The following is a 70,790-nucleotide window of genomic DNA, read 5'->3' on the forward strand; positions in this document are numbered from 1 at the left end:
CAAGAGGAGTGAGCGGGTTTGGCTCTCGGAGTGTTTTCGCAAGTCAGGACACAGCTAAGGTGCGGCGAATTGCCGAGATCTTTCCCTCCGGCTGGTCAAAGTGCCGACTAAGGACGGGCTTGGGGGCAGGAGGCATCCTCGGAAGTCCTCGCAGTTCTCGGAAGGTTGTGCCTTGGTTCAGTGTTTACTCCTCGTACTGCAAATGTCACCAGAATGCAACTTTAGTGCTTTGCGGTTAATATTTTTTGCCCGAGGTCTATCACTAGCATTAATTGTCCCAATAAATTGAGATATAGTGTGCATAATGCAATGTAACAATATGGTTATATTCCACGTGTATGACTTAATTAAGCTATTTGCAGCCTGATGCTGCAAGTCAACGGGTGTGCAAGTGGATTAACAATGTACTGTTCTCGTATCCTCAGGATGGTGCATAATTACTTTACTGGCGGTACATATCAATTTTTGATGATTGCAGAACACATGCTCACTTTACCAACAAGCGCTTTAATAACTCTCCATTGTGTTTTAAAAAAGCGTTGTTTGGAAATATTTGGAAGCCTCTGCAAACAATGTTCGAGGTTCGTAGCGCGAGGTTTAGACCTGATCTATATTTGATGAAGTGCAAAGGCGATGAGGCAGCGCCCGTCCCCGCCTGCCCGCTGCCCGTTCCCAGGGCCGGCGGAGCGGAGCGGAGCGGAGCGGACCTGGCCGGGCCGGGCCGGGCGTCGAGGCACGCCGGCGGGCCTCCGTGCGATCCCCGGGGAGGGAGGCGTGCGGAAACGGGGGTGGGGTGGGGGGGGTGGCTGTGTTACACCGTGCCCCAACACATGCTCCTGACATTTGCGAGCGGAGTAATGCAATTAGGAAACTCGATTACAGGGCGGCGGCGAGGCTGGGGGAGCCCCGGGTCTTTGTTCCCGGGAAGATGGCGGCAGGGTCTGGCCGGCGGGATGCAGTGCGCCCCTCTCCAGGCAAAGGTGGAGGGGGACGAGCGCCGACCTTTCTGGGGGCAACTTAATTTCTGCAGCCTAATCGTGTTGGGGAGGCAGGTCCCATCCATCAGGGCGAGTTCCCCGCACGGCGCCGAGGGGGGACAGGCCGCCTGCCCGCCCGGGCACTGCCGCGCCCGGCCCAGCGCCCCAGAGCACCAAGCACGCTCGGCCAAAAAAAAAAAAAAAAAAAAAAAAGGAAAAAGGACAAGACCAAATCCCCGATGTAATAAAGCTGCCGCTTGTCCTTGGCACGCTGAGGCGTGGCTCGGGACCGCGACCAGGAGGGCCTGGAGAGCCCGGGGCCGCCGGGGTGGGTGGGTGCGCGGTCTGGCTGGGCTCGGGCCCCGGCGGAGACATACGCGCCTGGGCGCGCTGGCCCGGGCGGGCAGGCGGTCACGCCGCGGCGCGGGGGGCGGCTGCGGAGCGGGCTGCGGCTGCGGAGCGGGCTGCCAGCCCCGGCCGGCCGGCGAGCAGCCTGCGGGCGCCGGGCCAGCCAGCTCCGCGCGGCCTGCGCGGCCCCGGCGCCCCGCTCCGCGCCCAGCCCGCGCCCAGGCGTGGTGGCGCTGCAGCGCCGGAGCCTTCCTGGAAGAAGTCGATTTGTTCTTGTACCTGAAGCAGGTGATGTTTATGCAGAGACATCTGAATGACAGCAGGAGTGAAGGACAAATCTAATAAAGCCTAATAAACCGTGAGAGTCTAAATGTCATTAAACTTACAAAGATGAGACTCCAAATCACCAAAAAGGTAAATGTCTTCATTAGTCTGATCTCTGAAGACTGTCGAACATTTCATTAATTTATAATTTATGATTGTTTGACAAATATTGAAAAGTATGTAAATATGAGGGGGATAATGTCTTTTCTGCGGGAGATAAGGAAATGACCCAAACTGTACGTGCCTGCTAGATTACACACGAGGTTCCATCTATCTGTTATCAAACTGTGCTTTCCCTTTATACAACATATTGTGCAACTGACAAGTGAAATAGTGCAGATAAACCAATGGTTTAAAACGTAATAAAGACAACAGCCATTTGCATTTTTTACATTTTATTACAAAGGTAATTTACTATGACACATTTCTGAATGTAATTTATGAAAACATTTTAAAGCAATTATGTAATGTATACAGCACTCGGAGACACAGAAAGTCAGATAAATAATAATCTTATGGATCTTCAGAGACTTTCTATAACGCTGAAAATATAGACTTTCGCAGGAACAGCAGTAAAACATAAAATCATAGAAATAAAATGCAGAATGATGTAATAAAGAGGAAATGGATATACTTGGAACTGGAATTGCAACATTAGATATTCAGGGAAACAATCTCATCTATTACAAAGAACTAGATCATCTCAGAATTTTTTTTTTCCTTCCTCTGTGTTGTGAAATGGGCTTGTTAAAGAAAAGAGGATTTCTGAGGAAAACGTCTTGCACCCCAGTCCTCTTTGCTGGACCAAGAAGTGGACCCTCCAGTGGGGCTCCCGGGGAGGCAAGGAGCAGCGCCAGCCTCCCTTCGCTCTCCTGTGACAAAGGGGAATTACGAGTTTATTATCACTCTTCATCTCGGGGAGAGAGGGGGCCGGAGGCTCTGCTTTGCGCGTACGCGTGCGGAAGTGGCTGCGCGGGGCCCAGGCCCGGGGGCGCGGGCAGGCCCGGGCAGCTGCCGGCCCGCCTGCCGGCCCCCTCTGCCCCCCGCCCGGCGGGATGCGTGCGGGTTCCCAGAGCCCCCCCTCTTCCCAGCACAGCGCACACTTGCTCACGCCCCACTGAAGCCCACGGCGAGGTTGCCACTCGAGGTTTTGGGGGGCGACCGGCACGGGGCGGCTCCTCGGCGTGGGGTCCTGCGCCCCCTCCGCCCACCCCCTCCGCTCGCCCTCTCCGCGGCTCTCCGCGGCTGGGCGCAGGAGCGCTTCGATGCTTACCGTGGAGAGCAGGGAGACGCCCAGAAACCGAGAGGGGCCAGCATCGCCTGACAAATGTCTCCAGGTGCCTCCAACAAGGTATTTGCACCCAAAGGGTCAGCAAACCCATCGCGTGCAATTGCCTGGCGCTTTTTTTTTTTTTTTTTTTTCCGCCCCTAAAGCCACCCAGTAGACAATAAGCCACGGAGCAGAGTTTTGTAAAAGCCCCGCATTCCCCAGAACGGGCTCTGAGTCTTTGTCTTTACATAAAACAGTGCCCTTTGGCCAAATGTGCCTGTAACGAGCTTGTAAAACAAACCAGAAATCTCAGCTCTTCCTCGAGTCTACAAGCAAGTCGCTTTATTCCCAAATCTTGCAAATATGTTAGGAGTGTTAGAAGTGGGACTAAAAAGCCCCCTAGCAGAGCTGGTTACCTGCTGTGAGCCTCACTGCCACAGACCCTTTCACCAGACATATTAAATCTCTTACCCTAAGAAAACAGGCACTTGTCACAATTGAAACCCGACGTATCGGGGCAGCGGGATGTAACAGTTTAGAGAACTTTATATTTTCCCCTGAGGCCCTTCCGAGCGGAGGTCCCTAACACGCCTCGCCCGAGAGGCCTGAAGGGTCTGCCCTGGCCTCAACGCCTGAGGGCCACGTCCAGCGACATGCCCCTGGCCGGCCCCCCCTGCCCACAGCCAGCACCTTGCCTCTGGCCTGTCGCTCAGTTACTTACGGGCTGAAAGAGATTTCTACGAGATGGCAGGTGGTTCCCCCCCAGAAACCCGTTTTCCTATGCCCCCACCCCCGCCCCGCCGGTTGTGCCGGCAGTCTGCCCCGACGGCAGGTCCAGGTGCCAGCCCCAAGCCCGGGGCCGGCAGGGCGGGTGCGGCGGCAGAGCTGCCCGCCGCTGGGAATCGCCACCCAGGGCCCCAGCAGCCGCGGACGGGTGTCGCCAGCTATGCCTCCCCCCGCCCTCCGACAACACGCTGTCATTCTTTCCCAGCTCTGAAGTATGTGTTTTATTACAGATTATTTAATGTGATGAGCAACATTCCCACCGCCCTGAGCACAGTCTAAGTGGAAAAAGGTTTACTTGGCATTGCGAAGCAATTTCAATAATAATAATTAAAAATAAAAAGAAGCCAACGACGCGCACACAAGCAAAAAAGCTCTCCAAATATCGCCAGAGGCTCTGAGCCGGCTTCCACCGACCTGGGTTGCAAGGTTTTCCACCCAAACAAGCCCTCGTCTCTTTTTTCTAATGGAGACAAGGAACAAGAGGTGTCCTGTCCTACCATCCCACATCTGCTGCCAGGGCAGGTCCTCCCCGTCCAGCCCTTACACGGCTGTTTGTGAGCATCTTGGCTAACAACTGGCGATTGTTGAAAACTGGCAAAATGTTCCCTGTGATTTAAGTTCAATGTATGTCAGGCGATGGAAATACACTGGCAACTCATTTTTAGGGCGTAAATGATTTCTTACGACACTCGCGGGCTTGTAACTTGCCACGAAAGGAGGAAAAAAGGCAGAAGCGCCCGGAGGCTGGGCTGGGAGAAGCCCACCGATCCCTTAGTCATAACAGTGTACAATAGAAGGGCTTTATTGTCTCTCGTTAAGCAGTTCATAAGTGACCCCGTTTATTTCTGAATAGCCATGTTTTGATGACTTATAGTATATGCAAAAACAAACTTTCCCGCGGTGTTTTTTTTTTCTCCGTCATGCTTTTCTTTTCAAACAGCCAGATGATTTTAAAAAGAAAAACACCCAGAAATGATAAATCGCGTCGCATAGCTAATGGCTGGAGGGCGCGTTTACCAATTCATAATCATTTATTCTTGGTGATGTATGACCCTTACTCTTAAATCTCAAAAGCTTCTATTTGAAGGTGTAAATAGCTTTTTCCCCCCTTGCAGTAAACCTTACTGCATTAGCAGTGATTGATCTCCTGTACAATTCGTCCCAGAGTGCTATTTTAGAGGGGGAACACTGGCTTTTGGAGATTAACTGGGGAGTCTGTTACATATTAATGAACCTAGGAGATATACTAACGTTTTGGTAATTTAGTTATTTGTGTCTATAGCTTTCGCCGTTATTTTCTCTTAGACCCCCGCGGTTGTTATACATCGAATTAAAAAGTGGTCCTTCAGCATCATTTTTTCAGTGGCGACTAAACGCCATTTAATGTGAAAAACAAATGTTGACTTGTCTCTTGAAGGAAGTGTGTTTCTTGGCAAGACATCAAAGTGTTTTAAACTGTATTCGAAGGGTTTGTTAGTTTTCTTACCCGGAGCCTACTGTAACGTAAGAAAATAGCCTCTCGGTGGAGGCAGCCCGTCAGAGGGGGAGCGGGCTCTGCGCAGCGCTGCGCGTAGGTGCGCGCTCGAGAGGCGGTTTTAGCTGCAGCAGGAAGGCACGGGCACCTCTTCGCTGGGATTACAGCCTTGATTAACGCGCTAATGAATAGGGATGTTAAAGACTCGTCCGGAAACCCGTCTGTGAGAAGGAGGAGTGAGAAACTCCTAGGCTGGGTTTAGCCTGCAGAGAGACCAACTTAACTAAAATGCCATTAACCTACTGCTCCTTAGCAGACACTTGGGCAAAACACCTCGGAAATGTCTGAGACAGGGCCGAGGCGGAGGCAGGAGGTGGGATCCCCGCTGGGCTCCGGCCTCGGCCCCTGCTCGGCGCGGGGCTGCGGGGCGGGCAGGGCAACGGGGGGCGGGCAGGGCAGCCCGGAGCGGGCAGGGCAGGGCAGGCCGGGGCATGAAGGGCAGCCCGGAGCGGGCAGGGCAGCCCGGGCAGGGCAGGGCAGCCCGCAGCCGCCGGGCCGGGCACCACGCACTCGGCACCGGGGCAGCCGCTGCCCGGCTCCTCGGCGGAAAAACGGGGTCGGGGGGCTGGGCGGGGAGGGGAAGGGAAAGGAGCCCGGCACGTCTTTGCAGCGGTTCCGCTCCCTATTAACTTTGACATCTTACGCGGATTTATAAATTAGAGTTCATTATCATCGAAGGTCGTTAAAGTAGGCAGCTCAGCTCAGAATTAATGCGTGCGAACCCCTCGCTACAGCTGGCTTCGCCCTGAGCTGTCTGGTGGGCTCAGAGAGCAGGCGGAGGCTACAGCCACTCCAGTGGGCAAGGAGAGACACCAGTCCCTCCTGCCCTCCTCCACGCCATTTATCGCCGGTACCTAAAAGGTTGAAGCGCAGCTGGCCACCAGCCTGGAGAGAGCAGCGAGCGGATCCCAAGACAAATGGAGCTGCCCTTATTTTTGAAGGGAACAGACATGTTTCTCCCCCCGCGTCCCGTCCCAAAGTTAAACGTTTGTTTAGGACAAACTCGAGAAGCAACAGTCTTTGGGAGAACCTTGTTTTCCCCTTCTCCTTGTGAATAACAAAGTGATCATAGGCTACTCGGCCAGTTGGCGAGGAGAGAACTTTTGTTTTCTGGGGCGATTTATGTTCTTTATAAATATGTGGTTTGGAAAATAAAAAGAGACTTGAAAACGTTGTTACAATGAAAAAGGACAAATTAGAAGACATTTTCTGTGATCAAAGGAGGAAGAGAAAGCGAGTAGGGGTATTCAAAAAGCTTGACTTATTCACACAACTCCTTTGGAGCCCAGGGGCAACAAGCGTGTCTTACATTGAAAAGGCGGCTCTATTCAGAGTGCAGGTGCGAAGTGGTGTGGCACATTCTGCCACATTATGTAAAGGTTGTTGGAGATTAGTGTTCAGACTTAATAACTAAAGCGCTTGATTTACATTGGAAAAAAGCCCCCTCATCCGTGAAAGCAAAATAATTTAACGCGTGATCATTTCGAGTGCTGCTGATATCCTAATACTTGCATTGTTCTCGGGCAAGTACTAGAGGAGCGCGGATTGATGCTTTTGGGAACCTATCATTTACAGCCACTGAACTCTGCTCAAAACTGGAGGTCTGGAGGGGAGATAAAAGAGGGGCACAAGAGAAAAGTTTCACATTAGGGAAAAAGAGGAGGGGGGGGCGGGGGGGGGAGAAGAGAAAACAATGTAAATGTGACAGTTCCCCTCCTCCCAGCAGACGACTCCGCGCCTCCTGCCCGGTGCGAGGGCGAAGCAGCGCCCAGGTCTGCGGAGCCGAAAATTGGGCTCAGGTCTCAGGCACTGCTTTCCTCCGCCTTCCCCCGTCGGAGCAGAATTACTTACCTTACTAATTATTCATATTTATGTAAATGTCATTAGTTAATGTAACTTTCTATAAAAAGATAATCAGGCGAGAACGGAGCATAGGTATTACCTTAAGTGCATTGGCTCTGGTTGTTTCATTCATATGTTAATACACGTGATGCAGTAGTGCCAGGCGTGGGGAGGGGGGAGAGGAGGGGAGGGGAAGAAGGCAAGGGAAAGAAATTAAATAATAATAACAAAGCCCCACAAAGGCTTTAAGTTTGCATCGCGGGATCAGGGAGCACGATGCCTTCTGATGCACTGAACAAAGGGGGACCCCGGCGTCGTCCCAGCCGCGGCGGCTGCCCGGGCATTCCGGTAACTTTGGGTGGCTTATTTGTTTGTTTGTGTCACCTCCTCTCCTGAAGGAGAATTTTATGCTTCAGAACGTTTCGATCTGCCCAGATCCTCGTGCCGCGCTGAGACCCTTCATTCCCGAACGACCCGAATAAAAGTATCTTTGTACGGGACACGCACCAATTAAAATTGCAATACTTTTTTGCATCCCTCTTTAGTGTAAGCATTTTAGGGCTATTTCCATAAATTCTCCGCGAGAATAAAGGCTATAATGGGAACAAGGTGAGAAAGCTGTTAAGCATTGTTTCAGCAAGAAAAGGTCGTAAGTCAGGCAATTGGTGTCTGACCTGTCAGGATAAGGTATAAAGGCTTTATTCATGCAGTCGCTCACGATTTTCTCAGCTCTCACAAAAGTGTTTTTATGATTCTGTTTTCTTACCTCGTTCCTTAATTAAAAAGCTGAATGATTAGAATAGCACCTGCATAATGTCTGGACGGCGCCTGCATACTAATTCGCGAGTCTTTACATCTAGTAATTATAACATAAAATCAGATTGAATAAAACAGAAGGATTTTGCCCCTAAAGCCCTGCTAATCCCCTTTTAAAAGAGTCTGCTGAAATAATTCAGAACAGTTTCCGGAAGTTGGATTACCGACTCTTTTTTGACTATTTACAATGAAATGATATTTCACACTTAAAGGAGTCTCTGTATTTCTACAACAGGTTTTTAAAGGTGGCCTGTTTTCTAGACAATAACAATCCAGTGACTCCTTCTTTCTTTTCCTACCCATTTTCTCCCCCGCCCCCTTCCTCCCAGCAAGATCTTCATCTTTATCGAGTATATGCGAGGATTAATCTGTCCTCAGGTAGGGAGAACAAAACCTCCCCCCTTGAAAGCTCCTTTTGACTCCCCACTGCGAGACTCCCACCCTGGGCGCCCCCGGCCCGGGGGGTCGAGGGCAGAGGGCTGCATGAGGGCAGCCCGGGTTTGCCCAAGTTCAGATGCACCCTGTTTCCCAGCCGCTCGCAGGAGCAGGCGGTGGAGCAAGGAGCTCCCATTGCTTCACTATTGCCCCTCCAGGGCAGAGGAGAATTTAAGACAGCAGTGACTAGTCAAAAGTTGGAGAATAAATTTTTGTGTATGCGTCTTCCCAAAACAGCTGGGGGGGGGGGGTGTGGGGTGTGTGTGTAAGGGAAGGGGAGGGTGGCTGGATCCGCGCTTTTGTCTGCCTTTCAGGGCGGGCTGGAGCAGGTATCCTCTGGGGCAGCAGCGAGGCAGGGCGAGGGCAGGAGGGAGCCTCTGCCCGCGGGCAGCGCGATCCCGGGGGGGTCTCCTGCCCGGTCGGGCGGCGCAGCCCCGCCTGGCTCACCCCGGCCCCGCTCCCCAGGTGCTCAGCCCGGTCCCCCGGGGTGTCTTCCCGAGTTCGCGCACGCCAGCACCGTGACCCGGAGACAGGTTTTGCAGCAGTAATGAGCCGATCCTCTGGGTAACATTGACTTGGGGGGAAAGAAAAAAAATTAAAATCGGCTGATTTGTTAGGGCGTCCTGTTTATTTCAGGAAAAAAGGTTTTCTCGTAGCCCGGCGTGCTCTAGCCCGGCTATGGGGTTGGCTGCCGCGGTTGAAGAAGAAGAAAACGAAGATGATGCGCGGATTTCCAAGCGCGGAGGCTGGTGCCCGAAGCCGCGGGGTCTCGTCGCCTAATCCAGGCGAGCCAGCGAGGTCCTCGCTCGGAGCCGGGCAGCTCTAAATGCAGGAGAAGTTGAAAACAAATTCAGCCTCACGGGAAAGCTGCAGAGGTTTCTCTGAGCTGTTGCCATCATTAGGAACACCTTAATCTGTTGTGCCTTTTTTTTTTTTTTTTTTTTTTTTTTTTTACTGTTAAATAGTTGTTTCTCCGGTTACTTTTGCCATTCCCCCTCCTTTTCGTCCCCCAGTATAATCCTGCAAAAACTCTAAATCATCTACGAGAAAATGGAGTCAATGTGTCATTCAGCATTAAAAATCTGGGGGTTTTAGCTAAAAGCTTTAATTGCTATTCTGGCCCCATTATAACCATGGGAACGACGTGCTCTGTTGGGATCTCAGAAACGTTACATATCCCTTAAGCAGGAGCTCCCCTTGTTTGTTTACTCTATCTTACTTTCATTTATATCCCAGGAATATTCTTTCACCAGGCGACACACGAAAAGACAAAGGGTGTAAATAAACCAACATATGGCCCAGAGGTTTTAGAGAAGCTGGAGCCGCTTAGCAAGTCATGTGGGTGATACTGGGAATCCGACTTCTCTCCTTCCCCCACTGCCGCATAACCTCCTCTTCCCCGCGCCCTCCTTCAGCCTTCTCACGATAAGTCACGCTCATATCGCGACCGGCTTTGGGGAACCAGCTGGTTTTATCTTCAGACTGGAAAAACCTAGGCAGTGAGGGACGGGGAGGGATGGGCTCACGTCTGCGTGTCTGTGCCTCTACGTGCAGCTGGAAGAACCCCGTTGACATAACAAATGTGCATGGGGATGTGTGTACACACGCACACCAGCCCCCAGTGGGGGGGTCCGGCCCCGGGACGCGGCGGCGGCGCGGAGCGGTGCGGGCCGGACCAGCCCCTTGGAGCGGGCAGGCTGGCGGGGCGCGGGGAGGGCTGACCCATCCGACCCACATGAGACACTTGACAACAACCCCCCCCCACACACACCTTGTAATCCATTTCAGCATTTCTGTCCCCAAAAGCCTAAATGGTGCCTGGGCCCCCACTCGGGCGGGGGAGGTGCGGTGTGTTTAACCGCACGCCGCACCTCCTTCCCCTCCGCTTCTCCCGGTAAGGCGGCGGAAACGGGTCTCGGTTACTGATTCATATTTCTAATCTTCCTTTCCTGAACATACAATGTTCTTTTGTTAAATGAATGGTCTTTAATTAATGCACTTGCACAATGCAGGAGCTTGCATGGGGATCGATGATAGGAAGCAACAGGGGATGGTTCCCTCCAAAATGGTTTGTCAGCATTGAGAAAGAAAAGGCAATGTCTATAAAAGGACCACTAATAATGCCCACACGTCTCTCACCATGTTGTCTGAGGGGACATTCCTTCCCTTGTTGACAGTCAAGTGTAATAAGTACATGTCTTCGCTCAATCATTATAGACCATAGAATTGTATTCTTTAATTAGCATGTACTGTTAGCCCTCCTTTCCTTTATGGGCCATTTTTTTGTATTTTACAGACCAGCAAAAATGTTTTCCTTCGGTTCTTTTTCTTGAATTCTTTTATTTCTTTAATTATTTTATTTCTTTCTCTCGCTTTTTCTGCAGTCAAATGTATTCTTTATTGACAATATTCCTACCAACCAAAGCCAACTTTTTGTCATCTCTCTGTGTTAGGCAACTTCTTTCAAGTTTTCCTTTTTTAAAAGGAGTCAAGGCGGCGCGCATGCGCACGACGCCCGCCGGTGTTAGGACCGCTATGTGCCCAAGGCTGCTGCATCTCTCTGAATTGCAAAGCTGAGGTTTTAGAAGTCATGCAAAGAAAACCCTGGGCATGTTCGGGAGCTGCGAAACCCTGAAACGTATTAAAATCGGATAGGGGAATATGCAAGGCGAAGAAGGCTTGCCTTCAGATTGCTTTAGCTGACTAATGGATTTCCTTTCGAAATAAAATGCTCTAAATCCTCATAGGAACCTTATAAAAAGTGTCACTGTGACAGGGACTCTTTTTTTTTTTTTTTTTTTTTTTTTTTTGGGGGGGGGGGGGAATTCTTCAAACAAATACTTTCATCCCTCACCCGCTCTTCCAAAACAATAACCCCTCGGGGGCGGAGGGGAGCAGCAGCCTTTCGGGGGCGGCTCCGCCTGGAAACTCTCGCCAATATCCAGAGTGTTAGGGACCCCAGAACCGCCTTAGTGACCCCTGAACCGCAAACTGCGTGTGCAGGAGTCAGGGTGCGACTGCAGAGGTAACTGGGGAGGACAGCAAATGGACAGGGCTCCACCTGGGTGACACCGGGCTCTGTTTTCACACTCTGCACCTCGCTCAAGATTGAAAGTACAATTTCTTTGAAGTCTCCGCTCTGAAAAATGTTATCTCAGAAATGAAGCCAAAGAAGTGTTTTGTTTTGTCCTTTTAATGCAAATGCCAACCTAAAACGATTAACATTAAAGAGGTTAAAGACCAACAAAAACCACGCATTAGTACTTGATTGTACACCACATTAAAAGTACACGGGTTTGGGGAAATTTTTTTCAACTAATATAAAAGTAAACAGAAGACAGGGTTGATTACACAGTGTTTTAGGAATGGCTTGGTATCATCAGTACAAACACATATTTTAAAAGTGCACATTTTAAAAAATAACCATAGAATCGAAACGTTTATAAATATTTATTGTAAAAAAATCCAAATATTAAAAAATAAATAGTATGTTCAAACTCACAACAGAACATTCCTTCATTACCAAACATGTGTTGAAGGAAAATATGGAATATAAGATGTCTGGAAAGTGGTACAACATATCAACATTGCAAATGTTTTTTGCGAGCTACATTTTCAGAGGGTTCTCCTCTGTACAGTTCACAAGGAATGTGGTATATTTTCCCATAAATATGACAAGACTCAGAATTAATAATAACAATAACAATAATAATAATAATACCCACTCCACTGCAGTTTGACTCGGTCTTTACTCAGGAAAAGTCCCATTAAATTAATGGGGTTGCTTAGAATGGCAGGATTGGGCTCAGATCATTCTGTAGCAACTAAAACAGAAGCACACTGATGAGTTACAACTTCAAGGAATTCGCGTTACGAACAGAGCATTGCATGATCCCCAATGAGAAACTACTAAATAAATCTTGATCAGGCAATCATTTCAGTATACACCATGATGTTTATAAAATGAAGATACAAAAGGGATGCAGTTTGACTATCTTTACACTTACGGACAATAAAACATGAGAGCATATGGAAGCCATCGCTTTGAATGCGTTAACAACTTCGATACATTGCAGTATATACATGCTTAATAGGTATTCGGACTGTTAAAATGATCAAAGCCTTTACTCTTATGTCTATGCTCTTGCTTTCACTCTACTGGAAAGAAAATGTTTGTTGGTCACATACTGGTGTTAATGAAAGACAACATTTCTGCCCTCTCCCAAGAACCGCATTCTGTGCAGCATATGTGTAGGAATAATTTATTAGACGGAAAAGTTCAGAGGATAAAATGCAAAAAAATGGACATCATTTCAACTTTCGAACAGTAAGGTCATACAGACATCTATGGAGGTCTGTACACAGACAGTTTCACACAGACACAGCCACATATATCCAGATGTATGTCTATACACAGGATTCGGTAGTTTGGTATTTTCTGCACCCTCTGGGCCCCTAAAGTTATCTTTAAAAGTTTGATTTTATCTCTTTAGAAACGGTTTAAATCTAACGGGCAGGGTGAGTTTGACAGAGAGGAGAACAAATCGCTGACAAAGAACCTTTTACGTTTCATCAGCGTTGTTAGGACGACGAGCAGGAATTTCTCAGATAATAACTCCCACTTCAAAGATTTCTCAGCTCAATAGAAATTGGACCATCCTTTTTATTCAACCACAAGGGCTGGCACTAAAGACGACTCAACTGTTTGAATTTTTTTTCATCGTGTTTATTTTTCCCCTATTCACAAGGGTACTTGGATAAAATAAACAACAAGACAATTACTGGAACATGGACTTCTAACTTTCCCGGGCCCATGGCCCAGCGCCCATGGCCCCGGCCGTGTGGGTGTCAAGTTCCCCCGCACCGCGGAGCCTCCGCTCGCCACTGCGCAGCGCCGGCCGGCCAGGGTGGGGTGGGAAGGGAAGGGGGGCACGGGCAGCTCCCCCCGGCCCTCGCCCCCTTTCCCGGGTCCTGGGGGACCTCCATCAGCACACCTAGTCCCTGGGGCTGAGGCGGCCCAAGGACGGCTCTTTCGGTCCCCAGCCTACCTTCCCCTGCGAGGGGTGGCGGACAGGAGAGGGAAACACTTCTCGGGCTTTGTGGCCGGGTTTTGCAACGAGAATCTGGGCAGAAACGCTGGGGAGAGACAACGAGAGCTCGCCCCGAGCCTGGCTGGCAGCCCCTTACTCTGGAGAGAAGGAGAGCGGGGCTACAGCACCGGAGCAGAGCCCGGCTCGGGGGAGGGCAAAGCCCAGCAACCCCCAATTCCGCCGAAGTGCATTAGGTGGAGGAAGTATATCTCTAGCAGGGAGCAGATTGAGTGTATTAAGCTAGCATGAAACCAAAGGTCAGTGCAAATGTATCTTAATAGACTGTCTCAAATGGAGTGTGCCTCCTTTGAAGGCCGCTTGCTATTGCTCTCCTCATTACCATAGCGATCCTAACGTGGCATGCTGATGCACCATAAAACTCACACTTTCAACCCCAAAATCAGGCCCTTTGAACAACCCGAGCTTGATTAGACCTTTCTCCTTTTCTTTTCCCCCTTAAAAACCATTTCCTTGCCTTTAGAAACTCGCTCTCAAATCCCAAACGCATTCTCTGATCCCGGCAGAAAGCAGAAACAAAAGTGAGCTGAGGCGACGGTTCAAGCGGGCCTTTTCTTCCTGACAGTCTTATCCATTTTTATTATGGTCTGGAACAAGTGCCCTGTTCGCGTGGGTTTTGTTTACCGGAAATTAAATGAAAATGATTTAGTTCGCGTCAAACAAAAATATATACTTGTATACACAAGAAAAAGGGCCTGTTAGACGTAAATATTATGTCCTTAATGAAAAGACTGGACGGGCTCCAGACTTCGCCTTTCACTATTTAACTATGACTTGCCTATTGCCATAGAAATCCTAACTTACCATGAAGATTCACCGTTGTGAAGAAATACTTCTTTGTGCGAGCTTGCTTTGATGTCTAAGGCATAAGATTCAGGCTTTCAGCTGCGTCTGTCTAGATTACCTTGAGAGCAACGGGGTAGACATCTGTAACAAGCAAATGAAAAATTAAAGGTGATTAGCCTGCACATCCAAATACTTCTGTAAATAGAGAAATAAAGAAATAAACAGAACTCAGGACACGATGAAAATATCCTCCCTGTCCGCAGCTGGTTTCTGTACCTCTCGATTGCCATGACACAAGTTTCGGGGGCTGCAGAGGGGCACAATTCTCCCCTAGTTTGGGCTCCTCTCTCGCACATTTCTCTCGCCTAGGTAATTCCCTATGTGTATTCCCGGTAGCGACACGCTCTCACTATTCGACGTGTTTAAATACAAAAGTTGTCGAGTTTGGGTGAGAGAAGAAGGGAAGCCCCGGCTTGGTGCCCTGGGAGGGAAATAAAACCATATCAGTAGGGGAGGTGCTGGACGTGGGGGTGTTTTTTTATCCACTGACCAGCTATTTATTTTCCTGTAGCTTTTATATTTATAGACATATACATATACGTCTGTGTGCGCATGTGTGTACAGTTGTACACACACACTAACCCCGGACACCTGGGTGCAGAGGTGATGTATCAGACACTAGAAGATGCGGTTACAGCAGCCTTCTATCTGCACTCAGCAAGCCATGCAAACCTCTTCCAGGAGCCCATGCTATTTATTTGCCTATACTATCTGGTATTCTTAAACATCATTAAAGTAATTAAAACGGCACCATTCGGCAGTTTCAAGCTACCCCAGCGGAGGGGTTTGTTTATTTATTTTGGATTGTGGTTTTTTTTTTCCCCTTCCTTCTTTCTCTGAACCAGAGGAGTGAACCCTGTGGGTCTGCGTCGGGTCTAGTTTGAAGCTCTGGAGCGGGATGAAGATGCTAAAGCCGCGTTCCCGGGCCGGTACAAGCATTTATCATCGGGACTGTTCGCAGGACAGCCGTCGCGGAGCAGCGGCCCTGGGCCCCCGCGCTGCCGGGGGGGCTGCCCGGCCCCGGCCCTGGCCGTGACGTCACCGGGCGGGCTCTGCCCTCCACACCCACCCCCCGCCCCCCCGGGACCCCCAGCGCCCACGGTTCAACAGGAGCAACACTCTGGGTGGGGACGGGCATGTTTGGGTATTAGAAGTCATTACCAGTGGGAGCTAAAATGGACAGTCAATCATCGCACCCCCCCTGGGCCTTTCTTTATTAGCGACTACTGGAGGGGGGGTGAAATATATATATATATATATATATATATATATATATGTATTTGTATACAGCAAGAGGGAAAAATAAGGAGATTCTTTAGAGAAACGTCCATCGAACTCGTTAATTAATCAAAGAATTTAATGGATCCATTTTGTACAATTCGGTAACAAATAATAGTTTATATATATATATTTCTTAAAAAAACACACTCTCACAGAAAATCGTGGGCGAACAGAACACTGCAGCACACGGTACTGTTGACAAGAGAAATTCTGTACAGTCAAAATCCATAGGCAACCACTTTGGTCCTTGGGGGAAGGGAAGGGAAGGGAAGGGAAGGGAAGGGAAGGGAAGGGAAGGGAAGGGAAGGGAAGGGAAGGGAAATCACTGAGCTTGTAAACAGACTGGAGCACGGCCGTCGCGGGGGGGTGCGTGGCGCGGAGGGAGGCAGCGGCAGCACCCCGGCCGAGGCGGGCGCAGCCCTCCCGGGTGCAAGGTGCCGGGAGCGCAGGCTGGGGCCCGCCGCCGGCCCACCCGCCCACTTCGCAGCGCGTCGTCTCTCCCGCTGCCCAGCGGCTCTCTCCGCCTCTCCCGCTCGGCCTCCCCGAGCCCCAGAGCAGCGCTCCCCGTCCCCGGGCGGGCGAGGGCCGCCGCCGCCGCTCCGCCGCCCGCCCGCCCTAGCAGCGGGGCCGGGGCTCGCCGGGGGGGCGCGGCGGCGGAGGGGGGGCGGCAGGGGGCGCGGGGGCGCCGCGGAGCCCCGCGCCCTGACACACGTACCATTCGCTCAGGTTGGCGGCGGGCTGCGCGGGCGCGGAGGGCTCGGCGTGAGAACAGGAGGCGGGGGGCTCCCGGCCGGAGTCCGAGGAGGGGGACACCAGGGAGGGCGTGGAGGACTCGTAGCCGGAGCTGGGAGGAGGGGATTTGCAGTGCACTTTCATGTGTTTTCTCAGGGAGCTGGGGTGGGTGTAGGACTTGTCGCAGCCTCTCACTTTGCAGTTGTAGGGCTTGTCGCTGGTGTGGACGTGCGAGTGCTTCTTCCTGTCGCTGCTGTTGGCGAAGCGTCTGTCACAGCCCTCGAATTCACATTTGAACGGCTTCTCCCCTGCAGGAGGCAATGGGCGAGCACAGCCATTAGCGACGCGGCCGCGGGGCAGGGAGTGCCGCACCCCGGCATCCCCCCAAGCCCGCAGCCTCCCAGGGCCCCTCTCTCCGGCCCTGGCACGGCTCCTCTCGCCGGGGCAGCTCCCCTCCGGCCTCCGCCTGCCCCCGCGGCGCCGGCCCTGCCCTTCCCCGCCGCGCTGCGCTCCCCTGGCGCCGCCGCCCCGGGCCCACCCGCCTTCGCGGCCGACTCCGCACCGGGAGCGCCTTGCCCGGATAGCTTCTCCTTCCCCTTCCCCTGCCCCTGCCCCTGCCCCTGCCCCTGTCCTGGTGTCGGCGCGGGGTTTTGTGCAAAAGACAAAGCCCCGAGATAGGGAAAACTTAGAGGCCAAGTGCTCGTTCCGAGCAAACAACGTGTGTTGTCCCCGCAGACTCCGATGTCCTGCAGAAAGAGCGGTCAGTGATTTATCCCTGTGAAGGTTTTTACGTTAAACACATTTCTCACACTCCCCCAGGTGCACGTGGAAATATTATGCATAACCTGGCTAGATCCCATCTCATCCACTCCATTCTTGCACTGATTACAAGCCCATCGTGGAAGACCCACATCCCCCCTCCTTTCCCCACTCCCCGGCTTGCTGATACCGTGTGTTAAGGCACAAAATCTTTCAAAAGAACATTGATTGTGGGGGGCAAAACGGTAGAAATTCAGCGGGAGGATGACTAGGCCGGTGCATGGCACTGTCGGGAGGGTGGGATTCCCTTTTCATTTGAACCTACTCAGTCATGGAAGGAATTGCAATCGGGATTAATTTGTCTGGTAATATGATAAGTGACGTTAAGCATAATAGAAATATAATCGTGTTGCTGGAGTCATGTGAAAGTTTAACCTCGGATCGTGTGGACCGGGCATGGTACACGATATATAGGAAGCTTTCAGGGAAACGCCACAGACAGCTTCGGGGTGCAATGATGACTACACTATTGTCACCGATAATATCAAACTGCAAAACCTTGCTTGCCAAGGAGTACCCGGGTCCAGCACCCACGGAGAATGAAAATAACCTCCTCATCCGTCAAAAGCCAAACAGTATCAGGGTGCAGAGGACACCACAAAAATATACGTCCGAACCCTAAACAAAGCCACTGTGTTCACCATCATGGCGTATGTAGTCGAAAGGACTTCCAATATTTGTAAAAGCTTCCAGGTTTTTTTTTTAATAATTTGTTGGTTTGTTTTCTTTTTTTCCCCCTCTCAGTTCGTCACGATTAAATTTCGGAGGGACGCAGCCCACCTCGTGCTCTGCTGCGGGCAGAGGCACATAAAGGAAGGCATTCCAAATATTTCACATGAATGCACTTTATGCAAGGTGGGTGGGAAAAAGCTCGTGGCTCCGCGTTTAAAGTATGTCCTTTCCGCACTGTAATAGTCAACGAAGGACTCTCTCATCCTGCACCGCTAAGATTTGCACAGAGGATGGGTAAATACCTGGCGTTAGAGGCAAGGGGGATATAGGTTAAAAATAAGGTCTCTTGGAAAACGACGCGGGCCCTGTAACCAAATACTGTCGACATACAGCGGTCCATATGCATAGACACATGCACGCATATAATCTAATTACAGTTTCACGTAAGGAAACAATTTGACCTTCAGCATCCAAGTTGAGACAACAAATCAAGGATATTAGTGTAGTACAAGCAAGCAGTAAGTTAGGAGACCCCAGGGAAAGCCATCCTCATAAGCACTCTGCTTGTGCAAAGTGAGTTACATTCAGGTAAAAGCGGGCTGCGGCGCATTCCGCCTTCCCGAGAGTTGAAAAATGTTCAACTTCGCTTAACCCCCTGAAAGAGCCACGGAAAGGTCCCTCCGTACGGTCAGGTTTCAAGTGGGAAGAGGGCAGCAGTTTCTCAGCCGCCCGGTTTGCATTCTCGGAACGCCTCGATAAAGAGGAGCCACCCGAGCCATTTGCAAGTATTCCTTTCGCGAGAGCAGGTTTTCTTACGTGGAAATCCCTACCCGGCAGGGAGAGGACATTTTACAGGTCCCGGCTGCCGCAGCCTGGGCACGGAGGTGCAGCCACGCAGAAAGTTCCCCGGGCGATGGAGAGGCGCAGGATCTCAACCGCCATTTTACCCCACACTTGTAGCTGGGCAAAAGTGTTCAGTGAAATTCGGCTTGGACACTGTGGCATTACCCCCCACCCCGTCTCCGGGAGTGGATGAAGGTATTTACCAACTTCTCCGGGGGGGTGATGGGGGGGGGGGGGGGGGGTAGGGAGCCGGAGGTGGCGGCCTCCGGGCTGCGGGCGAGGCGCGGGGGTGGCGGGGGCCTCCCGGGAGGGAGAGGGGCTCCGTCCCACGCCTCGCACCATTGTTCCCGGCCCGCTGGGAAGGCGGCGAAGTGATCCCTGCCCGGCCTGCTCGTCCCGCTGCCGCCGCCTTAACGGCCTTATCCTCCAACCCGGAAAATCCGCACATCGCCAGAAATCCCTCTGCCCGCTCCCCAGCTTCGGAGAAATCAGAAGTCATTAATATTTGAGGAGGCAATAATTTTCCTGTTGAATCTAGAACTGTCTTCATGAATAATTCGTAGTGAGTTCTATTAGGGTTTCAGAAACATTGCGTTTTTGACAACTTCTGGGTGTTTAATAGAAACGGTGGAACCATAAAGACCCTGCAGGAGTTTTCACAATACAGCAATTAATCACCGGGAAAGTTAAAGCGAAAAGTACAGTCGCTCGGAATGATGTTTAATAAACGCAAACCTCCGATCTCGGGTTTGCCCTGAACCTGCCTCTCCGATGTAGGTCAGTTTTCCCAAGAATTTAACCATTTTCTGCTTCAGAGACTTCAAACAGTGAGGCCGTTAAAGAGCAGTAAAAGTTTGTTTACTTAAGAAAAACACTGTCATTAAGGGATGAGCTCTCCCGGTTAATGGCTGTACCTGTGCTGATCTGACAAGGAGCTGGCTCGGATACAAGTTATGTGACCCGGGGATACTCCTTTCTCCTCGGAAAAGGGGGCCGAGAAGGCAGCAGAGGAACACAACTTTGCTATCTTGTGTGTGTGTGTGTGTGTGTGTGTCCCCGCACACAGACGAGCTATTCATAGAGCGATGGAAAAATAATTAGGTGACGAGTGACGGTCGCTGTAAAATCTCTGTGCTATGTTTAGACGATAGCGATACGAAATTAGTATACGTTCTGCATATTATATCTCGTCGAGTTATATCATAAAAATGCAACTCCTGGAAGGTCAAGCCCTGCACCGAGCATGGGGGAAGGGGAGTTTTATGAACTGGAAGGCGAAAAAAATCGTTTGGCTGTAAGCGGATCTTACAATAGGATTATGTAGTTTCCCTCGCAGTGCATAAGGCTGTACAGAAGCGGGTGGGAGGTGGAAAACCCTACACTGGAACAGATTAAATTTTCCAAAAAGGGCTTATTTCTTATCTTCTCCTTCAGAGGGAAAAAAAAAAAAAAAAAAAAAAAAAAAAAAAAAAAGCCAGCGCTACAGACTACAAACACCGGCTGCTAAACTAATTAATACAACTTCACAAGCTGCTCCTGGAAGTGTGAAAACTTTCTACGTGCAATTTCATTAATTATAAATGCTTTCCTGGCCGGAAGAGTTCAAACGTACTTTTGCAAGATCGTCCATCGAGTTACTTTATTTTCTGTTAACTAGAACTAACAGATGTTTCTGACACGTCCCAATTCCGCTTAGCAGATCTGCAAATGACATTTCAAAATGTACAGGCCGAAACAATACCAGGTTTTCTTCTCCTTTTTTTTTTTTTTCCCCTCTCCCGAGAATCAGAACTTGCAGCTCCCCATATTTGCAAATGCAGAGAGTCGTTGGAAGGCAATGCTCATTAAAAATGTCAGTGTTATTCAGATCAAACATTTGAAACTCCCTCTGCCCAAAACAAAACTGTTGAGCGAAAAGGTCGCAGCTGTGTTATTCTCACAATGTTAGAGCAGCAGCATCTCAGCGACATCAGTCAAAACTGACTAGACAAGTTGTAACTTCTATTGTTCACTTTTAATTCGTGAGCTTGCACAATGATTTCATTTTCCCCCCCAACAACTTTAAATTGCCAAAAAAAAAAAAAAAAAATCCTCGCCTTTGTGAATAAGCAGAAATAGTAGCTATATCACTCGATATTTACACAGATCTACCCGCATAAACATTACAGCAGCCTCTCCGCACAACCAGAAAAAAAATATGGACGAGAATTCTGAGATTTGTTCTCGCTTTCTCTTCCCCCCCCCCCTTTTCTCTCCCCTCCTCCAAACGGTAAAGAAGCAAACAAATCTGAGAATTTATTTTCCAGCAGTACTTGGCGTGCATTCAATAACAACGCAAAGGATACATTAAAAACAAAATTAAGCGAAACAGTATGCTGAATAACACAGAGAGAGAGAGAGTAAAGAGAGCTTTACATACTGACCTGTATGAGTTCTTTTGTGTATTTTGAGATTCTCTGATCTGGCAAACACTTTGCCACAGCCTGGGAAAGGGCAGGGGAAAGGTTTTTCACCTGTGTGGACTCTGATGTGATTTACAAGTTTATATTTGGCCTTGAAAGGTTTCCCTTCTCTCGGACACTCTTCCCAGAAACATATGTGATTGGACTGCTCGGGTCCTCCAACGTGCTCCACCGTGACATGAGTCACCAGCTCGTGCATCGTGCTGAAAGTTTTCGAGCATAATTTTTTGGGAGTCTGGTCCAACTCAATCCACTTACAGATGAGTTCCTGTTTGATGGGCTGCCTCATGTAACGAAAGAAGGCACCCGGGCCGTGGTGTGGAGCCAGATTCACGTTCAGATTCATGCCACCGTAGCTATGAAGCGAAGAAGCAGCAAAAGGATCTGTCCTGGAGGCTGGTACTTGAGTGAAATGTTCAGACCTGGCGTACATTTCTCCAGGTAACCCCAGTCTTATCTGTCCGTTTAGATGGCCACCTGGAGCTGCATGGGGAGGCTGCTCATGGAGTCCAGTGAACAGAGAGGGATTCCCAGCTTCTGAGTGGTGGTGGTGGTGACCATGGTGTCCGGGGTAGCTACCTGTTGTTGAGACAAACAGTCCGTGGTGAGAACTTGCAGCGGGGTGCTGCTCGGTCAGCCCTGGCATGAGTGGGGCCGGCAGGTCTCTGCGTATGAAGAAGTCCCTACCTGCTGCCAGAGCCTGGGCTGGGTGAGAGACGGGGTAAGGGGCTGCTGGTGACTGCGCCGGGCCAAACGCTCCCGTTTGACTAGAGACCACCTCGGCTTGGCCTGCCATATGATGATGATGATGATGATGATGGTGGTGGTGGTGGTGGTGGAGCTGGTGGTGGGGATGAGGGGCAGGGCTGAGCTTAAGGGCCGCGGGGTGATGCTGAGGAGGAGGATGAGGAGGAGGATGGTGGCGGTGCCCCATGTGTTCTGGCCGGAGCGGGTGCGGCCCGAGGCGGGACTCGGCGGCGTGCTCCCCCGGCTGCGTGGGCGCCGTGGCGTGGGGGTGCCCGGCGAAGCCCGGGAAGCCTGTCATGCTCTGAGGGGGGTGGTGGTGGTGGTGGCGAGGAGCCCCCGCCAAGTCTACTAATCTCAGCGCCGTGTTCCGCCTGGAGAGAGCAGCAGGGTCCATCACTGGGAGCCCCAGAGCATCCACGCTCATTAGCTTCTAATGCTAAAAAGTCACCTGACAGCGGGAGGAGAGAGACACAGAGAGGGGGGTAGGAGAAAAAAAAAAAAAAAAACCAACCAACTTTTTTTTTTTTTCTTTCTCCCCCCAAAAAGTTTCCCGGTCCCGCTGCCCGGGCGGCGGGGCGCGCGGGCGGCGCTGCCAGCGGGTGGGCTCGGCGGGGCCGGCGGGGTCCCGCTTTTGGCGGCGGCGGGCCGGGGAGGTCCCGCGGCGCGGCCCGTCCTCCCGCGGGGCCGGGGAGCCCCACGCGGCGCGGCCGCGGGACGGGACGGGACGGGGCGCGGGCGGCCGCGCGCCGCCCCCGGGCCGCGGCGCCAGCCCCGCCGGCCAAACAATCGCCGCGCCTTCCCATTGGCTGCCGGCGGGGTGACGTCACCGATGACAGGTCCCGCTGCTGACTGAAAGGGTTATCGCTCGGTGCGGCGGAGTGTGCGGCGGGATGCGCATGCGCTGCCGCCGGGCGTCCCCCTTCCCCCGGCACCCCCCCGCCCCGCCCCGCGGCGCCCCTCGGCCCGGCCCCGGGGCACGGCGCAGCCCGCGGCCGTAGCCCGGCCCGGCGGCGGGAGGCCCTGCCCGGGGCCTTCCCCCGGGGCCGCGCCGTCCGGCCGTCGCCGAGCTTCCGCCGCCGGGGCTGCTGCCGTGCGGGAACAAAGCCAAGGCGGGCGGCGGGGGAAGCGTCCCGGCCGCCCGACCCGGCCTTTGTCCATTCCCGCTGCCCTGCCCCGGGGCGGGGGGCAGCCCGCGGGGTTCCCCACCCCCGCCGGGAGAGCCCCGGCAGCCCGGCCGGTCCCCGCCGCCCGGCCAGAGCAGCGGGAGGCAAGGCGGCCCTGCGCCCCCAGTGGAAGCGGGCCCGGGCCAGCCTGCGGGTCCCTGACACTTGTTGGCAGCGCGGGGAGCGGGTCCTTCCCCGGCACGAACGGCGGCGGGAGCCGCACCGCAGCTCGCCCACTGGGCGTACTCGTTTGGCCTGTGCTCGGGCTGCTGTACCGTCGCCTGAGCCCTGACAAAGGATTCCTGGAATACTCATCGTCCCCTTCCCCTCCCCTGACAAGTTTTAGTAGTTATCTGGTTATTGGCTGCCGGAGCGATGCGAGTTATCGTGATGTTCAGACTGAATCTGAGTGTTTAACCCAGAAGAGGGAGTCTCTCTCCCTTTCCCTCTCTCACACACACTTACAGGGTAGTTCCATGTAAAATCCCCATCCTTAGCGTGAAGTAAAAAAGCATCGAAAAACATTCATAACCGACTCGATTCTGATGCTCCTCACCTGAAGGAAATGGCATGGGTCTGCAGCATTTGCGTGGCTAGTGATGAAAGTGTAGGTCAAGGTTTCAGCTTTATACACTGAGGCCTTACAGGTTTAGAAAAGCTTAGGTCTTCAACACAGAAGAAAGCATCTACTTAAGTTTTTAAGAAGGGGATTGTGAACTTTAAAAAAGTAAAGGAAACAAGGGAAAAGATTCTTCTGCCTCAGGAAAGAAAAACACAGCTGTAAATTTCTGCCCACCGTATTGCCACAGAACTCGGATCCTGACATAAAACTGACTCCACCAAAAAACGCGCAGTCTTACGAAATAAAGCAACAATGAATTCCCTAACCATCCTGTCAAACTCTCAGCATTTTTATACACTGAATTACTGTTAACTCGCCAGTGGATACGTAACCGCATGCACGCCAGGTAAAGCTCCCTGTGCAAATTTTTCGTCTTCATAAAAATGTAACAGCATCGACGATCGATAGGCTTTATGTTAAGTAGTAAAACAAGAAACTGCCTGGCAGTGTTCAGCTACTCTCACAAGAGAAGCTACCAACCAATGATCAGAAACCGTAAGATTAAAGTGTAGGACATACATAACCACATAGGGGACATTTTTGTCACAGCTTCACATACTCTGGACTGTCTGCAGTTACGTATTTTGGCTCTGCTTGGCTTTCACCATATTTCCCCTGTAACACAAGGCTGATATTTAGGTACCTCGCTATAGATACATCCTTGTGCACATCTTTCTGAGTGGAGATGATGAAAAGTGACAAATGATGCAATTAGCTCTCCACCCTTACATAACATGTTTACGCAGGCATTTTAAACCACACACCATCCTCACAATATCTCAACTTTCAAGTCTACTTGCTCTACGAAATGGATTTGACAGTCCTATTCATGACCATCTCAATAGGAGTGCACAGAAGAGACAAACGTTAGGAATGATGAATCTGTTACTTACAAATGTACTGAGAGTGTGAATTCCAAATAAAGCTGCTTTCCTCATACCTCCTTAAAACACTGCATCTCTACATACTTGTTATCCATCAATTCTGACACTTCTCAGTCAAGGGAGAAAACATCTGGAACAGTTTATCAATTAAAAAAAATGTCATAACCGGTTTGCCCTAAGCTCATTTAAAATATTGTGATGGTTTCTCGTCAGACACTCATGGCTCTCAGCTGGCCTCTCACTCAAGGCGTTCTCTCACTCCCTGTTCCAGGAGAACCTGGCCCTCGGTGTCCCTCACTCTTAGGTGAAGTTGGTGTGAGCCCCGGTTGCGTGCGTGGGGGGGAGCGGGGCGGGGGGCGGGCGGGGGCCGCCACATGACTGCGGGGAGGCGGAGAAACGGGGAAGAGGAGGGGAGCGGGGCCAGACCCGGCCTTGCTCCGCGCATCTCCCAGAATGTTTTGAAAACTTGAATGCCTGTTTGTGCAGCCCTTTGGCAGCTTGAGCTCGTACGGCTGCCACTTCAGGGGTGACCGAGGTGTCCTGCTTCTTGGCAGCGGCCTGAGCCCTGTTTGACCAGATAAGTCGGGCTCTCGGCTAACTCTCAAATGTGTCAACATCAGCTTGTGCAGGGCCATTTTTTTTTTTTTTAAATTATTATTATTTCCTTTTCAACCCACCTGGCTATGGTAAGGGCATCCCCTTCTAGACTACCCTGGGGACTCATGAGCTGGATGAAGTCAGAGCCTTTCTAGGGGGAAAGCAAGATTGCTCAAGCAGCAGAACAGAAACATCCTGAGCTGAAGCTGAAACTCAGACATCAGGGCAGGTTCACAGGACAATATTTTTATAAGATCTAAAGGATAGATCTTGTTTTAAGGGAAGATAAGTTTAGAGGGACCACGGTGCTCTCTTGAGTGCTAGACCAGCACGAACAGACGGGCAGCTTGAGCCCGAGTACAAATTTTCTAGTGGCTGCTGTGTTTCTGCCATCCCGTCCACAGCCCCCGGCCCCAAAGCCCGCCCGTGCAGGAGGGCTGCTCTAGACAGGTGGCATGTTGTAAAGACGAGTCACAAGCACTTTTCCCCTTCGCTCCCCTCGTCTGGCCCAGCTCTACCGGGGAAGAAGTTAGTTGGCCGAGGCAGCGCCGGGAGAAGGCAGGAGCCCCGCACGTCGGGGCTGTGCCCTGGGAGGGGAGCTGAGCTGCCTCCCTGCCCCCCGCACCGCCGTGCGGGACCCAGAGCTCCGCCTTCCCACACCTCGGGGGTACGGGGCCGAGCAGGGCAGCCCCAACCCTCCGGCCCCTGCCTGCACCCCGGCCCCGCGCCCAGCGGCTGCCGGGGCCTACGGGATGGAAACTGCGTCCCACACCCCTTTGGGGTAACTCTCGGGGGTGGGGACAGCCCCAGCTGCCGAATGGCTTTACAGATCCACCAGCCTTTGCCCTGGTTTGGGTAGGGATCTACCTATAGAGCAAGACGCTTACCCGTATTTCTACCTTGGTCAGAGAAGGGGCTTGCTGTGAAGGTGAGGTGCAAAGCCCCAGAAAATCAGGGGCTGCTCGTGTTGTGCTCTTTGACTATGGACCGGATCCTGCTCACCCGTAGAGTCCTGCTCAGTGCAAGCAACAGCTTCTGCCCCGGGAAGCATCGGGGAGAGCAAAATCTGACCTTCACCCAGCTCTGTGCTCTTCCACGTCCATCCCTGCGGAAACTTCCCGACGAGCCAGCTAGAAACTTTCCAGCCGGTGACCGAGGACTGGACGGGACGGGATGCCCTGAGCTCTCCAAACAGCACGTTCCGGGCTTCAACTCCCGGACTAGAGGAGGGGGACGATTTCATCTGAAAATCCTAACACTTACTGTGAGAAAGGAAAAAAAAACGAGGAAGAGAAACGGAGAGGACTGAGAAGTCACCCTGTGCGATTCCTTAGCCCCCAAACTCGCTCGCAGGGAGAGATGAGGGCGGCAGCGAGTGACACAGGGGCAGGCGCAGGACCTGAGCCCGAGTCCCTGCCTGCCCCGGCAGAAGGCACTGCTGTTTAGGAAGAGGTGTTTCAAGAAAGCCTTTCAGTAGTGCCAGCATCTCCCCAGAGGGAAGAGGAGAGGGTACCCGGTGGCTCGGGAGCACATTCTGCCTTTGTTTCCACTCCCCCGCCCCATTCCCATTTACGGGGTCTTCTTTACTTCAGGGTTCTTGGGTAATGGGAACTAAGCTACCAGACGAGCAACGGCTTGTGCCTAGGTTTGCTTCTCACTTTTTGTGACCTAGAGCTACCCTAGGACAAGCAAATCATATGCTTATTTTAAATAGAATATTTCATTCAGTACCTCAAGATTAAGGTATTCCTGTCAGATAAGCTGTCAGTCACTAACTACTTAGACACCACATTGTGGAAGCCTGGTATCCCTGGTAAAGATGATACATATCATGTAAACCCCATCAACAAGATCAAAGTCTTCTTCTTTAATAGGATCCAATACATGTCAAACCTCATTCCAATCAAATCGTCCGTAAATGAATTCAAGATGAATATGTCATAGAATAATGTGACAGTGCAATCACATGGGGTCAGGGGTTGTTGTTTCAATGAGAGAGTCGTCAAATATTAATTCTAGAACCTCCAAATGAATAGGCATTGAGCAGGATTAGGCAGCTGCTGGTGGGGAGTTGTGTCGCTGATTTGTGTTTATGCAAGTACGTTAAACACTAAGCTGAAAAAAAAAAAATTGTCTCCTTTGAACTGAAAAAAAGGGCATATTTTAACTTACTTGACTTTTCCAGGATGTTTCTGTAAAGTCGTTTTCTCTTCCTCATTACAAGGGTAGTCTTGTGCCTCATTTCCTGACTTTGTTCCTGTTTGGGGAGAGAGTTGGAAAGTTAAGAGCAAAACCATTTGTGTGTGATATAAAATGAGTAAGGCGCTTTACGACTCGGGCATCATGGATTCAAAAAGAAAAGAAAAACCCCAAACAAAACACAAGAGTAAAGCACCTAGGGTGGGGGGAAGAGAAGCCTTCTCCGAGGGGAAACTGGAGGCTGTCTCCCCAGCAAAGCAGCACATGTTTTATGGAGTCATGAAGTTTCCATGGCTGATTTAGGGGAAAAAAAAATATGAAAGGACATCTTTTCAGTTCTCCTTTGATCTGACATTCACCTTCTGGCAGGCTATTGTAAGGCAGGTTTTTACCAACTCCACTATATTGTTTACAGATCCTTCCCTCCCGAAATTAAATTTCGGACTCTCTGCGAGCCTCCAGCGCAAGTTGTTGTCTCAGCAAGGATTAGTATAGTACCACCCTGGCACTTCTTCCTGCCTATAATTTTCAGCTTGCTCTTTGCACTCTGCGAGGCAGAGCACTGCCACTACTGCAGGCAGAACTTTGCACAGCTTTCTTTGAGCGGCAGCAATAAGCCCGAGAGCAGATCTGGGGTTTGATGCGGTGTCCGAGTCTGAATTTTTGCACATATCTTTGAAATTCTCAGGCTCTGGGTTTGAGGTTTTTTGATTGTTTATTTGTTTCTCCCTCAATACAGAAAAGAACACCAGAATCTGGAATCTGTTACTTCAAAGGAGATTATTATTATTATTGCTTTTGCTACTATTATTATAGGGACCGTAGGGCTGGTAAATAAAAATCTATACTAACACAAATAATTGATGATATTAATTATGAAACTTCATCAGCGTATCACAGTCATACTTTATCACAAATAAAGTGATATCCTCAATATTTTCACCGCTGTGATGAAAATTACTGCTGAAATAAAAAGAACTAGAGGAACCCCTTAGGAATTGTATCTTCCAGCCAACTTCCATTCATCCTCACACTTTTATCAAGTCAGAGCAGCAAACACTGCCCTGCTAGCGAAAGGTTTGCAGGAGTTGTGCTTTATTGGTTAGAATGGGAGGCTGGAGGAGTGCTCAGTTCCCAAGCATTCGCCAAAACTTGTTGAAACTGGACAAAAAAAAAAAAAAAAAAAAAAAATCGCTGCTTTTAATATTTCAAATGATTACCAGATGACAAAACACGAAGGCAAAAACAGTTGTGGATTTCAGAGTAAATATTGGCTAAAACTCCGGCTCGACCTCACACGCCTTTCTCATCTAGGCAGTGTCACCGGCGGAGCGGGGGGGTGCGGGTGCCCCACTGCCCGAGCTGGCGGGATCTCCGCCGGGCCGACCCCTGGCGCTCCGCTGCGGGGTACCAGCCCCCCCTCGGCTCCCAGCTGGGGCTGGGGGTGCGAGGGGGTGCAGCCGGCGCAGGCGGGACCCGGCCCCCCTTCCCCACACGCTCTCTTCGACACCCGGCCGGCGGTGCGCCGGCGGAGCGGGTCCGGGAGCAGCCGCCGCCCCCGCGGGAGCCCGGCGGCCCCGGGCGGGTTTGGCGGCGTTGCCCCGGGATGTGTGAGCCGGGCTGAGCGTGCGGCGCCGGGGACGACGTGTGCCCTGCTGCCGCCGGCTTGTCACGCAACCTGTGCTCTCCGCTGCGGCGCGGGGTGAAGCGAGAGTTCGCCGGGGAGCTCTCGGGGCAGAAATCAAAGTTCCTCGGCTGCGGGTGCAGCGACCCCCGAGCCCAGCCCAGCCAGGCGAACGGGCTCCCCGCCCGGCAAACGGACTTCCCGGGGCCGAGGGACCGTGCGTGACAAAGGAGCAGCAGGGCGGGGGGCGGGGGGGCTCGGCGAGGAGCCCCCGCCCGTCCCCGCCCGGTCCGGCGCTGCGCCGGTGCCCGGGGCTGGCACATGGAGCCGGGCTCGGGTCAGAGGTCACCCTCGGGGACGTCACCCTCGACGGGGATTTAGGATCATGTCCCCTTCCTCAACCGGCGCCGGGCGCGGGGGGGCCGGGACCGAGGTCTCAGACCCTCCGCGGGCTCTGCGCGAAGTTGGCCGAGACACCCAGCTCCTTTGGCAGCTCCCCCGGCCCTGCCCGCAGGGGGGTGTGGGTGGAGGGGGCCGGCCGGGCTACCGGGCTCCGTCCCCCCTGCACCCGCCTATAAAGAAGGGCGTGCAGTGCCGGAGCGCCGGCTCCCCCGGCGCGCCCCCGTGGCACCGGGCGCGGCGGTGGGCGAGGCGCTGGGCGGGGAGCGCGTCCCCCGGGAAACCTCCCCACGGGGCTCGCCATTGTCATCGCTCCTCGTCCTCTGCCCTCCGCCCCGGCCCTCCGGCCCCGCCTGGGCGGCCGCAGGACCCAGCCGGACCCGCCGCCTGCCCGTCCCCACCGAGCCCGACCGCTGTCGGGGCTGGGACCCCCTCCGCCTCGCTCCGCGAACCCCCGCCCCCCCTCGCTGCGCGGACCGCCGGGCCGTCCCCCCCCGTCCCCCCCCGTCCCCCGGACTCAGGGGGGGGCGGGCGAGGGGCCCGGCGTCCGGCGGAGGGTGCTGGAGCCCTCCCCGACGGCACCCGGGCGCTTCTCCCTCCGCCCGCCCCCGGACGTCGAGGTGCCGCCGGGGGCCGGCCCCCACGTGGGCGAGGGGCAGCCGAGGCACTGCGCCCCCTCACCGCGGGGCTCCAGCCCTTCTCCCCGGGGCGGCCAAGCCTCCTCCCGCCAGGCCCCCCCGCGGGCAGGGAGACCTCCTCCAGCTCTTGGGGCAGGCGGTGGGGGCTCGCCAGCTGCCCGGGCTGCTCAGACACCCCCTGCTCCCAGGCACTTACCCCTGCGACCTGTTGAGGTTTCCCCTCATTTCTGAACTGACAAAAATAAAAGTGGGGTTGGGGGGGAAGGGAAAAGAAATAAAGAATGAAAGAAGAAAACAATACCCCCCCCCAGGAACCCACCACCTCTTTGGCGCTTCCATCGAGGCGGTCATCCTTCATTTCTTCTTTTCTTGCTTTCTGGAAGCAGTTAGGGAATGTATGATGAAGCAGAAATGAGCCGTCAGGATGATATTTTAATGGCTTATATGTCACGTTGGTGCATGTGGCTTTGAACTGGAGCAGCTTTCGTTTCCTGCAGAGAGCGCGCCGCAAATCCCACTTGATAACTTCTACAACCCACAACATTTTTTTTTTTTTTTTTAACATTCACTCTTACACTGTATATTTAGATACGCTTCCTAAAAATATCCTCTCGTCTGCCTTCTCGTATATTTTGCACCGATCTGGAGTGATCACTGGGTTCCCCCTGCACTGGGAGGCAGGCTAGCCCCGGACTACCTAACTTTCTGGATCTCCTAATGCCATCGCCCTGGAGACTTCACAATAACGCTGACAAGTCTGTCCTTTGCTTAATTTTAGCACCAGGTACAGAAAGTAATGTAACACTCGCCTAAAGACCACGTCCACACACAGGCGCTTTCCTAGAGCGGGTATACCTGTTGCTATAAACTATTGCAATTCCTTTGAATGGATTTGGCAGAATAAATGCAAACGTGTAGATTCAGCCCAGCATTATTCTGAAAAAAAACCCCTGTGAAGCCTCCCAAGATTCACGGGAAATTACATAATACATCTGCTTTGAAAGCGATCTCCATGCACCGAGCACAAGCAAACTGCATCTGCAGATAAACTGCAGCGAAACATTCCTTCAAGGCGTATCAAAGTTTATTTGTTGTTTGTTTGTTTGTTTTCTAGGCGCAATGGCCATTTTTACACCTCTCGAAATGAGGCAGTTCTCACCCAAGAAAGGTTCGCGCAGCAGCGCTGCTGGTCTCATTCCCCAGTACCTGCCCTGCGGATTGCTTACCAGCGCCTTTAATTAGAGAGGATGAGTTTAAAGTTTCTTTGTTTGGCACTAGGAATTGGAGGGGCTCGGATTGAGCTGCGAAGGAGGCAAGTGAAGGGCTGAACAAAGGCGAAATGGAAGGAGTCCGACTCTTAGCGAGCTTTTGGTGTTTTCGTTACTAGAAAATAATTAGAGCTAATGAATATGCAGGCGACTGAGTAAATATATAATTTGCCGGGTTTATATATGTACACACACAAGGGCACATGCGTAAGTGTATATATACGTACGCACACAAAGACGTCTATATTTTAAAGTTTCACGAGAATTTTTTTTTTTTTTTAGTGCCGAAGCATCGTTTAAAATATTGTACAAATGTTGCTTAGCTTAATTGATTAAACCACAAAGGTTTTCTGCTTTTAAATGCCATACTTATACCTTTCAACAATCATTTTAATATATAGTCAATGGCTCTTTGTAGAGAGAACAAAACAGAACTATCCGCAGTTTTTCAATAGACTTTGAGCTGGGGAAAGACAGGTTAATCGAGGGTTGCATCTAGAAAACAACCAAGTGTTGTATGTTTGCACTGAATCCAAATGTCTGCATTTTTCTAACTAAATCAAAGGGAGTGTTATTTCTTTTTCTGCTCACTCATCTGAAGGTAAGTAAATTTTCTCTGGCGATCAAAAGCCTGGTCAGCAACAAAGACACCGCCTGCTTTTTCCACCGTCCTGGTGTGGCAAGTTGAGGAATTTCAATAACTGTGACAAGGGTGACTGATTTGTGAACTAGAAAAGGTTTGAATGTCAGAAAATTTACATTGCTCCTATCGAGGATTTAAAATAAATTTTTACCAAAAAAAAAAAAAAAAAAGAGAGAGAGAGAGAAGAAATATCCGGGAGTTTCATGCAGCAGGAGGAGAAACAATGTAGGTTTGGGAAATTTACAGTTTTACCTGAATGAAAGAGACTCCGTAAAAAGAGAGTGAGAGAAAGGGAGAGCGAGAGAGAAAGGAGAAAGAAAATAACAAAAAAGAGGCGAAACAACAACAACAAAAGTAGAAAGTTAAGAGTTCTCACCCACCTGCGTTTTGATGGGTGCAGAAAACAAGATTTATTTCAGAAACCTGATGGAGGGACAGAGTCAGCTACTCAGAGAAATCACGCCTGGTGTTTAAAAATAAAATCAAATGCACCCAGCACCTACTCTCGGAGAGCTTCAGTTTTAAACAAGCGGAAAACAACTTCAAAAGAAGCGAGTCCCTACAGGGCTTCTCTTTTCAAAGACTAAAAAGTTGCTCGGTGATCTTAAAAATTCTGGATCACCAAGAAATCATCATTACCATCATTATCAGAGTGCTGGAGAGAGAGGGACAGAGAGGGAGAGCGGGGGAGAAAATAACCCTAATAATAATCAAAGATATATTTTTTTTTTTTCCTTAGCACACATACACACAAAAAGATGCTCTGGAAATATTTTCGTGGAAAAAAAAAAAAAAAAAAAAAAAAGGCTTTATATATTAAAAAAAAAAAAAAAAGTTGCTACTCCTGCAGCCCTGTTTGTCAGAAGGGATGTCAGGGCGCTCACAATACCTGCGATTGATGAGGCGGAGGGGCCAATCAGCGGCGGGAGGCGGCCGTGCGCGCCCCTCGTTGGCGGGGCCGGGGGGAGTTACGCGGGGAAGGGGGAGCCGGCGGCGGCCAATGAGCGCCCACGTCCGCCCGCACGTCGCTCCGCCCCCGGCTCCCATTCATCAAGGGGGGGGACGGTGTCGTCTTTTCAATTCATTTATCTGCAGGAATGATTGCCGCTATCAGTCTCGCGTTCACCGCCCGGCTGAGGAGGTGAAAGTTTCTCCCCAGGAAGATAAACCGCAAAAGACAATATTGTGCATGATTTGCGCCTTTTTTTGCAAAGCGAAAAAAAAAAAAAAAGGTCCCCAAAAAAAAAATCGGGGAGAGTGTGGGGAAGCTCGAAGAAGAGAGAGAAACAATCTCTCGGCCACTTTGCAACATTCCTATAGCCAAAAAAATCACTGAAGGAAGTTTCTTTTTTGTTTTGGTTTTTTTTTTTTTTTTTTTTTTTTTTTGCTGCCTGTGTTGATCTCTCTCCGTTATTGTTATTTGCAGCCAGTTTATTTTTGAGCCCACCCAACCCCCCCTCCCCACTTAAACCTCCCTGAAAAGTCAAAGCAGAAAGACAGTGAATATTTTTGGGGCACATTTTTATTATTATTATTTGCAACTGCGAAGATCTCTTCCCCCCCTTCCGCACCAGCCTCTTTTTTTTTTTTTTTTTTCCCCTTCTCCCCCCCTTTTTTTTTCTTCCCCCTGCGCTGATGCCGAAGGGGGTGTTTTTGATGTGGTTGCTTTGGTGGTGATCGTCGCTGACTTTCCAAAGAGGGTGTTTTCGCCGCTGCTGCTGCTGCTGCTGCTTCTCTCCGCGTTGTGTGTGTGCGCGCGTGCTTTTTTTTTGGTTGCTGCATCGACGCTGGGAAGATGCTTCTGGATGCTGGACCGCAGTATCCCGCCATAGGAGTCACTACCTTCGGATCCTCTCGCCACCACTCCACGGCCGATGTCACGGACAGAGAAGTGGGTCTGGGGATCAACCCCTTCGCCGACGGCATGGGCGCCTTCAAAATCAACCCCAGCACCCACGAGCTGGCCTCGGCCGGCCAGACCGCCTTCACCTCGCAGGCGCCCGGCTACGCGGCGGCGGCCCTGGGGCACCACCACCACCCGACCCATGTCAGCTCCTACTCCAGCGCCGCCTTCAACTCCACCCGGGACTTTCTGTTCCGCAACCGCGGCTTCGGCGAGGCGGCGGCCGCCAGCGCCCAGCACAGTCTCTTCGCCTCCGCCGCCGGCAGCTTCGCCGGACCCCACGGACACACCGATGCCGCGGGACATATACTTTTCCCGGGGCTGCACGAACAAGCCACCAGCCACGCTTCGCCGAACGTGGTGAACGGGCAGATGCGCCTGGGCTTCTCCGGAGACATGTACGGCAGACCCGACCAGTACGGCCAGGTCACCAGTCCCCGCTCCGAGCACTACGCCTCGACCCAGCTGCACGGCTACGGCCACATGAACATGAACATGGCAGCCCACCACGGGGCAGGGGCCTTCTTTCGTTACATGCGGCAGCCCATCAAACAGGAACTCATCTGTAAGTGGATTGAGCCCGAGCAATTGTCAAACCCCAAAAAGTCCTGCAACAAAACTTTCAGCACGATGCACGAGCTGGTGACTCATGTCACGGTGGAGCACGTTGGAGGACCCGAGCAGTCCAATCACATATGTTTCTGGGAAGAGTGTCCGAGAGAAGGGAAACCTTTCAAGGCCAAATATAAACTTGTAAATCACATCAGAGTCCACACAGGTGAAAAACCTTTCCCCTGCCCTTTCCCAGGCTGTGGCAAAGTGTTTGCCAGATCAGAGAATCTCAAAATACACAAAAGAACTCACACAGGTACGGTACCTTCGCGGTAGCTTTTCTCTCTGCGAGTGGAAGCGCTCAGCGCCGGGGCCGGAGCGGGGGGCGGGAGGGGGGGGGGGGGGGGGCCGGGGCGCTGCTTGGCTGAGGGTCGGGGTGGGAGGGGGAGGGTTATGGTCCAGGGCCACTGATTTTTCCGGGAGAGGCAGGATCGGAGCTCCGCTGCGAGACGAGCTCGGTCACAGCCACGCCAGCGGCAGCAACAAAAAGAAAATTATCCCTGCCGAGGGAGAGGGGGAAGAAAGGCAGGGTTTGCTGCTGGGATTGTTAGGGCGGGGGGTGGGGGTGGGGGGTGAGGGGAGAAAATCGCAGCAACCTGTCCTGTTTAAATTTATAGGTTTTAATTAATTGTCGTTCGGCAGTTTTGACTGTGGCACGATGAGAAATTGTGCTAAATATTGCAGGCAGCTCATCCGTCTCCCCTCTGCAATTCAGGGCTTGGTAAATATTTAATTCCGAGGAGCGATTTTAAATAAACCGAGCCCGGCGCGTTAGTGTGTTATTGTTGTGCAGAGGGCAGGCGCCGGGATCCCTGAGAACTTTTCCCCATCGCGGGAGGTGGAAAAGCAGCAGCCCCTGGCCGGGAGAGCGCTCTCCCCCTGCTCCCACCCCTGAGCGCCGAAAGCCAGTGCCGCTTTCTCGAGCGCTTTTGCAGAGGGTTTGTGGGGCTGCCCTCGCGTTGTATTTCCCGGCCGGATAATTTTCAATATTGCAAGAAAATACGGGGGAAGGGGCTGGGGTGGGTGGGAGCGAAAAATATCACCAGAGTGATCTATAAAAACGGAAACTAGACACTGAGGATAGTGTGTAAATACCACCACGCCTGCTCTCCCGCTTGGAGCGTTGAGAGGAGGGAGAAGTGCCCGGGGCTGGGGCTGCAAACGAAACTCGCCCCTCCAATGGGGGAGAAAAAAAAAAGTTATTTAGCTTCCCCCTCCCCCCTCCCCCCCCGAAATCGGCGCTGAGCAGGGGTCGGAGGCGCGGAGAGGACAGGGAAGAGAAGCAAGGTTTTGGGATTTGAGCCTCGTTGAAGTTAGAAAGTTGTGTTTGCAATGGAGCCCTGGGCTTCCGTCCCGCGGTGCGATGGGGACAATGAGCTATCCAGCCGGCCCTGCTTAATCAGACCCGTTTTCCCCCCCCTTCCCTCTGCAATAGGTGAAAAACCATTTAAGTGTGAATTCGAGGGCTGTGACAGGCGCTTTGCAAACAGCAGCGACCGCAAAAAGCACATGCATGTGCACACTTCCGACAAGCCCTATCTCTGCAAAATGTGTGACAAGTCCTACACGCACCCCAGCTCCCTCAGAAAGCACATGAAGGTAAACGGAGGGCGCCTGGTGTGCGGGGCTGGGACGCCGCCTCGGGCCTGGCCGGGGGAAGGGGCTGCGGGGCCGGCGGGCAGGAGCGCCGGGGCCGTGGGGCGGCGGAGCCAGCGGGCGGAGCGAGGCCCGGGGCCGGCCTGCCGCGGGGCTCCGTCCGAGCTGCTGCGGCCCGGGCCCGGGCCCGGAGTCCGCCCCGCGCCCGGCCGCGCTCGGCCCCGGCCCCGCGGGCAGGGCCTTTTGTCGGTGCGTTTTACGCGGGGAGGGGAGGGGGAGGCAGTGCGAGGAGCGGCCGGTGGGCGCTGCCCGGCCTTCCCCGCCGGGCCGGGGCCGGGGCCGGGGCCGGGGCCGGGGGGCCGGAGCCGGGGGGGCGGCCCCGGGGCTGGAGCCGGCGGGGAGCCCCGCGGAGATGCCCGAGCCCGGGGCTCGGCGCTGGGTCCCGTTGTCTGGCGCGTCCCCCGCCGAAGGCGCCCGCCGCCAGGGCCTCCGTCCCCCGCCGCTCTCTATTTCTGCCCGGGTTTTCTCTTGCAGGTCCATGAATCGTCGTCGCAGGGGTCCCAGCCTTCTCCCGCCGCCAGCTCAGGCTACGAGTCCTCCACCCCTCCAACCATCGTGTCTCCATCCACAGAAAACCAGACCGCCAGCTCCTTATCCCCTTCCTCCTCCGCAGTCCACCACACGTCCAGCCACAGCACGCTTACATCAAATTTTAACGAATGGTACGTCTAAAACGCTAAAACAAAACAACAAAAAACACAAAATGAAACAAAACAAAAAAGCCCCAAGCGAGCAAACAAATACCCTATTTAAAGACTCCAAAAATAATGAACACTTTGAAATCAGAATTTAAATGAGCAAACAAAAATAAAATGCTGCCAGTAGACCCAGGACTGACTAAAATGAAGACTTCATTTTAATTTTTTTTCCTTTCTTTTATTTTTTTCTCATTTATTTCTCTCATTTTAAATTTTTTCTTTCTTTCCTTTTTTCTCTCTTTTTTTTGTTTGTTTGTTTTATTTTTTTTTTTTAATTGTTCTGCTCTGTTCCAAGGCTTGGTAGGCGAAGGGGTTAGTAGAATGCGTAAGAAGACAAGGTTACCAGGGCAAATGCCAACTGTGTAGGGCTTTACTGGAAACCACTGATTAGAGATCTCCAACTGCATGTCTGCTCGGGCAGCGGCCTTCCCCCCCCATCCCCTCTTGTAAATACAGAATTATTAGCTTCAAAAACAAAACAACAAAAAAATGTACTGTTTGATTTTGTAAATAGTTATATCGCAAGTTGAATAAGGGGATATGTGGATTTGTGGTCTTTGCATATATGTGGGGGGAGGGGCGGGCGGGCGGGAGCGGCGACGGGGAGGGCGGAGGTGGTGGGGGGGCAGAGGGAAGAGGTAGAAATTCAACTATTTGTACTGAATGGCAAGAATGTTCTAGTAAATGTGTACCAAAATGTGAATTACTTTGTATTATTACAGTCTAAACGTCGATCTAACAGAATATTATTGGTATTAATGTGCTTTTTTGTATAAAGTGCAACATTTCGTCCCAAAGTCCAGTCTAAGTAGTGCAGTAAAATGTTGTTACACGTCCTGTCAAGAAATTCGTATAGTGAAAGCCTGGATCTGCGTGTCAAACTGTTACATTTGTTTATGTAAAGTGATATTAAAAAAAAAAAAAAAAAGATATAAACTATATCTGTCCGTTGCTTTTGGCAAATACAAGAACATAATGTATATAAATCCTAATTTCCATATTTATCCGCATGTAAAGGTCCGGTTATACATGTTACAAGATATTCAATATTTATGGCTAGAAGAATTGGTATGTAAAGTTTAGTTTACAGAACTGTTTGGTAACATTTCGTACCTTATTAAAGATTCTTAAATCCCATGAATTGTGGTAGGAATTCTTATTCACTAAGTCAACCTGCTGCAACTCCAACTAGCTTTAGGATATTAGAATAAAACTGTCCCAGTTTTTCACTGCTTTCCATTATGTCATCACTAAAGCAGCGAAGGTGATATAAATGTGATAAATGAAAGGATCCCTGCTGGCATTACTATAGTGTGTAATTAGTATTTATATCAAAATTTATGAAACAAATTTTCGGCCGCAGTATAATTTAAATGACCTTTGCAGACATAGAATAACAACCATAAAAATAACAGAAATAGATTGCATATGCTACATAAATATTAATGTGGGGAATTGTTACACGAGAAGTGCTGCACTCCACTCCAACACTGCCCATGAATCTGCATAGACTGGGTCCCTAAATTAAATTAATTCGGATAACATATATTAGGAGATTTAAAACAGAAGAGATTTCGGTTGCTATTTTAATTTAAGGCATTTATGACCATAACTAATTCTCAGGCAGTGGATTCATGGCTTTCCTTGGGCCTTTTACTCCCAGAAGTACAGCACTGTTTCACTAAGGCCGTTGTTGTTGTTGTTGTTGGGTGTATTTTTTGTTTGGTTTTTGGATTTTTTCTTTTTTTTTCCTTCTTTTTTTTTTTTTTTTCCCCCCCTGATATTCCTTAAAACGTGATGTTAATTTAAATCAATTACTTCTTATGTTATGTTATTATTATTACTATAATTTTGCCAGTGTTAATAGCTTTCTAAAAAAATAAATCTAGGGGATAAGAATTATTTTATGTAATTTGATTATCTTTCTATCTCTTTTATTTATTTCTCATTTACTTAAGAAATTCGTTCCATTGGCTGGCGTTGATACAGTAAATTTGTAAATGAGAAGACAATATAAAAAATCTAAATTACTTGTGCTTAATGACTGTAGCAGAACGCCTTTTCTCTAAATCAGATTGTCTTCCTTGCAGTTTAGTTTGATAGATTTGCAAGCTGTACTGCTTCCACTAACTTAGCTACGGTTGTTGGAACTGTTGGGCTTTGTTCCTGGTTGTAGCTTGCATGATCGCCCCATTAAGCAGACAACATATCAACAGACAACACAAATCATGAGGTTGGCTAAAGCTGCGAGGGCTTGTGATATGTCATAGAGTGAATTGCACAAACTGACCTTCCAGTAGACCAAGATGACACTTTAACAGCTTCTTTAAAGAAATATTATGTGTACAGCGAGTCAATAGCCATATTAACCGCTGGGGGGGGGGGGTGGGGTGTGTGTGTGCCGGGGGAAGCCGCTCTCTGCTCATATCCATGCGGGCGCTCCGTAGCTCTGGCTGTAACCCATCCAGAGCACAGCCCGCCTATCTTACAGCAAAACCCTGCAAGTATTTTTCTTTGTCCGTAACATTTGGGGGATCTCCCTCGGAGATTTTTCACGGCCACAAAGCACGCCGCCCCCCCCCCCCCCCCCCCCCGCCCCAAGTTTGCCTCTCTCAGACGAAGCCCCACTCCTGCCAGCTAGGCATCGCCGTCTGCTCCCTGCAGCACCCGTGGGAAGGCTTCGCTTTAACTTTACTTTCTACAAAATGTTATTATTATAAGTCTAATATCAGTTTCCAGTGAAAAGAGCGCCACCTTGCAGGGTCTGGCGAGATAGAAAAAGTTGGAGCCCGGTGGGACCCAGGCAGAAAGTGGTGGTACTTGAGGAAATATAACCCACCGGGCAGAAGAGCCAGGGAAAAAAAAAAAAAAAAAAAAAAAAAAAAAGTTTCGTGCGCCTAAAATGTTACTGTCTGCAAATCTTTCAGGTTAACTGTCTCGCCGACTTGACCAGGCAGCGGTTTTAAAAAAATAACCTGAGCGTAGCTAAAAAAATATAAAATCCTAGAGATAGTCTGAGCCATCCCACTGTAAAATAAAGACGGAGAAACATGGTGGGGGTGATATATTTTAAAGATGTGTATTGCAAGTTTCTCTGAACTTCTGTAAAGTCCCTAGTGGTCGCTTAGCACAGATCTGTTACTTGTGTGTACTGGAGCACTTGGTTAATGAGTATTCTTTTAAACTTTTGGTCTGAGGCTTGTTTGAGCGTCCTACATCCAGAAAGGGTGATTTTAGTGGTGTTGTTGCTGCTGCTGCTGTTGTTTTTTTATCGGGGGGTGGGGGGAGCGGTGCAATACTGGGTGATCGCCATCCCGTGTTATGTTCTGAATTAGCGATGATCGCTGGGGCTGGAATTGCTGATGCTGAATTCAAGTCCACGCCATGCTTGTGCTGCTGGCTTGGCTCTGGAGAGGGGAGCAGCGCTTTGCAATCCCCGCCAGACAGAGGGGTATTTTTAAAAGCAGAGAGGTTGTGAGGCGTCTCTCGGCTGTTTCTACGCTGTTTCAGTCCCTAAAGCCAACTTTCCTCTAGCCAGGAGCCCTTTGCGGATTTACTCACGAAGGCTTGCGGGGAGAAACACGAGCTCCCCAGCCTCGACGGGGGCCACGATTTTCCTTCTAATGTCTGTCTCTTGCTATGCTGTCGGCGTACTTTTCCTGCGTGGGTTATCAGGTTTCGAAGTAGGCGGGGGGCTGCCTGCGCGGGGCCGTGCCGAGCCCACGGCAGGCCGTGCCGGCAGCTCCCGCGCCCCTCCGCGCCCCTCCGCGCTGCCTGTTTCGTGGCAGCTAAAACGCTGGGGCCCGACGTCCGCGGGCTCCCTCGCCCGCGGAGGCTCCCGCCGCCGAGGGGGAGCGTTTGGAGATATCCCCAGCAGCACGGCCGCGCTCTCGGGGGCGCAGGAGGCTGTTTGGGGTGGGTGTGGGGGGGGCTGTGTGAGCTGTCCCCGCTCGGGTGATGTGCCCGCAGGGCGCACACGGCAACCCCTGGCCGTGCTTGCGCTCTTTGCACGCAGAAAGTTAAAAGCAAAACAATAATCGGGCTCTTCCATTTCCCCCTCGAAAGAGTCGCCTTTCAGGTCGTTTTAGTGGCTTGTGAACGATCGTTTGAATTTTTTAAAAGGCGAGTCCGGCATTCATAAGACAAAGTTAGCTTCTTTAAAGCAGACACTGTTTGAAATGAGGACACACGCTCCGCGCTGGCCTCGACTGCTTCTCGCCCTTCTTTCGGCCGTAAGGAAGTAGCAGTCCCCGGACTGATGCACGTAACATCGGGACGTTTATTTACTGCTTTTCTAGCCACGCTGGTAACCGGCTCCGACTTTGCAAGTTTTCCCACGTCCGGAGCGCTTGCTCCTTTCCGAGCAACTTTTAACGGGAGGAAGCGGCGGGCGCGGCGGCGGGCCGGGGCCGGGGCCGGCGGGCGCGCAGGCAGCCCCGCAGCGCGGCCGGGTCGGCGGGAGCCCCGGCGCGGAGCCGCAGCCCCGCCGCCAAGCCCACTTCCAGCGGGCAGGAGCGGGCAGGGGATCCCCTCTGGAAAAGGCTGCTGACACAGGGCACAGTAATTCGAGTGACCCGGTGCTGGCAGAACCGGTGTGCGGGAAAAGACGTTGGAGCGGAGTCCCCGGGAAAGAGGCTCCACCGCTCCCTGGGCACGTCCTGTGTCACCGATATAAAACGTACATACGCGTGGACGCCCGCACGCACGCCGCTCACACTCGCACACGTCCGTGTACCCGCACACGGGTGTGTCTGCCCGTGTCCGCGGGTGGGAAGCGCCCACGTGCGCGCCGTGCACCTCGAAATCGGGATCGATCCCCGCGGCGCAGCGCGGCGTTTCCGCGGGAAATCAGCACGTTTCCTTCCAAATGTGGCGATTCTCTCCTGACCGGGGGTTTGCTGCCGGGGAGAGGCCGGGGAGCTCTGGGAGGCCCCATCGGGGCCCGGCGCGGCCGCGCAGCCCGGCCAGCGGGGCAGCTCCGCCGCACCCGTCCTCCGCGCCTGGTCGCGGGCCGCCACCGCAGTCGCGGAGGATCCCGTGGTGGGGACGGGCACTGTCTGTTTTGTGGGTATAATCTACAGGACACACGGTCACTGCTGCAGATGCAGACACGCTCACCGGAACCAACATTCGCTTTACAGGTTTTATTACAAATATACACATGTCTAAAAATAATATATATACATCTCTATATATTTGTATGTAAAGAAGGAGTGGTGTTTCTAGAAAGACGCATATTCATGTGTTCACATGGAGGTTATATTTCTGAAGGCTCACATAACCTCTGTTATTTAATGCAAATGTCTATGTACAACGGACCGCGTTTGTAACAGAACGGGTGTATTTCCCAAATCCATACGGAGAGATTAATAACTGAGATTCCTGTTTTGAACTAGTCACAGGGCAGATTTCTTCAACTTGCTGAACGTACTAAGTGGGTTCTGCTTCATCGCAAAGAGGCTGTGTTTTGGGATGCATTGTTTGTTAAAAATGGCCAAGGTTTTTGTTTTGTATCAAATTATTTTTTTCGCTGCTAAACTCTATGGGTCAGATTTGGTTCATCTTCGATAACAAGAAACACGATCCTGTGAAGCGAAGGGGCTATTTTTATCATGCAGCTGGAAGCTGTCATCAATTCGTAACATTTATTTCGGCTTTAGAACGATAGTATAAAATAGCATGAAGTTTCCAGATGACGCCCGTACTGCAGACAGGATTTTTCAAGTATAATAAATCAAATTAATTATCTTTTAGATATATACGATCATACTACCTCTCTATGAAACTGCTATTAAAAAAATGCTCCGTGCGTGCATCTGTGATTGTGCATGTGTTTACATCTCGGGACCCAAACACAGAATTAGCTGTCTGGGGGTAGCTGGAGCGAGGCAGAGCACATGATCACTGGTGCGCACTCAAGCCCACGTCCACACATGCCCGTTCGCGAGACGTGGGCAAGGCTCTGCTTGGCATAAAAATACGAAAGTTGTCTGTTGGCACGGATCAGGACTTTAAGATCCTTTCGGACCTTTCTCACTTCCAAAAATCCCGTGTTTGGCAGAACACGGCCAAAGGCTGAAGAAAAAATAGGAGAAGGGGAAAAACCCCCAAACCCCACATCAGCAAACACCCCCCCCCCCCGCCAGGACATGTGTTTTCCGTTTGGTATTGCCTCTTCGGGGGGCGGGGGCCGCGGGGCGGTGCGGGGCTGCCCGCCTGGGGACGGTTCCTAGAAATCGCGGCTGTGCGCGGGGGCGGTGTGTGCGCGCTCCCGCCCGCCCGCCCGCCCGCCGCGCACCCCGGCGGCAGCTCCGGCGGCGCATGCGCGCCCGCGGCCCGGCTCCACGTGCTGTTGAATATTTATGACTCTCACCGCCTCCCCGCTGCCCGCGGAAGGTAACCGCGCCCGCCTCCGCGCCCGCGCAGGGGAGCGCTGCCGCCGCACGTGCTGCCCGCCCGCCCGTCCGCCCCGCCGCGGCCCGGCCCGTCCAGGGCTGCTCCCGCTGCGCCGCCCCCCTGCGCGCATCGGTGCGCCCGGGCGGGCACTTTCCCCCTTCCCTGCCTTCCCCGGTATGTTGGGCAAACGCGACCTCCTTAGTTTAGCGGGTGCTTTAGCAAATCACCGGCTCCCTCCACGCAGCAATTCTCAGCTCCGGTGTCCGCCAGCCGAGTTGCTTTTCGTGGGATTATGTGGGAAAACGTCACGGGCGCAGTCGTCAGAAAAGTACAGTCTCGGGGGAAGGGAGAAAGGTTCTTGTAATGGATTCCTTTCTGCCTCGCTCCTCTTAGTAAAATCTCATTATACTGTATGGCCCATCATATTTTATTGCTGCTATATCGACATCGCATGATAGATCCGACAAACAAACGCAGGGTCTTGCAGTTATTCCGTTTGTAGGCTGTAGGGTTTTTTTAAACAAATAGTAATAATTCTCAACACTCATTGTTCAGCGGCACAAAGTGATTTTAAAGCCTTTTGTACGGTGGCAAAATTACATCCCGTGTTATCAGAAATGTGCTTCTCAATCTTGCTAATGAGGTGGGTTTTTCTTTCCCTCCAGAGCCCGGTAGGGAGTGGGCAGGACGGAGGCAGAAGCCCTCGGAGCCCACCAGCGGCTCCCGGGCACACCTGGGCGCGTTGCCCCGGCGCGGCCACGGCCGCGGCCGCGCAGCCCGGCCCAGCCCCTCCGAAGTTCCCAGAAAGGCCCTTCCGGGTGGAGCGAGGCTGGCTGGAAATCGCCCAGCGACAATTCCCTCTCCGCAGCCTGCCTCTGCTTCCCCCCCTCCGCCACAGCCCACCCCTCTCCATCACCTCCTCTCTCCTCCTTGCCCGGCGCCGCGGACACACGCGCGCCCACCGATGTGTGCGCAGGGGCTGGGATGTGAAATCCTCTCCGATCAACACCTTGAGTGCCTGAGCCCCCCTCCCCGCCCGGCTGAGGCTCCCCGCGCGACCCAGCCAACTACAAGAGGCGACAATAAAGCCGATGTCCATCATGTCGCCTGTTCATTTCAGAAAGGGCAGATCCTGACCTCAGTTCCCCAAGTGGAAGCTTGTTTCGGGCTCGCACTGCGGGCACCATTTACTCCAGCCTCTCCACAGACGTTTATGAACGTTTGGGGGTTTTTTTCCCCTTTCCAACCAGGCTTTTTTCTTTCTTCCATTTCCCCTCTTTAGCCGAAGGGGAAGCTCCCCCGTATTTGCAGGGGGCGCGGAGGGTGTCCGGGGGGACAGTGGCACCCGGGCACATACCTGGGCCACATGCCCCCGCCTTCGCGTGGGAACCTGCTCGCATCATTTAACTCCCGAGAAAACTGTTGATCTGCTCCAAATGTGAGGCTGAACCTTTGCATTTAGTGCTCATGGCTGCGTCGCTTCCTCCCTCCCCCCAGCCCTTTTTTTTTTTTTTTTTTTTTTTTTTTTTCCGGCGGGTTCGTCCCCGTGTTGGGTTTCCGGAGATCCCCGGGTCCCCCCGGCAGGGCTGGGGCAGGCGCAGGGCGCGGGCTCCGGCGCCGGGACGGGACGGGACCGCGCAGCGTTTGCGGCGGGGGCAGGGGAGGGGGACGTGCCTTCACCTTTTAGCCAACTGGACCAGGATGGGCTCTGTTATTATTTATATTCTTATTGTTATTGATATATTAAATTTTAAATTATCCCTTTGTAACTTGCAAAGCGCCTGTAAATTTACCTTAAACCTGATTTTTTTCCTAGCCAATGGTGTCAGGGGCCGGCTAGCCTGTCCCTCCGGAGCATTAACCCTTGTCGCTAGCTGGAGTGAGTGAGAAGCCGAGGTTTGGCCCTGAGGAGCTGTGTGTAGAACTGGCACAGCTTTGCTCCCTTAACTCCTGGATCTTTGTTTTGGTGGCGACCAGGGAGAGCTGGGAGCGCTGTGCTCGCGTTTCCCTCTGGCTTTTACACACACACACACACGCGCGCACACACACACACACAAATCCCCCTTTCCAACTTTCTGCCTTTTGCGCTTCCCTTCCAGTTTTTTCACTTCTCAGACCTACTGGCAGCATTTGCCGAGATCTAGATCCCCGCCGTGGTAAGTGATGCTTTTCTCCATTGCAAAACTCGCTCAGCTCTCGGCTCGCTGTCCCAGGGATGGGTGTAGAAGTTGTATTTGTTTGGAACAGAATTGCCCAACCCCAGTGGTTTCACGTCAAGCAGCTCAGAGTAAAACTATTGTCGTGTATTAACTCTGAATGGGAGCAAACAGACCAAATAATCATTGCTGGCTCAGACAGTAGCATGGCACTAATGTCATTCTTTTTAAGTTTGCAAAGCAACTTTTTTTTTTTTTTTTGGTTGTTACGGGGAGAGCGAGACTGTGTTTTGGGTCGGATCTTTATATTTACATTACACACCAGACCATAACAAACTATACAAAGAATGCAGCTGCCATATGTGCTTTGTGAACATACAATTATGATTGGGGGGTTCACGTATTCAACGTAAGTGTTGCAGACACACTGATACCACTCCGCAAGGTTCGTGCAATACCTGAAAACTCACTCCATATTTGGGGGGAGGGGTTGGAGAGACGTTGCATTTTTAAAACCTCTCTATTTTTTTTAAAAAATCAACTACAGTAAAAGCCTCTTGGACATTTATTTTTAATGTACAGTCTGCAGCTCTGACTGGATCAAATTCACGATTATTCAGATGAGGTTGAATTTGAATAACTTGCTGGTTTCTCTCTTTCGCCTTCCCCCATCACCCTCCCCCTCCTTTTTTTTTTTTTTTTTTTTTTTGTTTGTTTTAAAAATTAAGAAAATGAAGAGTACCGCTGAGTCCGGCTGACCTTTGGCTGACATAATTTAGCAGGAGACCCTTCGCAAATGAGGACTGGATAAATTAGACCCTCTAGCTCTCCGGGTAAAGCGACACTCAGCGCCCGGCTCTCACCGAAAGGAGCCGGGGCAGGGGCTGCCCCGCGGCCGGGGAGCTCCGGGGCGGCGGCGGGAGGACGGTCCCGGCGGAGGGGCGCGGAGAGCCGCCGGGCACCGCCAAGTTCAGGGCACGTCCCCTTTACAGAAAGCCGCCCCTGCGCGCCGCTGAGAAACGAGCCAGATAACCGCATGCTAATGATTCTCCTCCCGCAGCTCCCCGCTCCGCAGCCGCGCAGAGGCCGCGGGTGCGCACGAGGGGCTGGGCCGCACCTCCAGCTCCGCGCTGCGGCCGCGCCGCTCCGCACCCGCGGGCTCTGCCCGGCTGCGGGGAGACGGGGACGCTGCGCGGCCTCCCCGCCGGCGCGGTTCTGGACCTCCGGCGGGGCTGGGCTCCGCGGGCGGCGGCGAGGGCGCGGAGCCGGCCGCTGGCCCCGGGGACGCGGTGCCAGGGTGCCGGCAGGCACGGCCCCCGCCCTGCCTTATTAGCTTGTCAGAGTTTATCTCGTTAAGTTGTGCAGGACGTTACTCACATGACAAGGCACGGGCAAACTCTGGAGAGGGCTTAAGCGCCAGAAGTTGCTGTCAAAAAAACCCCAACCCCAAAAAACCCAAACTCAACCCAAACAAAAAGAAACCCCCCAAAAAAAAGAAAAAAAAAAAAAAAAAAAGAAGGAAACCGCGTTTCGTGTTTTAACCGATCATTTGTTGAGCATCTGCGGATACCGCTGCTCTGCTCACGCAGGCTTGCCAGGGGATTGCTGTTTTAGAAACAACGGAGCTTTTCCCAAGCGCAGGCTAATGTCCTTTTTTCCCCAGTGGAAGAGGTGAGAGCCATTCCCTCCCTGCAGCGGGGCGGAGGGGGAAGGGGCACGGCAAGGGGCCGATCCTGAGCTCCTTAGGCAAAACTTCCAGCTGAAGCAGGACCGAGTTCCCAGCCGACAGCAATTTCCCCCTCCCTAATGAGTCGGCTCTGCTAATAAATGATGCCTCTGCTCAGGTTCCTCAGTGCTCTGCAGCTGAGTCCGAGAGAATTTGATCCTTTATTCGAAGATGTGTTTTAATAAAACTGCTGTAACGTTGGCATTTTATTAGGAGGTTATTATTTCCAAATTAATACTTAATCTATGAAAAATGTCTGTCCTACCAAACTAGATTCACCTCCATGCACTGCTTTCTTCATTTACATGCATTTTACAACTAAGAACCTAGCTCTACATTTCCCTGAATCATCAGACCATTAATTTGCTGGGGAGCTAGCTGTTTCACCCAGATGGATATAATTCTGAATAAACTCAGAAGAAATGCAAAACCATATGCTTTTATGTAATTTTCTCCCCCCCTCCCCCCCCCTTTTTTTTTTTTTTCTTCTTTCTTTCCTCCTTAGTCGGTCTCTGTTGAGCAACGCCTTCAGAAACTTCATTATCTAAAAGGCAGACCTAGAGGGCAGGGACTTTGGGAATAGTTCCCTTTAATTCTGAAACTTTCTAAACTTGGAGCAGGGTTGAACATGTCCTCAAATCTGCACCTTCCAGGAGGAAATGAATGATGTGCCAGACACTTCACTTCTAGTCAAAAAATATAAACCAAATGCTGTAAGGTTCGGAATTCTGTATCAGGCCCAATTTCTGTGCACATTTTACAGTCAAAATATAAAATGCTCACCTCTGAAGTTGGTAAAAACCCTACGCAGATGTTACTGTATATCTCTTCCTCCATTTTATTTCAAGTAGATTTTATTAACAATTCATAACAAAAAAATGGACAGCCACTCCGACAGGATAACCTTTGCAGATTGCAGGCCAAGCAAGCTCCAACAGCTCACATTAGAAATAATCTTGGACTAGGTATAATATTTCTGAAAGAAGGACATTTTTTTCTTCTGTAAAGAGGTATTATTTTGCACGTAAAATTTCACCTTTCTATGACTTTCTTGAATGGTGAAAATTTACACCCAAGTCAGCATGAAGCATTGTAACGGGTGGTTGCAGTGGAATTTTAGTTTTTAAGGTATTGTACATTAAAAAAAATATCTCAACAGAGCAAGTGGAGTTTCTACTTGACATCTGAAAGATCTATCATCTAGGAAATACCCTGAAAATATATATCTGCTAGATAATGCAAGTGCTGAGCAGAAATGTATTTCTACCAGCCCTGCAATACAAATCAAGAAACGTTGTAAATACCATGATTATTACAGATCGAGAATTTGTAAATGCAACACCAGCATCACAGCACTCAAGATATTTTTTCTTGTTTATAAAAATACATGTTTAATTATTTAAGTTTTATTGAAAGCTGTTGAACCCTTAGGCTTTTGATTACTGGCATGTTTGGTTTAGGAAGTGGGGTTATAATACAGGCAGTTAGATGCTTGATCTAATGCAAGTGTCTATATTTAAATCAAAATCATTATCTTTCACACAGGTAAGTGAAGCAGGTTATACGCTTATGGCAATTTCAATGTCAGTCATATTTTTTTAATCCATTTAGATTTAGTTATTTATTTTTATTTACTATTACTACTTGCAGCAGGACTTTCACTGAGGTGAATATCCCTAATACGAGCATTTAGAATTGTCTTGCTACTTTCTTTAAAATACTGGGGATATTTTTTTAAAACTAAAATAAAAATATTTTTAAAATGTTGGATTAGTTTTCTGCTGTGATGTTTGTAGGAGTTGTTTAGTCCGTATGTTTGATCAATGTACAATGTGGTTCATGCTTCCACAAACATTTTTAATTATACATCAGATGGTTCAATGTTCCTATAAGGAGCAATGGACAAAGGCTACCAGGAAGTGTAACTACATTAAACTGGCAAAACACATGAGGGCTGAAATAAGGGACTGAACCAAACCGCATTGAAATCAATGGGAGACTCCTGTTGAGTTGGAACAGGCTTCAGGCACAGTATAAATGACTGTACAGGTACAACACTTTTCATGTCTTTCCAGTTTTTCTTTGGGTTACAGCACATTACTTACAGGTAATGTTCTTGAGCTAGATTAAAATTTATTGATTCAAGTCTGTCTTAAAAAGGTCTGTGTTCAGATAAAAGTGCCGATAGGAAGGCTGGACTGTTATTGCAGAGCTGATGGAAATAATATGCAAGGTTCACCTTATCCGAGCAATGATTGCTTTTAGGATATCTCTTAAATTATTGTTCTTTTAGACAAAGGTGTATTTTTGTATGAATGCAACAACTATCTAAAAGATTGGGTCAGGTCCTTTCCAGTAAACCATTTTTTCAGCCGTATAACTAAAAGTTGAAAATTGACCAGATTACCTAATCTATATTCTTCTTTGCTAAGGAGTAACAGCAATGAGGGACACCCCCCTCTTTGACCCCTACAACCTTAGCACTGTTCTACAAATACCACTTAATAATTAATTCCCTGCTAATATTGGAACTTGACTGTGAAAATGCTGTTTTCTGCTAGGAGAATTCAGATGCAGTAAACACTGCTACAGTAAATGGAGTGTTTCTGTTGGGATATGCTATAAATGGGTTTTAGTCTGCTCCCACTGGAGCCATAAGTTTAGGATCAGATCCTGCTTAATATCATATTTCTCCTTCTCATGGTACTTAGTAACTGTAGCAAAAAGCAGAGCTATTTTAAAAAAACTCATCCCTTAAAAAAATATATGGACTTGTTTATCTAGAAAATCTTAGTATCACTGGAATTTTTAATTTTCTCCCCTCATTTACAAAGGATTTAGAGACTCCTTTACAAACTTAGCTTCATATTTAGATACTCTCTCCTTTTAAGTTCTATTGTGTACTGAAGAATAGCATATTTAATGAAAAAATTTGAACAACATAAAATTGTGCAGTGTTGTCAGTAGTTGCAGAGAAAGGGCCAAATTCTTCCTTTCTTAATCTGGCAAAATTCCCATTGACATCAGTGCTGTGTTCTTTACGGAGCTCGGGCATGTATTTTAAGACCCCACCAATTACAAGGAAATTGTTTTACTCTTACTGCAGTGTTTGTCTGCTGGCTGACAATAGCAATCAGAAAGCTGCATGCTCCTAGTTTTCTGGTCATAAATTAGGAAATGTTAAGATGAAATCATAAATGTTTCAAAAAGCTGTAAACAGCTCACTTCTAATACGAATGATATGCAAGAACGATCTGACCATCCTCTTCCAAGCTGCACTTTGAGTTAAACTATAGGAAAAGTTCTGAAGCCTTTAAAATTTTCCCTACTCGAAGCTGACATTAGTTAAAATATTATTTTTACCTGTAGAAGTACGATGAAAGGGCTTTACAATCCGGATCTGTTTATACTCTATAGGTCTAGTAAAGAAACAAAATTTCCCCTCTGACATGTCCAAATAAACAGTGAGCCTATTTCAAGTTCCGCTCAATAAGTGTGTTAAATGCATAAAGTATTTTGAGTAAATGCCATGCAGCTGTTTGGTAGCTTGCAATTACTGCGGTATTGTGTCTGCCTGTGTTTTGTGTCCTGCTATAAATCCTGCAAGTGGACACTGTTATTTCTGAAACATTGTGTTGGATTTTCTATAAATCTATAGGTTTTGTTCCAAGTAGATAAAAATAATGAAACATTATAAATATTAGATAGTCTTGCTCCAGTGTGTGGTGCTGTAAATCTCTGGAGATTTACAAAAAGACAGTGACAACATGAATGCAATTACACATGATACTATTTTATGAGCTAATTCTATAAAGCAACATCTCAGCTCTGCACTGACAATAATTTTTCACGGCAACTTTCGGAACGTCCCATGGAACCTTTTAATAGATTAATTATTTGCTAATCCCAAAATAAATTTGCACGTGTCTAGAATTAAACAAAAGGACCACCACTGCTTCAGGAGGAGTTTTGCCTGAGAAGGAACTCAGGATAGAACCAGTTATTTCAGGGTGCAGGTTAAAATGCTGAAATACAGGGATATCTGCCAGGAGGCTCTGCTCTGGCTGTGTACTACAACCGTCCATGCCCTGCAAAGCCTTTGTACTTCTCTCTGGTCTGTAGAGGTTCTAGGATGGTGAAGGAGAAATATTTTGTCTCTGAACTGTAGTTCAACAGGTGACTTTGAAAAGACCTATGAATTCTTCCACTTGTATCAAGCTCAGATCAACTGCTAGCATGCTTCTAGGAAAATACACGTAGGTATTTTCTCAAAGCATGTTAATTTAAAAAATAAGACCTGGAAAAACACTTGTAGTGTTAGAGGATTCAAAGAGTTCTCTGAAAAAACCCCAGCTTTGGAATTGTTATAGCAGCTGTTATAATCTATTATGTAAATCACCTAGGAATTAAAACAAAATATTTTGTAAGATAGTTTTTGTCAAATAATAAAAATGCTATCATCATTTCAACTTAATGTTTTTCCAGAGGTGTTATTGTTGTCTCATGAAAGTGAAACATTAGAGTACCTCTTATTTTGCTTGGTGAGGATTTAATATTTATTTATAGCCCTGTCAATGATAACACCCCTATATCTTTTCAGGAGACCATGTTTCTCAACATCGGGTGTTAGAACTTATGCTGTTGATCCATACTGAGTTATATTTGTCTTCTAGGTGTCACCTAGATATTCTCACCGAACTTAATCAGAGATACTAAAAGATAAAACATGTGAAGAAAACCCTAAAAGCCGTCAAGTGTCCTTGGTCAGATTATTATTTACTTTAATGTTCATTTATATCACCATAAACCTCTCTGCAGAAACTCAGTGGTTACTCTTCATTGCCTGAGTGTTGTAAACTGGCTTTTACAAAAACAAGAATCAGGCCCCTTAGTTCATTTTTGCCCTTCTGTGTGGGGTATTGGTTTCTGCTGGTGCAACCTGTCAGTTCATCAGCCTGTTGACTAAAGTACAGTATGATTTCACTAATGACTGGGATGTATACTGCAGATTACCACATTTTGCAAATTAGTGAGTAATCAAACAAACACCATAAAAATCAAGGATTCTGCATAATGAAATATACTTTATTCATTTATTTTTACAACCATATATTAGTTTTAATTATTTGTGTTAATAATTCATTGGGTGCTAGCACATGGAGCTATGGAGTGTGTTTTTTAAAAAAATTCTGTTTTAGTAACCAAAGCCCCGTTGTAGCACTCTGATATTCAATCTTTTGAGAGAAGATGGATGAACACTTCTTTCTTGAGTAGGGGACCTCGTTTCAGAGATAATCACTAAGAAAGTCCTAGAGTCCTTGGGGCCAGCCTGATTCAGGGTGATGGAGATGCTGGGAGGAGTGGCTGTCCCCTTGGGAAGGCTGGCTGCTTGCCTGTGTTGGCTTCCAAAAAGCCGACGAAGAGAGAGAAACTCATCCTGGGCAAGTTAGAGCAGGAGCCTGACTTGGGTGGGCTTGGCCACTCAAGAAATAAATCTCTTTCTCCTGCTCCTTCACTCCCCTCCTTCTTCCCCCTTTTCTGGTCCATAGAGCGAGCCTAGAGCACGAATAACACCAAACTCTATCTTTCACCCATCTTGTTTCTGGTGTGATGTCTAGTAATGAATCAGGGAGTGAAAGCTTCTCTACTAGGCATCTGTTGCCTGCAAGGAGGGCAGCATTTGCTGCCTAATGAATCCCTGGGTTCCCTTCCGAGATGCCCACCTCCAGTGCCAGTTACTACCTGCTGCCCAGCTGTGCAGAAATAATTTGTTTCATGTCTGTGGGATGAACTGTCTCTCCTGAGCTCAGTTTGGACCTCTGACATGGAGGAGAACATCCCTTAGGGTCTTCGTTTCTTGCTATTCCTTTATGAAATGTACTGTTTTTTAAAGTGTCAAGGTAGTAAATACTGTGTGTATGTATAAAACCCATGTGCAATGTGCACGTTCTTTTTTTTTTTTTTCCCACTGTACATATACTTTTCCCTTCCATATGCTAGCTTGTCATCTAGCAGTTCCATAAACTTTCAGTTGTTAAAACCATTTCTGTTTTTTCCTTATATTTTAAGTTTGATCCATGAATGGCCTGTCAAGAGTTTTATATTATTGCAAGCTGAAGTTTGGATGGTAGCAGCGACAGGCCACTAACCATAATTGTGTTGCTGTTACCACTGTAACAAATTTGTGTCATTTAGCTATTTTGAAGCTTGGGAAGTGCATAAAGGCAAATGCAGTACTGATGAATATTTATTATACTGCTGTGGGATCTTAGGTTTAACCATGTTGGTATGAATTCTGCAAAAGTGTCCTTAAAATTTAACACAATGGACTATATCTGAAAATGGGGGACAACAGCAAAAAATCTTGCTGGAAAAAATATTTATGACTGTAGAAGATACTCATTTATATAATTTTAATAGTAGCAGTCCTAGGGATAGTCTTCTTGCGAGGACCGGAATAGGAGACAGACGCTTGGTCTGACCTTAAGTCAGTGCACGAGTGTTTGACAAGATGCTAAGGACCATGTGAGGTACACAGATTTTTCCTCATTTGACAATATTCAACTGATTGCAAGTTTATGCCCCAAATATCTGTGTTTCTCGGTGATCTTATTAGAGAAAAGAAAGTTTTAGTCCCCTCACAGTCTCAGTGTGAGCAAGCCTGTTCCTGTGTCAGACAGTCAGGCCAAATGAAGGCTGCATCCTTCACTGCTTATGAGGCTGGTGGGGTATTATTAACCTATGTGAAACATGTTTTTAGGGTCTATAAAACATGCCAACAATTTCAATTTATTGGTAGGTCCTTCAAATTGTTCATGATTTTATTTTTCAAATAGAATTTACTATAGGCAATAGAAAATTGATAGGTATGAGTCATAATGTTTCCTTCCTTTACATCATGATTGTCTTTTTGAAACCGTCATAATCTAAAGATTTTTTTTTTTCCTCATGGTGATAATATAGTGTGCATTAGAAACTTGAGATAATATAGTAGTCAGAATTTATCACATATGGAAATCTGGTGTTAGAATGGATCTTGATTTTTTTATTTTCAGGTTACTGAAAACTTCAGGTTATCTAACAACCCGCAAGTCGCTATTAAAGGTCGAGTATGAACCATAAAGAAATTGTGAAGCATTGCGATAAAAAGAGCACTCTCTTAATGTGCTGAGTATGACTGTCCGTCCATGCAGCTGAGGACAAACTGGTCTGGTCAGACTTAACCCTTTGGCATCAATGCACTTATGTCAAGAATGACTAAAGTTGAATAATTTTGGAGGTTTAAGTGGGGACTAAATAGAGCCCAGATCATGTCATGACTCCTGTAAACAAAGAGCTGACTTTCATCCCTTCAAACCTAGCTAATGGTTGTGCTTTTTTCCTTGGCCAGTGAGTGTGTGCGAAATACGACTATTTCTAAATAAGAAAGCCTCAGACTTTTACATGAGAACATCGCTCAAGGTCATAAAGTATGTGTGCCGAAGACAAAAGGATATTAATTTGACCATAATTTGTGTTAGGGCTTTCAACAAGGCAGTGGAATGCATATTTTTAAGATTTTTTTTCTCTAGTAATTTAATTTCTCAGGAAATGCTGCCATTAATATTTTATTTTGAGCACTGAGGCACAAATGGTATTACCCATGTTTTCCTTTACTCTTGACAGTACACTCGACACCAAACACTTGTTCCAGTAGTGTATTTGTCCCCTGGTAAACACAAAGTCCTTTTTTCCTTTCTGTCTTCCTCCCCCCCCCCCCCCCCCCCTTCAGTGTCCCTCACTTACAAAAAGCACCAATGTTTAGAAAGGCTGGAAAAATAATGAGATGGGGGGACATATGAAAAACTGATTTTTCCAAGTGAAATTAGAAACAGGGTTTCTTTAACATGGAAATTTGATTTCTCTACAATTTGAGGACTCATTCTGCAACTGTCACATATGTAAAATTTCCAGTGAAGTCAAAGAGGCCTTTGAATACAAAGAAACAGCACAATCAAGCTCTGAATATATATATATTCCATATGCTTTTCTCTCTCTCTCTCCCAGTGATGTACATGTTAGAGTAATTTCATCCAGATAAAACTATAATAATTTTAATTTTTACAGTCCTTAAATTGTTTAAAAAAATAAAATTAATAAAAATAATTTCTGAGAAGAACAACTCATCTTTGTGAGAGCATTTAATTAGTATCTCCATTTTTTTATTTTAAACTGAAATGTGAAATATTGCATTGTCAGGACATCCTTGAATGATATCCTAGATGTATTGTTTGTTTGGAATGGCTTGAAATCACACAACTTTACTGAATTATAACCAGATAAATATATCTAAGCCTGAGGGCAAGAAGTCTTGGCAGCTGAGATGTGGGGAACATGCAGTTTGTCCATACTAGATTCTTCTGTTCCCTTTTACTAATAAATCTATTAGAAAGCTTTGTTTTCACTCTCCGCATGATAAATAAAGTCTCTGTCTGTAGTACCATATTAGTGCTTGGTACTGATGCTTGTAACTCCACCTATTCTCATGGAGAGATGAGACCTCTGTGAACCAAACCTCATCAGGTCAGGTTTTGTTTGGGATGGTGCCTAGTCCAAAGCAGGGAAAATATCGCATATCACAAGTATTATGGGATTGATGAATCACACCTCGGCTTCATAAGGTCATCTGCAACAGTTACTTGAGCTGCCAGACCACCCACCTCAATTTTTGATTTTCCAGAGTGTCCAGTTTTATTTTCTATTTACCCATTTTAATTTTTCTTTTTTTCCACTCACCACATCTCCCTTCTACAAATCAGTTGAGAGGAGACTCTAAAAAGTCAGGGTAGCACTCTTTGCATCTTCATACAACTCTCTGTTTGGTTGAACCCCTTGGTAAACAATTTTTCTTGCATGACAGAGCATGTGCTGTGTGGCAGACATTTTTATGAGGTAGCCTAGGACAGGGCTAATCACATCACCGTGTTTCAGGTTTTGACCTTATCACTGTTGTGCATTGAGCCTAAAAATTGGACACTGGCAACCACATTGCAGGAAAATAAATGGGAAATGACATTTTAGTTAAAAAAAATAAGTGGATTTTATTTTATTCAAACATAAGGTCATATGACTTTTATTTATTGTTCTTGTATAAGTGTAATTAAATAGCTGCCATGTTGCCATGTCAAGCGATAAAAAAAAAAAAAAAAAGGAGCGATTTCACTTGCCAGGACCCAGTTCATGGTTCTGCAGCTGTTTTACATTCATTCAGGCCTTTTAATGAAGCCAGTGGAAAGTCTACCTCTCTACCTGGAAAGCAATGAGAGAATAATATTCTTATGTGAAACATCATTTATAACATCTGTAATAAAGCAGGCTAAATCATACCTCTGCCATTTAAAATCATAAATAGTATGTTAGCTTTTAACAGCAGCATTTGTTCTTTTGAAATCTTTTGATGTCAGGTTTCTTTAAGAAAAGCCCAAGTAGACCTCCTCTGTACAGTGGTTTGATTAAGAAAAAAAATAAGAAAAGTCTTCAATGCATATATCATGAAAAGTAGTGTATAAATGTGAGCCTCGTAAATTATTATTGGCATCAGAAACAGAAGAATTTGTTGATACAACCATCATTGTTTCCAAAGGATGTAATAATATAAGCTATTCTTACTTGATTACCTGCATATGTATTTTTATATATATTTGTATACATGTGCACGCATGCAGGTTGATCACATAATAACCTGTGTTTAAGAATGTAATTTTTCACTGATGCACTAAACCCTTTATTTCATAGATATATTGTCACTTTTTACAGTGATGGTCTGACTGTACAAAATAAAAGTAAAAATCTGACAGCGCTAGTACAGATCTTTCTTGACACAAAGTAGAAATAGTTCCTGAAAATTCAGAAGCAACAACATGTATTACTGCAAAATGGAAAATAATGGTTTCTTGCAAAATTTCAGGCTGCAGAGAGGGATGTGGTTTGGCGGGCAAATTGGCCACATCTTCCGATGTAAAACCATTTAAACCCAACATAATGCCAGGCAGCCAAATCCGATCTCCATGTGTGTGACCTGCAGTGTCCTGGAAAACCTGCAAACTGCGGCTGGTGCTCAGGCAGCTCTTCCTGGGGCACTTATGGTGAGATTTCAAGGCAGGACCTGGGAAAGAAAGAAACACATTGAGGAGAGATGACTGCATTGTAGTGTTTCCTGATTAAGCTCTGATTCCATTGAAAAACTCTCGTCTTTCATCCCCTCGTATGTTTTCCACCCCACTTACCTCTGTCCTGGCGCTCCCCACAGCCCAGGTAGCCAGCACCCACCATGCCCTTCCACCGGGTCCTTGCTGCAGCTGTGGGGCCGGCGGCTCCCTGGGCTGCCCGGCTGTCTCTTGCCCATCCCTGGTCCAGCAGCTGCTTGGAGACCCATTGCTGAGAGGGGACTTGAGAGGAGAGCTCTGGATAAAGACAGAGGATGTTTCTGGTTGGGAGAAATGAGCAGACAAGGCTTATCCCAGCACCTGCCAATCAATCAAATTGAACACATAGACCAGTGGCCAGGACTGGAAACCCGCAACTGTCATTTACACTAACACAGTTATCTTTCCCCAATGTTGTTTGAGAGAAGCAGGTCCCAGATGTTACCTGCTTAATAATTATCCTGTTTCCCAAGGACAAAGCTCCCTGCAGCTCCTGCACCGAGGGCTGGGCGGACACCTATGGTGGCTCCTCGGAGCTGCGCTTTGTGGCTGGCAGCTGACTGAGCACATCGAAATCGCTGTTCCTTGTGTCCCCACCTCCAAGAAGGACAATTGTATTAAGGCTTTTTTTTTTTTTTTTCCTCAGTTTTTTATTAGGTGAAATAGGAGACCCACAGCGCTCTAAACCAAGTATAAATGTAATCTTGTTGCCCTTCCTTTTTGTTGTGTTGATGTAACCCATCATAAAGCAGAGGTAAACGATCTGGTCTGAATTTGTATCCCATGATTTGTGAAGATTTCAGATGTTTGGGACAGAGCCTGCTGTGTCTGCTCTGTGCACGTATGATGCATGGGGCAGAGGATCGCTCATCAGGGTGATTAGTTGCAGTGATGCAAGGATGCACATAGCAATGTGGGGGCAATGTTAATGTTTCCTTTTAGCTTTCAGCTTATTGTGTCCACTGTAACAAAGGGATTGATGACCTCTACAGCCTAATTCTCATCTCACACAGTTGACATGGATATTAAACACACTGTAATTGACCTCTCTTGATTTATAAGAGAGTAAGTGGACTCAGATTCATTCTGAATTGGACAAGCTTATCCACAACTTCCAGATGTTGACGATGCAATTGGTCCCTATGTGGAAAGAGAGGGAGGTGTTTCTTCAAGCCCATAGTCAATTTCCACGCTCCAAGCCTTCTTTGTTTTAACTTTGCCCACATGCTGGTATGTCATGGTGATAATGGGACATTTTGTTTTTTGAGTCATGTGTAGAATCTGCACCCAACTCATTGACATATGGATGAATAAGATGCTGGAAAAAGCGGGTGAATATTTCCATTAAAAGTGTTGTAAATAATTGGTCTTAAACAAAAATATATGGGGAAAACAGAAAAACTGCTATTAAATATACCTTCGCTGTCTGCAGTAGAACACAAGACAGATTTGCAACATTAATTATTTCCACCAGCTTTGAATCTGAAATATGAGTATGTCAGGTATTTAAATACTAATTTACTTTAAAAAATCTCTACTTTATTAAAATATCATTATGCATATTAGAAAGTTAAAAGTCAAAGCTGTATAGCTGCTGAGGTAAAATTCACATTTATTGTCCACTGAATGTGATGGAAATTGAATTTGTCAGGAAGCTGATTGATATCTAGAAGTGTTTTGTTTTCAGTGACTGGCACTACCGAGTTACAACCATCTATCATCTAACAGGTAATTAGTCAGATTTCTCATCATGAGCCTTCAATCCTGCTGTTTTATTATTGAAATACCACAAACCAGTAGGCATCTGAATGCAGATAAAGTTCTCTGTCATGGTCTTAAGGACAAAGACAACATTTTGCAACTCAGCTGTAGTAAGTTTGAATAAAAGTCACTGAAATGTGAGGCATGGTGTTAATATATAAAAAAGAAATCCTAGAAAACACCATCATGTTGGTTTTTTTTTTTTTCCCCTGCAAAACATTTAATATTAAAATCTTGAGTCTTGTAATCTACATGTAGAGAAATATCTCTCTGTACAGAAGAAGGTTGTCTGAGGCTCAAGACTGTTTGGACCTTAGGAGGCTCAGGTGGAAATCAGGGTCTATCTCTCAGAAGTGCCATGTCCCTGCCCCTCCTTGTTGGTGGCAGATGTCAGCTCCTCCCATGCCCCAAGCCCCAGCTTCTTCCTGGTGGTTTCTAGAGAAGCCAGTTCTGCTCCTGCATACAGTAGTGGTAGCTCTCAGTTGCCTCCAAAGAAAGCAAGGCACAACGTGCTGTGCTTGGCCCCATTTGAAAGTGTACAGGAGTGGAGTTTGGGATTCAGGCCACAGCTGGCTGCAAGAGTCTATTTTTAAACAAAAATAGCTTTGTTGGGAGGTTGTTGTAAATTTCACATATGGTTGAGTGCACGTTTGAGCCATTAGCATGATTTAATAAAAAAGGATAAAATAAAATATTTAATAACACAGTTGTTACCTACACAACTGTGATAAAACTGCTTTTTTTTACAAACTCATTTTCTTCTCCCTGCACCTCTTTGAAGTATTTACTGTAGGTGATATAACAGCAGTTGAACATCCATTACTAGGTAAGGATATAAAAAAGTAAAAATAAACTGTTACTAGAGCATCAGGAAAATAAGCAAGATGAACTGATTACACTACTAAAGGTGTTACACTCTGGATTCAGATTCTTTACTCAGTGTCTACAAGGAAATTGAAAATGTGTTGCTGTTCACCCTTAAAATACTGCTTTTGTAACAGAATGCAACTGCATGAACTAATACTAGTAAAAGCTTATTTAGTGTTCAGTTTTGGGACTAATTGATCTAATCCAGCTGCACAACTCATAGCATTGGGATGCTGGCAGCCTTGGTGGCTTCAGGAAGTCAAATCTATTTTTTTTTTTTTTAAAGCTTAATTCTAATGTAAAAAAGATACATGGTTTTTGGTGGAAGTTTGGGTTCATAATACCCCAGCCCTCCATAATGTCAAGACACAACAGCCTTTAGTTTTTAATGAGTCATAAATGTTGTTATTTTCTAGACAACTTCCACTATTTAATCTGCAAATTTTTCTATACATCTGTAATCCTGAGCTAGAAATGATAATTCACTGTAACTGACAAAGTGTTCTTAGTTTATGCAGCACACCAGAAAACAATTACTAAGCAAGTAAGCTAACCATACTAAAAACTGTTTTGATCCAAAATGCCAGAACATTTCTAGAATGAATAAACTGTCCATTTGGTATCATATGTTTAATGATTCAAAGAATTTGACAGTAGTAGGATTTAAATCACACTGTACATTATCGGATAACGTATATGTGAATATTGTATTACTGCATTTAATTTGCAGTTGTTCCTTAAGATTATCTTGTGTTGCAGAGCCAAGTAATTTTGAATTATGAGTTTGTTGCATGTGCTTGAGCTGACATTGTCACATGTAAGCAAGAGGCTGAGACATGAATAACAGTGAAGAGAGGAGAGTATATTAGAGACAGCCGAAATGTGAAGGAAGGTAGCTCTTGTTCCACAGATTAAGTTTGGCATGGAGGAGGATCAAAACTTGGGAGTTCTCAACAACCCCAAACTTTTGGGGAGAATGAAATGGAATTTACACTTTGCGGCTGAGACCTATCTTTCAAGCAAATGCTCCCTGCAGAGAGGATCAAATAATCCCTTGATGGAAAATGCAAATATAAACCCAACCATGAGCCACAGCTTTTCTTTATTCTTTTCAGTGTAAGAGGTCTGTTTTATGTGAAATTTGGATAGCTTGTGTGCTTGGTCAAAATTACCCCATCAAGTTGTTTGTAAACAAATCCCTTATTTCTTGTGCAGTTATTCTACAGTCCAGCGCTTCCAATCCATCCGGCAACAAGGACAAACTCCTGTCTTGAGAGGAAACAGTGAAAAGAATATGTAGATAAAGATCAGGAGTCATACATGAAATCAGGATAATTGACAAAAAAACCCAAAACTGGCAGAACATAAGGTGACTGTCAAAGCAGGGCGTAACATATTAGCAGTAATAAATAACCCAGAAATCTCACTTCACAGAAACAAACCAATGTAAACACTGAAGACAGCCAATGCTAAACACTAATTAAATATAATTGCATTTTCAAAATGATTTAATTCTCTGGCACTGCCCTCCTGGACACCTGGGCAGAGGCAGTCAGCTCACCACCAGGCCTCCAGGCTTTGCAACATGCCAGTGAGGAACCAGGGGCTAGGATCAGCAAAACAAGAAGAAAGAAAACCTCTTCTCAGGCATGCCAGACCTTGGAGGTTCACATCTGACTTCAAAGGTGGCTTTCCTGTAGCTTCATCCAGGATCCTCTTTCTTGCACAGAGCCAGCATACCTCATGGTCCATCCAAGTGCTGTACTCAGAGAGCTTGGCTGCCCTAGGAACATGGCTAGGGCACTGGCAGGGGACGCTGGGCCATGGACCAATAGCAAAAATTGGGATTTCTCTAGGTTATGACAGATTAACAGGGTTTTTTTCCGGGAATTTCTAAGTGATAGGTCACAGGCTATGCAAGACTGCTGAAAATTGTTCTGCAAATGTGAGTTATAGACAATGTCAATGCAGTGAGCTAGTCTCATGGGATGAGACACTTGTGCTTCAACATGTGCCTCTGCTTCTTTCAAACAGCTGAGACAAGTTGCTGATGTGATTGGTCTCTGGCATTGCATGTTATAATTTAAACTAATTGATACTGCTTCTGGCTATGCCTGTTCCTTCCATTAGCAGTTAACAGTTTAAAGTTTAAGAGATACAACATATCAGCATTTCAATTTTTGCTTTACTTTACTAACTCCCATCAAGCAAGGACCTAGCTGAGGGCAGGAGACCAGGACTGGCCCCTAGTGAAATGCCAAGATGTTTTGTTCTTAAGCAATCACCTTTGGACTTCTGTTGCATGAACACAACATGGTGTCTCCTAAATGGCTGTTAACCATCATTTACATCAACAGCAGCTCCCCCTGTTATTGCCTTGTTGGTCTCTAAATGGAGCAGCCCTGTGCAGTCCAAATTCCCTTCTCTCTCCTCCCCTCTCCTCAGGGTCTGTGGTCTGTCTCCAGGCACTAGTAGCATTCATTATTCACAGTGTTATCTTCTGCCTGGCACTTGACAGCCAAGAGGTGTGTTAGCCCCATAGCTTGAAGGACTTTGGCCAGTCACTGCTCAGTGTCCAAGACAGGCAGCCTGGTGTCGTTGGCACAGCATGGGCCATGGTGAAATAAAAAAAGAGGGCTACCCAGACTTTGTGCCCTCTCTTCATAGTCTGCTGCCAGGATCTGCCACTGCAGTGACTTCACTACAAACCCCCATATAGCCATAATCTAACAGAACAGGCCAATACTCTTAAATCCCCTTAATTTGGGGGTTTTGTGGCTGGGCTCTCACTGTGCGGATGAATAACATACAACCTTATTTAGACACAAGTATGGAATAAATGGCAGTGATCAAATGGGAGGTGACATATTACAGAGGTCTGATGGAACAAAAGTGACAGTTGGTGGAGGGTCACAGGACAGGATTCTTCTTGTCTCTGAGTTTTACATTCATTTTGATCGATTTTGAAATTTTTTAAAGCATCAAGTCTTTAGAATGAGTACTTGGAGCAGATTATTTTCCTTTTAGTAGTAGATGAAAGAAGTTGCTGAAATCTACAGTGAAGAGCAAAGTCAAGCCTACCATCAGTAGTAAGCATGAAGTATCTAATGTGTACTTTCCACCTTTCAATTACAATTTCAGCTTCCTGTTTAGAGGGACAATGTGGAAGCCGGTGTTTCAGAAGATAAGGCAGACACCTCCTGGTGCCAGAGTGGGGCATGTCTCCTGGTGCTTTGCTGGGTGAAAGCCCCGTGTGTGTGTCCTGCACCTGTCGGAAGGGCATAGGGGTGGCCAGCCAGCCAATGTCACCTGCTGACACAGTGCTCATTTCCCTCTCATGGAGAAACGAGTTTGCCCATCGTGAGGGGATGTGTGGGCACGAGGGGCTGATTTTTTCTCTTCTGTTGGTGTGAGGAGCCCCCAGTTCCCCCACCCACCTCCTCCCACCTCCAGTCATCTGAACCAAATCCTGTAAAAAGGGCAAGGCTGCAAGGTACTAAATACCTGGGTCTTAACTAATACCCTCGGGGATAATGATAACTGATGCATTCGCAGAAGGAAATTCTTTAAAGTTCAGTGGTTGTAAAATGCATAACATATTAACGTTTCAGTATGTTTATTAAATACTTAACAATGTAATTTTTTAGAAGACTATCCTAGCTTTGCTATCTTTTTGCATGTGCTTAGTAACCATTTGAAACAACTACAAAACAGTGACATGTGGTACTGAAGATTTTCTAAGCATCCCAAAGCAATATATGTGTGTGATATATGACATCCTTCCATAAATCCTAAATTTACACAGTATGCTAATGCTTGATTCCATAATTTCTTTTAAAAATGATTATACCCTGCTGCTAAGAGCAAAGGCATACTAAAATCAGTTTTCTATGCTTTTCCAACAATGAAATGCAAGCCAGCACACCACATAACCAATACTTACCATATGTTAGAAGATAATCCAGTAGGCTTCAGACACTGACATGATTTGCTTAAATAAAAATCCCTTTTTTTAAGGCAGTAACAACAGCCTACCATTTTTATTATTCCTTTAGTGACCTACTATAGAAACACTAATATTAAATATAAATATTTTTATTGTAAGTCAGTCTAGTCTATTTTCATTGCCTTTAATGTGGAATGGCTCTGGCTTAGTTGCTAGGCTAGAGGAAAAAGAGCTGCAATTAAATCATTGGGTTGTTCGAAGAAATTCTGAAAAACAGAAAATATTCACCAGATCAAAAGAAGTCTAAAGACCAGCTTCAAGATTTCGCTGGTATATTGGAGATGAGATGAAACAGTTCAATTTGGTATTAAAATAATTAAATGTAGTCTAGAAAAACAGCTATAAAATATTTTTGTAGAGCACTGATGTCTCAAGTACAGTTCGTTGCTTTCCCATTCTGTATCAAATGAGACTTAATATTAAGCACATGCTTAAGTGTTTGCAAATTTGGGGTCTAAGGAAGGAAAATGTGAAATGCAATTTTTTATAGTGAAAGAAATGAATTCATCTGACAGGTTAAGATTAAGGCTCTGTGCACTAATGTGGCATCTTTCATTGTTACAGAATGATAAGAAAATAGAAAAATTGCATGCAGAAAGTAGAAGGTAGCAAATACACGAATTCCCTTCTTTTTGGATTCACCAGGGAAAACATACTTGATCTCAAGTACTGCTTATAGGTGGAAAATAAACATTTTTAAAGATGAGATACTTTCAATTTTTCCCAAATCATTAGGACATCAGGGTTGAACTCTTGGCCCCACTGAAGTCAGTGATAGACGAATGAGTAGAAAATACAGGTCTAAAAGAAATTTATAGCTATTATCACTAGACCATTTCTCTCACATCATACTTTTAAATACTGTTATTAGTTCAAGTCATGTCATTACATGATCCTTAGTAAAACATATTTGCACCTGTGAAGCAGTGCTTTATATTTTCTTTTAATGCAAAAATTATGTAATAAATCTCAGCATGCGGGATTTATTAACAGCCCAGTTTCTTCAGCTAGATGTGCCTGAATTTCTGGTGCCCTGTTTCTCTGACCAGACTATTCCAGCTGGACTAGTGGCTAGTTTTATTGAATAATGGACTGAGCAAAACCAGTAGTTATGGGGATACAAGGAGTATTCCCAATGGGAGCATTTGGCAGTATGTAGAATTATTTGTAATAGGAGGATTTGGCACGTTTCCAGCATCTGCAAAAAAACGTATACTCCTCCTTTACTCCCAAAATATGCAAAGGGTTTACATCTGAGAACAGAGAAATGTGGGAACTCTGCAACTTGACACACTGATCCACTCCCAAATTGCCCACAACTGTCTACGTGCTTTGGAACAACCTCTGCAAACCCCAACATTTGGAATAAGTGTTCGTTAGCTCTTTTTCTAATTAATAGCAGAATGGATTATTTTGCTTATTATGTAGTTAGCTATTTATTGGGCCAGATCCTCAGCTGGTGTTAATCAGCATGACTATTGATCTTGATGAAACTACCCAAATTATATCAGTCATAGTTTTGGATATTTGACTTTATGTAATTTTATAATAATACACTGGAAATTACAAATGGAAACCTATATTTAAATATTTATAGCTGTATATTTAAATTCAGAATTTTGATGAGTACAATAAATTATGCACAGAAATTAATTTTGGACTAGATTTTGTAGGAACAAAATATGATTCATTCTTTCAGCTGCTGGGGTCATATTGTGCAAATGTATTTAAAATTACTGAGAGGATTCTATTGTGGCATAATCCCATTGAAATTAATAGCTACATTATACAACACTAACTAGCCAACCAATATCTTTTTTTGACATTTAGAAAATATCACAGGTTATCCCAACCTTCTGTTCAGTCAAAGCTCACATATTCATTTTGTTATAACCTGCTTTTTTAGAGACACAACAAGCATATATTTTTCTGTAGTATTGAAAATTAAATTTTATTAATTATTTATAACCTCAGGTTATAAATTTACACCCTGGGAAAAAGGGCCAACAGAGGACACAGAAAATTATATGAATGTCCAATGGTAGGATTATTGCACTTAAGAAAATATAATGGTACAATAATCTCAGAAAAATTTATGACATGAAGACTTGAATACCACTTTCAGAACATTCAAACATGTAATCCCTGTCAACCCCAAATCCTGCCCTGGAAGAAATGCGGGCTGTGTGCACATTTTCAATGAATTAATGAATGCACACACGCGGTGGTGTGCTAGAATTCAGGGAGATTTTTAAACATAGATTCCTAACTCCCTTACTAAATCAAAACACCTAAATAGCTTTAAAAATTGACTATTTGTACTATTTACTGAAGGACTCATACAGTTTCAGTGTAAACCTCCCCTTAGTTATGCAAAGGCTTATGTACTTATCAGACTTTGAAAGTGTTAGGAAATTCTGGCTTGAATAATGATTTCCAACAATTGCTGTATTGCTGTTTCCTGTTGTTCATTCTGTGAGTGTAGGAAGAGCCTTGGAATGGTTAAGACCGTCTATGAACCTGAGAAAAGGGATTAACCTCCATGTGCATTGTGCACAACAGGGCTGTAGTGTGTCTCCTTGGGGGCATCTGAGGTAGCATAATTACAGCCAATGTGATAGTGTCACTTTCCAAAAAGGTGATTTACAGCTTGATGAACCACAGTAAAATGAAAGTGTGTCCCTCATAGTTACCTGTATCATTCTATCACATATGAGACTGATTAGTCACATAGACTGAGAGACATATAACTAGCAAACTCATATCCCTGCATTTTAGTCACACGAGGATTTACTCTCCCAGCTGCTTTTAATGAGAGTTGCATGGCTAGAGCCTGGTCTGCTCATGAAGATCTTTGTGTGGAACCCAGAATTATGCTAGCAGTGGGAGGACTGGCTCAGAAAGTTGTAAGTTAGAGGTGATCGGCCAACCCATAAACAAGATGTAGTCTTCTAATACAGGAGCTTCAAAATTGGTTTTAAAGTATGGTGTAAGCCTATGGTCAAGGATGTATAATTATACTAATAAAATAAACTCAAATTGTAGCAGGTTTGACTAAACTTTCAAATGTTTCATATCACACTTTCCCCTTATTTTCCTGTCTGTACCATAATGTTCGTCCTTGTTTTACAAATAAGTTATCACTGAATTACCTTGTAGCAGATATGAAATGCATTGTATAAAATACCTCTTGGTATTTGTGGGCTTTGATCCTGCAGTTCATTGCATGGTGAACTGCTGGAAAAGAGGCTCCTGGAGAATTTCAGTGGGCCTTTCTATGAGCAGAAATGACAGCTTCCGAGGCTTAGTACATAAGTGGGAATAGACTGGTTTGTACAGGGATAACACCCAACCCAGGTATATATACTTCAGTGTCAATATAAAAACACCTTGCAATCACCTATGTCACATGAGGCTTTGCTTCTGCTTCTTGATTCCTTACTATACTATAAAACTTTGAAATCCACTCACTCGTTAGATCTTTTGTCATCAGTCCAAATGCAGGGTTCAGTTATGCTCATTTTAATATCTGGGATGAAAGTTGTATTCAGTGACTTCTGAAGAGCAACAGAATTATCTACTAGCAGAAGAAACTCATCTCTGCAGAAGGCAGAAATTTCTTGAGAGTCAGCTCAAGGCTTTTTCTACCTGTATAATGTTTATTGGAGTAGCTTTATCAGCAGACCTTCCTCAAGTAGATTCAGTGTATACTGGCAAAAATGTCCTTTTGTCAGCACAGTTTCTGCTAGTTCCCCAAGTGGAAAACTGAGCTGACAAAAGGATATTTTTGACAGTAGGAATGTTTGCCCTTATAATACCACCAAAATTATAACTCCAGTCTGACAGAGATACAGCAACTAAAAAGTGAACTTTTCTGTGAGCTTCTACAGGAAGTAAGAAGCATCTCAAAACTCATCTCCCCTTCCAAGAACAAGATGCATCGCTTATGTAGTCTTTGTTGCCATAAACACTTAATACTGCATATTTGCCATTTTAAAATCAAAGGAAAGAAAAGCCCTCAACTCCAAATCCTGTACTTCAGACAGCTCTTTCCCAGCAGAAGAGGAGTGACATAGAGCACAGGAGACAGCTGCCATGAATCATCCTCCAGTCTGCACCACTCAGAGCTCCTTGAATGGTGTAAGAAGGGTTTCAGCAAGATTTATACAGAGGACCAAAGATAATGCCACAGACATAAAAAAAAAAATTTTTTTGGAGATATCTGTGTTCAAACTGATACAGATGTGTTCACATTTTGAAAACACAGTCATTTAATTTCTTCAATTTATATTTTGTTAACTCATCAATGAAAAAGTGTCTGACTCTTCTAGCCTAGGGCAAATATGCAACAACCCTGGAACAGCCCAGTTTAACTGGTCCTTGTTGAATAACAAGCTTTCTTATAGAAGCAAACAGCTTGCCTTTTTTTTTTTCCATCTCAAAACCTTGTCCTCTCACATTCCTTAGCTTACCTGTCATTAAAGATCCATCTTCACTGTAAATTCTGACACAGCTTTCTCATTAAGCACCATATAAGTCTGTACAGCCATTGAAATGTTCTTTACCGTTTTTCATACTGTCACATAAGAAATCGAACTGCTAAGTATGGTAGCCACACTTCAGTTGGCATGCTTTGAACATGTGATTGCCATCATTTCACATAAAGCCAGGCAATCAGCAGGAGTTCTAATCATTACTAGATAGTTTATTTTCACACTCTTTTTCATATAGTACTTTATTTTGGAAATCATATCACTGAATGGGTTAGTAAAGATTAAATTAGACAACGTAATGATAATCAAGACATTGTGCTGACTGTAGAAGCAATTTGATTCTCTGAGAATTTGGCGAGGGGGAGGGAACAAAACTAAGTTTAAAGTAACTCTGAGATTTGAGGAGGAGGAAGGGATGGAATTAAACAATATAAGCAGAAGACTCCATAAGGTATAACTAGCTGAGAAGGGGTTAATTGAAAGAATGAAAGAAAGGTTTGAAAATTAGAATTGAAAATAGCTAGGTTTTTTATTTAATTAAAAAAGCAAAGGTTACATCAGACAGTTTTAATTATATATGAAAACAGAAGCAGTCTAGGCTGATTAAAAGTATAGGTAGAGGGTAAAAATGAAAGTAGTAAAAGGTAAGAAACCCCCAAATAGAATTAATAAAGTAGAAGGGGAAAAAGCCCTAGAGGAGGAATTAATACACCCCTGTTTCGGCATTAGTGCTTTCAAGGAAGCCCTAGCTGCCTGTCAGAGCCCCACTGGAATCAATGGGTTACTGTATGGGTGTGGATATCAACCAGTTCTGTGCAGTTTGCAGGCTCTTGGCTAAGATGTGAAGCTATCATCACCTTAACCACTGTGCTTGTATGTTATATCACATTTCCCCATCTGGATTCTGTTTTTTTTTGTCTCTTAAACTAGCAGCCTCCTTGGAGCAGGGACTGTCTCTTCTGAATATTCAGCACTTAGCACAATAAAACCTTGATCCTGACTGCAGCTTAGAAGTGTAATAATTATTTTTAATGATATCAGGTGTAAAGATTTTCAAAGCAAAGCAGAATTAAATTGCAAATAATGCTGGACTGGCCCAATATATTTTTTGAATTATTTTAATCATTCTGCTTCAATATTTACAGGTTCTGCAAATATCTGTAACACTTTTGTGAAGTCCAAATATTTCAAAAATGGTATTGGTGGTGTTTGAAAATAAATATGACATTTTTGATGTAATTACCCACTATGTATGGATCAACTGATCTTCATCTCTTCAAAAAGTTTTTAGTCAATCAGTCGTGGGGCAGAGATAATGCTGTGTGAATTAGGTCCTTTCTCACAGAAAGCTGACACTGAATATGACCTGTGTAAACCCTCTGTGTGCAGTTCATATCCTACATGCAAAAGTCCTAGCACCAGTGTTTATAGTGCTATGAGTGAATATGTTTCAAAAAGTCAGAACTGGCTTGCAAACATGTAACTTTCCCCAAGATTGCAGAGGGGTTAATTTCAGGATCCTGAAGTTCTGTGATGACGAAGATAAGATTCACTTAAAGAATTTGGAAACAGACTTTTTTGAGCCTTCTCGGTACAAAATTATTCATAAGAACTAGTCAATTTTGAAAGCATTAGCTTAAGTTTACCATGAATGTTGACAGAATATGACATACATATGGATCATTATAAGAATTTAGATACCTCTGTAGAAACTTTTTTTCTTATTGTGTAAGCAATAGTAATATTTACATCAACTTTTCCTCCCTGAATGATGGCATTGCTTTTTGATGTTAAACATTACCTAGTAATGGTCACCACAGAACTAAGGTCCTTTTGGAAACTAACGGAGATATTTAGCTAAAAGCCATCCGTGAGACTTTTAAATATGGACCAGTGTGCTTACACAAGTCCTGAAATGCATATTAATTTCACATTCATGATTACTTCTTTTTCACTTTGAAGTCAACAAGAAAAGGTCAACTGAATTAACAGGAAAGAAGGTGTTATCTCAACACTATCTGTGCTGTTTTTATGGTTTTACTGAATCTGTAGATTTAGGTGCTGCTATAAGAACCAGCAGTACCTAAGAAATAACACCATGGAAAGTCTATTCTGAATGGTTACAGCACCAAAGTGCTTGGAGGCGAGCAGAGTAACCCGGCAGTGAGCTGTGCCTAAGAGGTAAAATTGTGACTTTCTCTGCCTAGCAGCCTTACTGTTTGCCATACAGCTGTACTAATACTGCCATCTCCTTTCAAATCTCTACATCTGGAGAAAGGCATAAGATAGATCTGCTTTGATTTAATATATAAATACCAGTTTTTAAGGTGCTTCACATGGGCACAATACATAGTGACTCAACAATGTATAAATTATGAGATCATGATATTTCTGTCATTCAAGATGTGGCACACAGGTAATCCTAGAAAGCTGAAGACTGACAAAAAACATAT

At 47.2% G+C, this 70,790-nt stretch overlaps 2 protein-coding genes across 14 annotated transcripts; one reads left to right on the top strand and one right to left on the bottom strand.

Moving 5' to 3' along the window:
* Positions 1-11,869: 11,869 nt before the first annotated feature.
* Positions 11,870-27,350, bottom strand: ZIC4 (Zic family member 4). 11 transcript variants are annotated; one of them, XR_012634023.1, is made up of 5 exons: positions 21,057-22,317; positions 16,495-16,607; positions 16,283-16,411; positions 14,245-14,367; positions 11,870-14,041 (listed from the first exon to the last, which is right to left on the bottom strand). XR_012634023.1 is itself a non-coding variant. In XM_074911663.1 (4 exons), exons 1-4 carry the CDS (start codon positions 22,264-22,266, stop codon positions 14,341-14,343), a joined length of 1,479 nt encoding a protein of 492 aa, XP_074767764.1. In that variant the 5' UTR covers positions 22,267-22,317; the 3' UTR covers positions 11,870-14,340. The 11 variants fall into 11 exon arrangements, 8 of the variants coding, with proteins under 8 accessions (XP_074767764.1, XP_074767765.1, XP_074767762.1 ...); XR_012634022.1 differs by having other exon boundaries at positions 11,870-12,156; positions 16,283-16,607; XM_074911663.1 differs by having other exon boundaries at positions 11,870-14,367.
* Positions 27,351-33,514: 6,164 nt separating this feature from the next.
* ZIC1 (Zic family member 1) lies at positions 33,515-37,339 on the top strand. 3 transcript variants are annotated; one of them, XM_074911667.1, is made up of 3 exons: positions 33,515-34,650; positions 35,830-36,011; positions 36,555-37,339. In XM_074911667.1, the coding sequence occupies exons 1-3, from the start codon at positions 33,675-33,677 to the stop codon at positions 36,720-36,722; spliced, it is 1,326 nt and encodes a 441-aa protein (XP_074767768.1). In that variant the 5' UTR covers positions 33,515-33,674; the 3' UTR covers positions 36,723-37,339. The 3 variants fall into 3 exon arrangements, with proteins under 3 accessions (XP_074767768.1, XP_074767767.1, XP_074767769.1); XM_074911666.1 differs by having other exon boundaries at positions 35,830-35,993; positions 36,525-37,339; XM_074911668.1 differs by having other exon boundaries at positions 35,830-35,993; positions 36,546-37,339.
* Positions 37,340-70,790: the final 33,451 nt, after the last annotated feature.

This window comes from Athene noctua, chromosome 8 (genome assembly GCF_965140245.1).
Source record: "Athene noctua chromosome 8, bAthNoc1.hap1.1, whole genome shotgun sequence".
Classification (NCBI taxonomy): domain Eukaryota; kingdom Metazoa; phylum Chordata; class Aves; order Strigiformes; family Strigidae; genus Athene; species Athene noctua.

Excerpts from the sequence above, each read along its gene's own strand:
- ZIC4 (XM_074911657.1), bottom strand. The coding sequence starts at position 22,266 with ATGAGCGTGGATGCTCTGGGGCTCCCAGTGATGGACCCTGCTGCTCTC. Across the intron at positions 16,608-21,056 it reads ACACAAAAGAACTCATACAG|GGGAGAAGCCGTTCAAATGT; the intron begins GTCAGTATGTAA and ends TGCCTCCTGCAG. Across the intron at positions 16,412-16,494 it reads ACAAGCCCTACAACTGCAAA|CTCCGGCTACGAGTCCTCCA; the intron begins GTGAGAGGCTGC and ends CCCTCCTCCCAG.
- ZIC1 (XM_074911666.1), top strand. The coding sequence starts at position 33,675 with ATGCTTCTGGATGCTGGACCGCAGTATCCCGCCATAGGAGTCACTACC. Across the intron at positions 34,651-35,829 it reads ACACAAAAGAACTCACACAG|GTGAAAAACCATTTAAGTGT; the intron begins GTACGGTACCTT and ends CCTCTGCAATAG. Across the intron at positions 35,994-36,524 it reads CCCTCAGAAAGCACATGAAG|GTCCATGAATCGTCGTCGCA; the intron begins GTAAACGGAGGG and ends TTTCTCTTGCAG.